The following is a 64,620-nucleotide window of genomic DNA, read 5'->3' as shown; positions in this document are numbered from 1 at the left end:
CTGGGCGCGTCCTGCGTGGAGCCAGGAGCGGCAGGGCAGGCTGGCGACAAAGGTTTTATCAGCCGCTGGTCTTGAACTGCCATGGGGCTGACGAGATGTTTCCCTGGGGCTGAGATACGGAAGCTCACCTTCTCACAGAGTCAGTCTGCAGGTCTGCGGGAGGAGGGCTCCCAACCGCCTCGGGGAGAGGTGCGGGAAGGGGTCCTTAGGCAGAGCTTTGGGGTGCGCTGGAGAGTGGGGTGTGGCACCCCGAGGAACGGGACGCTGGGCAGTTGGGAACTGGGCATCTCCAGGTGTCCCTAGCGGCAGTAACCTGTGGCATGTGATGTTTGTAGCTTGAGTCCTCCCTGGCCAGCGGGAGAGGGTGGCTGGCCTTGGTGAGACAGCAGTCCTTTCCCAGGGGAACCCAGGACACAGTGGCCTATTTCTGGGTGCAAGAGGACCATTTGCTGGGAAAAAGAGAGCCCGGGAAGCCCCTGCAGGTGGAAGGGAATTGCCCAGGCTTCTTCTGCTCTTGGGAGAAGAGAGAAGGGAAAATAAAATAACAATAATAAAAACCCTGTTCCAGTTCCTGAAGCTGTGGTTTTTATTTTTTTAAAAAATACGATTTTCCTGGTCTCCTTGGGGCCTTGATTTTGTTCCTTTACCTTATCTCACGCCTGCCTGGCTCCCCGCTTCTTTACCCCTCTGAGCCTCGAGGTGGGGCTATGGGGTGACTCAGGCTGGGCCTGGTGGGAGAGGAGGCACTCGGAAGCCCACGCACGGCCTGGCAGCACCAGGCGCAGCCTGGCACCTGGGGAAGGGAGTCCGGCACTCGCCTGCCGCACCCACCTGGGTGCCGGGGAGCCGGGAGGCCGCCAGGAACTGGGCCTAGTGAGAGCATCACATGCAAGGCAGGCTGGTGGGCGGGCAGAGCTCCTGATGTATAGGCTAAGTGCAGTCACCCCTCGGCTTAGCAAGCCCTGACTCAAAAGTGGGAGGGCTCGAACTCAGTGCAGGGGCCCCGGCTCAATCCCCAGTACCAGAGTCCCACAGGCTCCCCGCATGGAGCTCTGGCGGCTTGCCCTGGGTGGGTCTCAGGCTGAAGCCGGCTCTCTGCACACACGTGTCCTCTAGGCCCAGAGAATCTGCTCGGCTCCCCAGCTCCTGCAGCCACCTGCATGGAGGCTGTGATCACGGTGCGGTGCGCCCTTGCCTCTGCTCCCAGGGTCACACTTTCTGCCCCTAATCTTCCTCCCTCTCCCCTGGTGGTGCTCATGACTGTCTTGGGCTGGGCCTGGCCTTGGGCAGACAGAGACACTCAGGAGCCCGAGGGCAGCCACCAGATGCACAGGGTAGATGCTGTGATCTGCTTCTAGCCCGGCCTGACACTGTCCCAGCCCGTCCAAAGCCCTCAGCAGAGATAGGCGGTGAAGGTCGTTTGCTGTTACAGATGTGCTGTGCACACGGAAGGGGCAACGCGTGCGTGAAAGAACACGGAATGTTATTTTATTTATTTATTAGTTGAAAACATTTATTTTAACTTCTGTTGTCTTTAGCTTGAGGAGAGTAATTTTTGAAGTGTAGTTCTGGGTCAGGAGCATCAGTGTCCTCTGGGAACTTGACAGAAATCTATATCTTCAGGCTCAGTTCAGAAACACTTGATGAGGACACAGAACTTTAAAAAGTGTTCAGCAAGACAACAGGCTTTCTCCATCCCTGGGGTCCAGCCATGCCCCTAGGCCCCTCTGCCACCCCTTTCTCTTGTACCCTGCTGAAGACCCTTGTGCTTTTCACACCCACCTGAGTGTGTGGCCTTCTCTGGGGCATGTGCATGCGCACATTCGTGCACACACACACACATACACACACACACACACCACACACACACACACACACACACACGCACACACGCACAGTGGCTCTCTGGAGTCGAACCCATGACCTCATACTTGCCAGGCTGGCGCTTGTGCCACTGAGCTAAGGCCCCACTCACCTCACTTTCTCATGCAGTCCAGCATCTTTCCCATCAGAGCCCTATTCAGGGGACCCCCGCTTAGACAGCTGTGCCCTTGGGGCAGGTGGTCACACCAGGATGTCAGATGTTTCAGTCTCTCGCTATTCTAAACAGCACCCTGCATGCCTGTCCATGTGCACTGTGTCATTTTGCACACTTGTGAAGAAGCAACAGACAGTTACACACCCACGAGAGGACCTGGGGTGGCAGATGGATGGATACGGGGAATTAATGGTTATACAGTTGTGATTTCGCCACCAACAGCAATGTTCTCCTCACCCCCGACCAGTACTCAGTGTCCTCTCCCCTTGACCATCACAGCAGGGGATCTCACAGCTCCAGTTCTCTTCTCCAGGGGAAGTGGGATCCTTCACACTGCTGAGTGTGATTTGCAGCCAGATGTGAGGGAACACACCCAGAGTCCTAGCACTTAGGGAGGCTGAGGCAGAAGGGTTGAAGTCTGAGCCCAAATGGGGTAACCTAGTGACTTAGCAAAGTCCTGTCTCAAAATAGTTGAAAAATTGGGGCTGGGAATTTAGCTCAGCTGCACGAGCACCTGCCTGGCAGGCGAGAGGTCATGAGTTCGAGCTCTGGTACCAGAGAATAATGATAATAATAATAATAAAATAAACATGGGCCTGGGGAGGCCACTCGGTGTGACGGTCGTGGGCACTGGCTAATAAAAGGGGTTTGTAGGTCCTTTGCCAGGGCCTGTTTGCTCATCTCTGTGTCCCAGTGTTGGAGGGTTACTGGCATCATAGACAGCTGCAGGAAGTCTTCAGATTATCCTAGCCTGTGGGTTTCTTGAAATTTAATTTTTTGTGTTTTTGACACAGGGTCTCTCTATATTGTTCAGGCTGGCCTTGAGCTCACTGTGTAGCCCAGGCTGCTCTGAAACTCCCAATGATCCTCCTGCCTCAGGCTCCCGAGTGCTGGGATGACAGGTGTGTGCCCCTTTGCCCAGCTAAGGTCTTAGCCTTCGGCCCATCCGCAGTAAGAGTTGTGTTCACACACCTGTCATAAGAGGCTCCCATTTATCACTTCCTATCTTGAACTCTAGTTACTGGCTTCCCTGCCTTATCACCTGGTAACCATCCCTGACATTTCCAGGAACTTCCTTTCTCGTTATCAGATAGAAAGCCCATGATCTGATGGGGGTCATTGTGGTTGTACTTGCCAGTATGGGATCTCCCCACGTCTGTGTGTCTTTCTTGGGTGCGTGCCCCAGTCTCTCTCTTCAGGATGCTCCTGGGGGTAGAGATGCCTGGAGAGGAGGCTAGATTTTGCAATGGAGTTTCTCTGGAGAGAGAGAGCCCACAGGATTGCCGAGGAGGATTATGGTCGAAGCCTCAGGTCCCAAAGCTGGGGCTCCTCGGTGCCCTTGCAAGTGGAGCAGCTTTGTGCTTTCCCCAGGGACTTAAGAGGGTACAGTGCCATCGGAAGTTTGAGCAGCCTGCTGGCCTGAGAGCTGCAGCTGTTTGTCCCCAGCCCAGGGGCCTCAAACCTTCTGCCCATGTTGGTGAGATGCTGGCAGGATGTTCTGCTCACTTGCAGAAAGCAGGAGCTCTCAGATCTACATGATTCTTGGTGATCTGGTAGCTGGGCACGGCGAGCCTTTGACTGAAGCCAAGGTCGCCTGGGCAGAAACAACAACTCAGCCGGAGCCTTTCCCACACCTGCTGTGGGGTTTCAGCAGAGCTGTGCAGTGGACCACAGGGCTCAGTGGTTCTCAAGCCTTGGTGAGCCCTGGAGTCACTGGTAATAAACACACCGGCTCGGCCTCTACAGGAGTGGGACCCAGGAACTGGCTCTCCACCAAGCCCAGGGCTGGAAGGAGAACCTCAAGCTGAGTCTATTTATTTTATTTTTAAGAGAACAGGCTGCCCTGAAACAATGAGGCTGGCTGGGAGGTCAGCTCCGGCAGGCAGGGACAGGGTGGTGGCTGAGGACCTTTCTTTGTTCTTGGAGGGACAAAGCTAGGATTACAGCTGTGGCAGGGGAGGAACAAAGGAGCACTGGGACACCCCCATGGGTGACAATCCTTGCACTGCCAGCTTCAGGGCATGCTGCACCTGGCTGGCTGACTGACCTGGCTCTGTGCGTGTGTCACCTCCTGGCTCCACGTTCATGAGTCTCCGCAGGAAAAGAGCATTGGACCCTGTGGTGCAACATGCAAAGCTTTTGGCGTCAGCCTGGCTCTCAGCAGCTCTGCAGCCACCATCTCCTGCTTCTCCTTTGGCACCATGGTTCATTCTCCAGGAGCAGAACAGGACCTCCCCGGTTTAAATCCCAGCTCTGCCCCTTGCCACGCCTCCATTTCCGAGTCAGTCACGGGACAGTGACTCTCTCTGCAGCACGGGGATTGTGATGGTTTCATCAAGGTCTGTGCACCGGAGCCAGGGACAGTGGGTCTCCACATCTCGCCTGTGCTCACAGGGTCCTGTTCTGTTGGGGTTTCCGGCCCCCACCAGGGCCTCGGTCTTGCAGCACTGATGGGAACTCCCAGGGCTGCTGCTGGCCCCTCTTCAGCCTGTCCTGCTGCTCACCCCTGTGATGGGTGCCCTTCTGGGACTGTGGCTGGCCACCACTGTCGTTGGGAGCTGGAAGTGTTGGTCTCTTTTTCCCCAGGCAGCTGAGCAGGAAGCGTCGGGTCCCTGGCAGGCCGCCGTCCCTGATCTGTAAATGGGCAGAGTAGGGCAACAGTGCTGGGCTGAAGCCAAGGCTCGCTGTCTCTGCAGCGCTGGGCTCTTCCCTCCCCCAGGGACCCGAAAGACCTGCTTTGGGTGAAGGAGAGTGTGCACCAAGAGAGCAGGTGTGTGTGTCAGCATGTGAGTGTGAGTGTGAGCGTGGGGATTAGCAGCAGCTGGGTACAGCTGGACGCCTCTACGCCCCTCCTGCATTGGAAGCCTGGTCCCACACATGCAGCAGGGTCAGAGAAGACACTTCCAGTTTCTCCGAGGTCAGGACCGGATAAGAACAGAGGTGGACAGCTCCTCCCATGGACCCCAGCTCCTGAGCCCAGGGACAGAGCCCTGAGGCCTGCAGCCAGGACCCATCCTCAGCCTTCCGTGGGAGGGGCGAGGGTGGGGAGGTGGAGCTGGGATGAAGGGAGATGGGGATTCCCTCTGAGGCCTGGGCAGCAGCTCAGGTGACTTGGTGAGGACAGAGCCTAGTGAAGAGCTGAAGTGGGGGTTCTGAGCAAGCCTGGGTTCCCTCCATTTGTGTCTGGCATGCACGGGTCTTTCGGGTGGGGAGTGTTTTCTCTCATCACTGGTCTGAGAGCTCCTGGCCGCCAGGCTCCATCGTGGGTTTGGCCGTGAGCTGCTCCTTCCTCCCTTGCTTGCCAGCCAGGAATGCTCACCCTGCAGCCAGCCTCAGTAGGCCGGAGCCAGCAGCTTCTGGGGCCTGATGTTGTCTCCAGGGCTCTTAGCGACGTCCCTCCGGCCCACCCCCTCTAGACGGCTCCTCCAGGAACCAAGCCAGGCCGGCACAGCCTCCCCCAAGGCTGAGAACCCCCGGGAAGGGCTGAGTCAGGACTGGACACTCCGGGGCCCATCCCCGAGGCCACACAGATCGCAATGGCTCTGTGAAAAATGCAGAAAATGCTAGTCTTGGTCACAGTCACTTCCTGCTCCTCCACCATGGCCCCCTGCAGTGCCCCAGGGTAGAGCTGGTGGAAGAAGCCTTTTTCCTTTCCTTCCTGCAGGGCTCCGGGGCTGGCAGACCTGGAGCACCCACTCGGAGGGCAGGGTGGCACTTGTTCTGCCCAGATTCCTTCCAAGGCAGGCCCGGGGGATTGGGGAGGCCTGTCCTGGAGGTCCAGGGCTGGACCCTGGATTCCTCTGCTCCAAGTGCCTTTCTCTGGGGACTAAACCCAGCTCTTGGCTGGGCTGCAGAGCCCGTGTGCCTAGTCTTGGCCCCTGGATTCACCTCCTGTATCTCGCTCTGCTCAGCTCCCATGTGACTTCAAGATCTGCATCCCACAGGAGGCTCAGCTTCCTTCTCCAGGATTCTGCCCCCACTCCCATCCCAAGGCCCTGGACCTCTGTCCTGGGGCCACCTCCCCAGAGGTCCTCAATGAGCTCTAAGCCCCTTCCTGCCCTGCTCCCCACCCCTGGCTAGGCAGGAGGAGTGGAGGGTCCTGTCCCAGAAGGTGGACCGAAAGGTGTCTGCCACGCGCAAAGGCCCAGAACCTCTTGTCAAGGTCAGGCCGGGGTGGAGGGTGGCACTTGTCTCCAACTGAAAACACAACTTTCCCTTGGCAGAAAACCTGCTAAATCCTAAAGCAGGGCTTCTCCAATCCTTCTCTGTTCAGCAAGTAACCTTTCTGCAGGGCCCTGGGGCCCCACCAGCCTGCAGCGAGCTAGCGGGCCTTGGGGCAGCCCTGTAACCCTTGCCTGCCCCTTTCCTGGCTCTGCCCAGGAGGCTGGGCAGCGGCTGGGGGCAAGGCAGGGGTCCACATCTCCCTACTTCCCAGCGTAGAGGAAGGAGGGGAAGGTGAACTCCTCCCTGTGCCAGGAACCCTGGGCCTCCTCACATCCCAGGTCTTGTTCCTGACTATGGAAGGTGGTACCCAGGGGAAGCTGACACTGGACAGCTGCTGTCCCTGCAGCCTGCAGCGTTGGGCTCTTCCCTCCCCCATGGCGAGCTCTGGTTTCTGGTCAGGCTGGTTTTTCCTCCTCAGGACTTGCGGAGGCACTTGGGGTCATCCTGACTCAGCCATCTACCCTGCCTTCTCTCCTGGGCCTGAGTTTTGGGGAACTCCCCTGCCCTGATGAGGGGCTGCTGGCTGTGGGTCCCTGGGAGGCTGCTTTGAATGCAGCCTTCGTTGCTCATGGCTGCTGCTGGCCGGGCCGACCAGCTTTGTCCTTCCTGCCACAGTGAGCTGGGGCTTCCCAGTTTGGGATGTGTGGGGTCCCACAAGGAGGCTGGTGGGGCTGCAGGGTCTCGCTCCAAGTGACCCTCAGGGACTTGCCCGTGTTTCTGGCACACAGCTGTGCACTGTGCACGGTGTCTCTCTTGTTACCAAGCCGCCCACTGTTTCTTCAATCCTGTCCACCCCACCCCTCCAGCTGCTCCAGGACCCCACAAGGGTCCCCACCCTTGGCCAGGCCTGCTTCCCTTGTCCCATCACCCACTCCCTTCCCAAACCCCTGGGAAAGTCATGGTGGAGACGGCTCATCCTGGTCCTCAGCCTGGGTCCAGCTCTCTGTCCAGCCCAAGCCCATGCTGACCTCCTCCCTGGAGCCCCACTCCACTGACCCAAAGGCCCCCCAACCACTCCAGCTCTTCCTCCCTCTGGACCCTGTCCTCTGTGCCTCTCCCTGGCTGGCAGCTTCTGGCCTTTCAGGTCCTTGGGGGACAGCTGTCCACACCCTCTAGGCAGGAAGGGGCACACATGATTCCCAAATGCCACTGGCCCCTTAGTTCTGCGTGGTGGCCCACATGGTGGCTATCAGGAGCAGGGCCCTTAAAGATCACCCTCTTATTTCACTGTGTCCCCAGGGGTGTGGTCGCAGGTGCCCAGAGGGTGGCTGCTGGCTGCCGGCCCACACTGTAGACTGCCCAGCCGCAGCGCTAGCCCGGGGGTACAGTGGCACCTGCCAGTGTGGGAACTTCTGCAGGGCCAGCTGCAGATGTGCCCAGATCTCCTGATCTTGGGGAGCCAGAGTGGGAGCCCCCCCCCCAGATCAAAGTCGCGGGGGCTGAGGAGCCCCTGGTACCAGATGCTTCTAAAATTCCTCCATGGCCCCAGGGACCCAGGACTGGGGACAGAGGTCTCCCTGTTCTCCTCCCCTTCTCCTCCCATCCCCCAACTTCCTGTCTGCTTCCCAGGGCAAGACGTTGGGGGACAGAGCCCTGGATGTGGGTGGTAGGTATGGGAGGGGAGGCTGTTTCTGGTCTCCACGCGGACTTCAGCCAGTTCTGAATAAACGCTGACTGCTGACCTCACGGTGTTGCCTAAGGAACATTTACAACCAATTAACAGACAGTGCGGTAGAATTAAAACCCCAGGGATCCAATTTGGGTTTCCCCTGACCTCGCCCTGCACCAGAGATGGCCAGGTCTTCTAGGCCTCTGCCCCTGTCCTGTCACACAGAGAGAGGGCTTTCCTGTGGCTTCAAGGCCCGGCTCCTGACGCTCAGGGTTTTCTGGGCGGCAGCAGTTTGTTGACCTTCCCTGTTTGATTTCTGCCTCTGCTCCGCCCTCCTGTATCTGTCCTGCTGTTTATTCAGCCACCCGCCACCCCCACCAGTAGTGGTTTCTATCTTTTCTTTAGTGCAAACAGTGCTTCAAAGAGCACCCTCCCCCTCTTTATCTGGCACTGGGAATTGAACCCTGAGTTTGTGCAAAGAAGCTACATTCTCAGGCTTTTTTTTTCTTCAATTTTTATTTTGAGTCAGGGTCTTGCTAAGGCACTAAGTAGCCCAGGCTGGCCTGGAATGTGCAGTGATGATCTTCCTGCCTCAGCCTCCCAGAGTTTTGGGTTCACAAGTGGGCCATGGTGTGGGTCTCCCTGAACGGCTGCAGGGCCTCCCTGGGGTTCATGGGGAAAGGAGAGCTGTGCTCAATGTGAACGTTTGAAAATCGCCTGCCAAGTGGGCGGCTGCAACTCTCCCATCTGCCCAGCACATTTTGGGGTTTTGGGGGGTTCCTTACTGGCTGCTTTCCCCGTGTGTGTTGTAGTTAGACTTTGTTGGGACCTCGTGACTTTTGCTTCTCCCCTCAGGGCTGCTGACTTCCCAGTTTCTGAGCTGCTCTGGGGGTGCCCTGAGAATCTCCTCCTTTTTGTGGCCTCTCTGCCTTTCCCCCTTCCTGTGCCCCTAAACCCTAGGGCTCGCCTCCCCCCCCACCCCCGCTGGCTTCCTGTTTCTGAGACAAGCTGTAGGAGACAGTGACAGTGAATGTGTGGTCTTGTGTGTTGTTAAAGCCAGTCTGTGTCCCTTGTGCCCCGCAACCAGAACCCTGGCCACATGGCCCGCCTCGGGCACAGAAGAAGGGGCCGGTGCATGGTGTGGGACCCCAGACCTCAAGCTTGGGGGTCACCGGAGCGGTGCCTGTGAAGGGCAGGAGGTTCCCAGAGCCCTCCTCCTCCCTCTCTGCCCTCTGGCTCAGAATTCTGCTCTGCTGGGAACCTGAGACCTTTTCATGCTAGGCGAGCTCAGGGAGCAGGGACCAATGACTGGGGAGGGAGGTGCGTCACAGCAGGAAGGACAGCTCAAACCTTCCATGGCAGGTGGTGAGCTCTTGGGGTGGAGGAAGATCCTTTGGCCTCCGTCCCATTAGAACAGGGAAAGTGTCAGAGGTTGGGGTGGCAGTTATGGATTTATGACTGCTGTGTTCCAGGTCCACGACTTCCTGGTGGGACGCCAGCCACGCTGTGAATCTCTCCAGCTTCTTCAAAACCTTCTGAAACCTTTGGGTTTTCTTGACTGTCATTTAGGTCATTTAGAAATGCCTGACAGAAGTCACCGAAATAATGTGTACAGAACTGAGCGTAGTGGCCCACACAGCAGAGGTTGGCTGTGGTCATCTGCTGCCCCCTGCACCCCACTCTGTTCTACTCAGCGACCGGGGCTGCCCCCTACTTCTTTCTGCTGGTGTCTCCCACAGTCCTGTGTCCCCCAGGGTAAACTCCCTTCCCTGAAGCTCTCCCTCGGTCACCGTCCTCATCTGCTACATGCAAGAAGCTTCTGTGAACCGGAAGTGGTAGTGCACACTGGTCAGTCCAGCGCTCAGGAGGCTGAGGCAGGAGGATCGATGTAAATTCTGGGCCATCCTGGGCTGCACAGGGAGTGCAAGGCCAGCCTGAACTATGCAGCAGTACCTATCTTAACCCTCTCCCCGGGCTTCTATCTGTGTACTACAGCTGGGGAGCAGAAGGCACCGGGGACCTAGGAGCTAAACCCAGCGTGTCCCCAGCAAGTCCTTTTATCTCTCCAGCGTTTTCTGTAATTTGTGGGGTTTGAATAAATATTCCCAGCCTAAAGATCCCTTGGTCTGGTACACTGGGGAAAGCTGGTTGGACAGAGACGAACACGTACACTTGTAATGTTACACAAGACAGTGAGGTTGCTCCAGTGTCTGGTGCGGGCCAGGCTCAGCCATGGCCGCTAACTGGCACCATCCTGTCCCGGTGATCCTCCCAGTGCCGCTTGGAGCCTTGCCTTACCGTGGAGTCTGTGGGGCTCCTGGCACCAATGCCAGGAATGCTGGGAACGCTGGGAATGATGTTGGAGCCAGGCTGCTGCTCTCGAGATGGACACTGTGCAGAATCCAGGCTAACCCTTTCTGTGGCCACCTCGAAGCCCTCAGCCTGGCTACATGAAGAGCAGGCCTTTGGCAGGGGCTTCGCTGGTCCTGCTTCCCTGCAGCCAGATGCTCAGGCAACTGGGGCACACGGTGGGGGGTGGTCAGCAGCTGGAAGTCCAGGCTGCACTGCTGGGGCAGGGGTGGCTTTTTCTTGGAGTTCCTGGCAGCCCTGCCCACAGCCACAGTGCTCAGGGTGGTGGGTGAGGGCAGTGGAGCCTCCGGGCCTTGTGGGGCCCCAGCCTGCACCCAGGAACCTGCAGGACTGGGTCTTTTGGAAGGGATCCGGGGAGGAGGCATTTGGGGGCTGTGGATCCCCTGGGAGGGGAGCAGAGCTTTGGACACTCAGGGTTGCAGCCCAGGGTTGAGAGGCCGGAAGCGACAGTCTGGGAGCCCCAGCTTCGGGCCTGCAGCAGTCACGTCCACCTTGGAGCCCCCTTCCTCATGGATCCCCAAGGACTGGAACACAGTTCCCCTTGGGCCTTGCAGGGTTCTGAGGAAGCCTGGTTCACAGAGCTCCCTGGGGCCACTGCTGTATTGTTCTGGATTTGGGGAGCTCAGACCCGTTAATCTTTGGGGCAGGAGCAGTGGCCTTGTTCTTTGTTTCCGAAGACAAAGTCCCTCTGGAGTGTCCTGCTGGCCTGTAACACCGTGCTGACTGCACCTAGCAACTATCCGCCCCACCCCTGCTCCAGCCAGGCCCTCTGGGCAGATAAGGAGTGAGTCACCGGCCTCTGTGAGGCCGGCCGCACCCTGCTTTCCTGGCCCCCCTGCCCCCTCTGGGCGCCCCAGACCTACTTTCCCTCCTCCTGCAGCTGCTTTTCTGGTTTGAGTGACCTGAGGCTGGTCTTGCCCGGGTTCCTGGATAAGATGGTGGCTGGAGGGCAATTCTTTGGGGACTCAGTGTCACAAGACTGGGATTAAAAAGTTAGGGGACAAACACAGGAGATCCAGGTGACAATAAACCTACAGGACCTGTCCAGTCCTTCTTCCGAGGGGGGAAGCAGAGGCCAGGACAGGAGTGTCTGGCCCCTCACATCTCCCTGACACTGTCACAGGGCTTCTGTTCTGAGAAAGGGATAACATGAAGAGCAGGGACTTTGGGGACAGCCTGGGGCAGGGAGGTGATGGGGGCAGGACCCTGGCCTGCCTGGAAAGACATTTAGACTATGGAGAGGGACATGGGCTGGGGCTGAGTGCAGAGGGGGGAGGAAAGAAGGGGAGGGGAGGGGAGGGAGAGGGCCGAGGACCCCCACAGGCACCCGGGTTCTGCACTGTTCCTAACTCTTCTGGGGCCTCCCAGGGTGGCCAGCCTAGCCCACTTTTGCCTGGCTGGTGCTAAATGCCTCTGGGGCAAGCTACCTTCGGGAGGCGGGGCTCAGACTCCTTGGGGGGCCCCACAGATGCCCTAGGAATGCAGGCTTGCTGGGGGCCAGGTTAGGGGGCTCAGCTGCAGCCCGGGATTGAGCAGTGCCAGTCCAGCTGGCAGCACTCCCTGCAGCTGCTGCCAGGTGCAGTCACCCTGCGGCCCAGTGCGGCCAGGTGTGGTGGGGCAACTTTGTGTCTGAGGCCTGGAAGCTTGCGGTGCCTCCATCCGGAAAGGCCTTTGTCTGAGGGGACGGGGAAGGATGGAGTGCCGGGGTCCCCCACGGGGCGGGCTTTGGGGACTGTGGTTTCCGCCTGGTGAGGGAATCTGGCGTGGACTGGAGTGCAGGGGCTGATCCTGTCCCAAGAAAGAGGCGTGGGGGTCACAGGCGGGGACCTGGAGGTCATCTCGCAGGAGCTGTGATTCCCGGGGGTGTGGGATGGGTCGAGGACCAGGGAGTCCAGGGGCCGACGCCCAGCAGCTTCCAGGGGCGGGAAGAGGTGCGCGGCGGGGAGGGGCGCGCGGAGGTGACCAATGGGGCAGCGCCCAGGTTTGCACTGTGATCCCTCAGGCTCCCGCCGTCCACCCGACCCCACCCTTGGGGACAGTGGCATAAAAGGCGCCAGGTGAAGGCCTCGCCACTCCTGCTGCGCAGCTCTGGTCTCAATCTCTCGCTTGCGTCCTCCGCTCGCTGCTCGCCATGACTTCCTACAGCTACCGCCAGTCCTCGGTCTCTTCGTCCCTCGGGGGCCTGGGCGGCGGCTCCGGGCGCTACGGGGTCGCTTTGCGTGCGCCCAGCATCCACGGTGGCTCCGGGGGCCGCGGAGTGTCCATGTCCTCTGCGCGCTTTGTGTCCTCGAGCTCGGGGGGCTACGGGGGTGGCTTTGTGGGCGGGATGGCCGGGCCGGATGCGCTGCTGAGCGGCAATGAGAAGGTGACCATGCAGAACCTCAACGACCGCCTGGCGTCCTACCTGGACAAGGTGCGCGCGCTGGAGGCCGCCAATGGCGACCTGGAGGTGAAGATTCGGGACTGGTACCAGAAGCAAGGCCCCGGCCCGTCTCGTGACTACAGCCACTACTACCAGACCATCCAGGACCTGCGCGACAAGGTGGGTGGGTGGGGAAGCTGGGGGACGCGAGTGGAGGGGACAGGGGCAGGGAAGGGGGTCAAGGGACAGCGGCGTGGGACACATACTGGACTGCCCGGGGAGATGCCCAGGGCCTCAGCAAGGAGCAGGAGCTTGGCCCCGGGAGGACCGGTGCAGCCTGGGCCCTGGGACCCTGGCGTGGACGCCTGCATTCCTGCCTCAGGTCCGGTTCCCATTAAGCACAGGCTTTGGCCTTCTCTCAGCTTCTCCTGCCCCAGTCAGCCAGGCTGAAAGTAATTAACCTCAGCACTCTGGGAGACTGAGGCAGGAGGATGGTAGCAAGTGTCAGTTCTGCCTGGGGAATTTATGGAGGCTCTGTCTCAAAATAAAATAAAACGCCCTGGGCAGAATGGGATAGCCTGTGGAGGGGAAGAGAGGGACAGGGCGGAGGCCCCGCCTTGGCTGTGTAGACCTCTGCACTGGAGGTCCAGGGCCAGGGTCAGCCACACCCCTGGGGTCCTGGCCACAAACTCAGAGGGGCCCTTCTGCATGAAGAGAGGTCACAACCTCTACCCACACAGGAAGAGGGAGAGCTAGAGGTGTCAGGGGCCTCATAGTGAGCTGTGTGTGGTGGCACACACTTGGAATGCCAGCACTCAGGAGGCTGAGGCAGGAGGATCACCTCAAGTTCAAGGCCAGCCTGGACTGCATAGGGAGACTTGTTTCAGGAAACCAAACCAAGCCCAGCCACACACCCTAGCTAGGACAGTGCTCACCACAGGTTTTAAAATGGGGTCTGCGAGGAGAAGCCCACTACACGAGTGAGCGATGCAGGGGAGCTCAATCCCCACTACCCATGTCAGCGACGACAGCACTCAAATGAAAAGAAAATGCATTTTCTCAGGGACCCTGAACCTCTCGCTTTCCTCCCTCTCACTCGCACGGCCTATTCACTCACCTACAAGCATAGGCACAGAATTTTGTGACACCTTCTCCCCGCGGTGGGTGGACTCCCACCTCTGGTTTGTTTTTTATTTTTTGTCTTTTTGAGACAGAGTCTCGCTATGCAGCTCAGCCTGGCCTTGAGCTCACTGTAGCCCAGGCTGGTCTCTAATTTGCAAGGATTCTCTTGTCCCAGTCTCCCTTTGTGCGGGGGATTACAGGCCTGAGCCACCACACCTGGCTTCCTCTGGTTTTTATACTCCATCTGCCTCCCTGACTGCTCTGCAGGTTACCGGAGAGGCACAGCCCTATCTTCAGGGGTGAGCTGGGAGCTGTAACTGTCCCTGCAGGCCCAGTAGCCTTACAGGGGTGGACTTGGCAGACTCCCAGATCTGCACTCTGGGTGCCCACAGGCTGAACAGAGCCAGGTCCGAGGACCTGGCATAGAATGGGCTTCTTTTCCAGAAGGCAGAATGTGCTTGGAGAGAGGGGGTGCAGAATGAGGTGCCAGCCCTCCTCCTGGCCCCAAGTCTGGTGTGTAGACCCCTCTGGGCCATACAGAGTACCCGTGGGCACAGGACACAGATGTCTTCCCCAGGCCTCTCTGATGATCCCACCTGGCATTCTGCCCTGCTCCTGGGCATTAACTTCAGAGAGCAGGCCAGTGGGCATTGGCTGGGTGACTGGGCATTAGGGAGTGGGCACTCGGGGTGGGCAGTGCCAATATGGTGAGCGGTGCCAACCTCCTGCCTTCCTTCTGCTTCCAGATTCTTGGAGCCACCATCGAGAACTCCAAGATTGTCCTGCAGATCGATAATGCCCGTCTGGCTGCCGATGACTTCCGGACCAAGTGAGTGACCCCCCTCAGAGCTAGGCAGGCAGGCAGGCACAGAGGGGCAGTGGCAGTGCTGGCCTGACCGCCAGGGTTCCTCTGAAAGGTTTGAGACAGAGCAGGCCATGCGCCTGAGTGTGGAGGCGGACATCAACGGGCTGCGCAGGGTGCTGGACGAGCTGACCCTGGCCAGGACCGACCTGGAGATGCAGATCGAGGGCCTGAAGGAGGAGCTGGCCTACCTGAAGAAGAACCACGAGGAGGTAGGGGGTCTAGGCCTTCTGTCCACCCTCAGTGTGGCCGTGGGTAGGGCTCGTGCCTCTTAGGGTTCCAGCAGGGGACAGTGGGGACCCTGGCTATCTACTCCCCGATGCCAGTCCCTGGAAATCTACCCCTTTGACCTGGGGCTGTGGAAGGGGTGTCACCTGGCCCGGGCCCTGCAGACTCGGGCCCTGGCATGCCCATCTCTGCTGTGTCTTTCCAGGAAGTCAATGCTCTGCGGAGCCAGGTGGGTGGCCAGGTCAATGTGGAGGTGGATTCCGTCCCGGGCACCGACCTGGCCAAGATCCTGAGTGACATGAGGAGCCAGTACGAAGTCATGGCCGAGAAGAACAGGAAGGACGCGGAGGCCTGGTTCACCAGCCGGGTACGCAGGGCTAGCGGGTGCCCCGGGGGTTGGGGGCTGGGAGCAGGAGAGGGCTTGGCGCCCCACCCCAAAACCCCAGCTCTGCTCATCTTTGCGCCTCTCCTGCCTCAGTCTGAGGAGCTGACCCGGGAGGTTGCAGTTCACACGGAACAGCTGGAGGCAGGCAAGACCGAGGTGACCGACCTGCGACGCTCGATGCAGAGCCTGGAGATTGAGCTGCAGTCCCAGCTCAGCATGGTACGCAGCCCCCGCCCTGGGACACTGGCAGCTTGGGCAGCCAGCTGGTGGTCCTGCCCATTTGTGGGCATCCAGCTCTGCTGAGTCACGGTGCTATCCCCCTCCCCCTCTCTCGCTGCAGAAAGCCGCCCTGGAGGGCACCCTGGCGGAGACCGAGGCGCGGTTTGGGGCCCAGCTGGCGCAGATCCAGGCCCTCATCAGCAGCATTGAGGCACAGCTGAGCGATGTCCGTGCCGACACCGAGCGCCAGAACCTGGAGTACCAGCAGCTCATGGGCATCAAGTCTCGGCTGGAGCAGGAGATCGCCACCTACCGCAGCCTGCTTGAGGGCCAGGAAGCTCACTACAACAACCTGCCCGGCCCCAAGGTCCTTTGAGTGACCGGCGCCTGGCCTGGGCCTCCGTCCTCCTGCAGAATGTGGTCCTGGGCACCCAGAAGGGTGTGCCCTGAACCACACCCCGTCCCATCCCGCCCCTAATAAAACTCAATGGCCCAAGGAGGAAAGATTGGGTTTTTATTGCAGCCTGCGGAGAGGTGGGTCAGGACTTGGCCTGGAGGAGGTTTTATTTGCTTCAAATTCCACTCTGTGTCAAGAAAGGGAAGGTGGAACCTTTCTGCCCTTTGCCCTCCTTCCCTTAGCACCCCTGACAGTTCTTCTTGGCCCATGAGCCTTCCTTTATTTAATCCAGGAAGGAAGCACTGGTTGCACCCATTTTATAGCCAGGCAGACTGAGGATTAGGGAGGCAAAGTGGTTTGTGGTGTTTAACTGGTGCTATGCATGGCAGTGGGGGAGGTTTGAAATGGAGCCAGGTTCGGTTTTCTTCCGCTTGTACTTCTGCACGCATGAGTACGCGTGTGTGTGTGTGTGTGTGTGTGTGTGTGTGTGTGTGTGTGTGTGTGTTAAGTGGTGGTTGTAGGCCCTGTATTTTACATGTTAGGAATCAGGCTCAAAGAGATCAAGTAACTGTATGTCTAGGGCTGGGTAGGGATTCCTAAGTGCAGAAGCTGAGGCTCCGGATTCTCAGTCTGGGGTGCCGCCCCTTCCCGGGTGGCCCCCTGAAGTTTCCATCTATGTCCAGGATCCCCTGGGGTGGTGCCTGCTGGCGCACGTTACTCCACTTATCCAGTGGCACTGGGGTTTGGAGCCAGCATCGTGCTCCTGTGCTAACACCAAAGCCTCTGGAGCCCACCAGCCCTTACGTGGGCCCTGAGCCAGGAAAGGGGCTCCGCTGTGACCCCGGCCTCCCATGCACAACCCCTGCCCGGCCCAGCTTGTCCGGGCAGCCCTGTGCAGATGAAAGAATGAAGTCCCAGCTTCCTGGTAAGGTGGGGCCCTTGGGGTAATAGGAGGCCTGTAAGGCAGGGCAGCTCAGTAGGTGTGTGGGGTCCCTTCCCCCTGCTGAACTCCCTGTGACCTGGGGTGAGGGTGGGGCAGATACCTGCAGCCCCAGCACTGGGAGGCTGAGGCAGGAGGATGGCAAGTCAAACCCAGCCCGAAAAATTTAGGGAGACTATCTCCAAATAAAAAAAAGAGCCAGGAGGTAGGTAGGGCAAAGGCCCTGGGTTCAATCCTCAGCTCGACTAAAATGCATAAACCAAAGGGTTTCCCTGTGCCCTGCACCCCCACCTCATGCTGGCCTGCAGGGGGCGCCGTTTCCCCCATCGCCCTGTGGGTCCCAGTCAGGCAGTGCAGCCCTGTGGCCCAGGCCCAGCCCCCAAGGGTCCTGGTCCCTGCCTTGAAAGCCTCCCTTGTCACACAGTGAAACCCTCCCTCCACCCAGGGCCCCTGGAATGTGCCCGGGGCGGGGTCTGGGCCTGCACAGGTGGGGCAGTGTCTGGTTCCGGGAATGAAGCCTGGCTTTGTGCTCAGCCTGGGAGCTCTGTGGGCTCAGCCTGGGCCAGCAGGGAGCTGGCTGGGCAAGGAAGGGGTCTTTCCCTGGCCTGGTCATGTGGTTCTTCTGGCCCCTCAGGCATTTCCTGCCCGTCCTCCCTGTCTTCTCTGTTGCAGGGCCAGTGTTATTTCCATTTTGCTGCTTGATAAACTGTGGCTCTGGAGAGGGGGCATCACGCATAGCACACCTGGCTCATGGGAAAGGAGGGACCCAGTCCTCTGTCCCCAGCTCCTGGGGCTCATGGTGGTCCGGGGCTGGGGCCAGTGCGAAGGGTGGAGCCCAGCCAAGGCGTGGGCTTGGTGCCAGTGAGGGGCCCCAGCACTGCTGGCACTGCCCGGCCCAGAGCAGCCCCTGTCCGTGGCCAGGGCACAAAGGGGAAGCAGTAGGGTGTGGGGCCGGCAGACATAGCCCCCTACCGGGAGGGCCGAGTCTCCTGTGCTAATTGCCGGCCTTGGTGTCTGCGGAGGCTCCATGAGGCTGGCTGCTTGGGTTATTTTTCTTTCGGAGGAGAGACAGCGCCTCCCCATGAATGCCCCACTGTCTGGGCTCAGCACTTGCCTGCGGCAGCCGGGCAGCGACCCAGTCTCAGGGAATTTGGGGTCCGAGGAGGGGCCTTGTCTCCTGCAGCCTCCCTGGCTGCGCTGTCTTGTGTTAACAGCCTCTCCTCTGAGTCCTGATTTCATTCTTGGTGAGATGTGGGCAGGGGTCATTCTCTGCGTCATGCACGGTGAGGTCTGAGGAGAGGGGGATGGGAAGAGGAAGGAGTGGAAGGGAAAGAGGTCCGTGGAAGGAGTGGGTTGGCCGTGGGAGTGGGCGGCGGTGGCTGCAAAGATAAGAAATATAAAATATAAGTAACCTTTATTTCGGGAATGCTGGGAGAGACCCCCCCCCCCAGCCCCGGGGTGCAGCATCTCTCTCTGGAACACTCACTCTCTTCTTCTCTCGAACACGTGGAGTGAGGCCCATAAGTAGCCTCTGTCTGGGGTGGACCCCAAGGGGCATTAGGGATGCACAGGTATTTCATTGGCACACGTTTGGCGCCAGGGACAGGTTCTTAGGGATGGGGGTATAGGGTTACAGGTAAATCTATAGGGGCGGGGAGGCAGGAGCCCCCTAACTTGGCTGAGGCTTTTCCTGGTTAAAGTGTCCGGTCTGGGCCAGCAACTCTTTCACACGGAATTAGAGGGGACGGTGCTGTTGTGGGGTGAACTGCAATGGAAGCCAGCCGAGCCTGGTGGTGCACACCTGCCATCCCAGCACTTGGGAGGCTGAGGCAGGAGGGTCGCTAGGAGATTGAGGCCAGCATGGGCCAAAGTGAGTTCCAAACAAGAGCTTGTATACTGTCCCCAGGGATGGGCAGGGATGTGGCGCAGCCTAAGCTTGCAGAGCAGGGCAGGTTCTGATGTCCAAGCACACAGCCTCTCCCCGTGGGGTCCTGCGAGTCCCAGGTGCTGCCTACTGTCACCCCTCAGTCAAGGGGAGCCAGGAGGTGGCAGGGACAGCAGGGAGCTGTTTGGCCTCAATGAAGCAAGCGCAGACCGTGCCCCATCCCACAGAGAAGCACAGCAGGGCCAGCTGGGGACGCAAGGGTGGCACATAGCTGTCATCTCAGCACTCTGGAGGTTGAGGCAGGAGAATGGCAAGTTTGAGCCCAGCCTGGGTAGTCCAGTGACTTAGTGAGCTCCTACCTCAAAATGGAAAATGAAAAAGGGCTGAGTGTAGCTGAGTGTGCAGAGCCCGGGTTCCTTCCCCAGGCTTGTCACTGACACAGGCCTGGTCCAGGAACAGTCTCCATCTTCGGGACGTGACACCTCAACCTTGAGGTCCCTAGTGTTCTCCACCTGCCCCGGGTCCTCCCTTGGGAAGGAACACCCCCAGCCCCCGACTTATCTGCAGAGGGCTGCCCAGACGCGTCTGGGTGCAGGCAGAGGTTCAGGGACATGTGCAGTTGGCAGGTGGCTGCTCATCCATCAGCCCCCTGTCAGCCCGAGCCCCAAGGCACCTGCAAGCCAGCCAGGGCATGGGGCTGGGGCTGGGGCTCTGGAGAACAGGAGAGGGGAGGATGGGGCAGGAGAGGGCTTTGGTGGCAGCGAGGGAGCTGCCCAGTCCCATGGGTCACCACAGCTCTTCTTTGAGGGGGAGGTCTCAGAGCAGGGCCAGGGATGCCTAGGGCGGGCAGCTCCCCCCCCCCCCCCCCCCCCCGGCTCATGGGCAGGGGAACCAAGCGGGGCCTCCCTCTCCCTCCCCGATGTAACGGGCTGGGCCAACCGGAGGCTTGGGGACTGTGGTGTGGAGGACTCTTTCTCACGGGGTGGAGAGAGTGAGGAACCTGCGATCCAAGTGTTAAATTCATGGCCCCAGGCAAAGCACCATTACTTCTGAATCATTTCTTTTGTTGCCTTAAAAAAAAAAAAAAGAAAACCTGCAGGGAGCCACGCGGGAGATGTGCGGGCGGCTGTGCTGGGCAGGGCTGGCTCCTGTCCAGGGGAGGAGCCGCCCACAGCCCCTCTGAGGGGTACATAAGGAGCCCCAGGCTTGGGGCGCCAGACAGCTGCACCCCGGTTTCTCCCCAGCGTGCATCTCCTGTGTCTGTCTGTCTCTCTCTCCCACTGTACCTGCCGAGGACTGACACCCCGCGGCCTGGCCATGGCGACCACATTTCTGCAGACTTCTTCCTCAAGCTTTGGGGGCAGCTCTAGCCGAGGGGGCTCCCTCCGGGCCGGGGGAGGCAGCTTTGGTGGGGGGAGCCTATCTGGCGGAGGCGGAAGCCGCAGTGTCTCAGCTTCTGCTAGGTTCGTCTCCTCCTCGGGGTCGGGCGGAGGCTATGGGGGCGGCCTGAGCTACGGTTTCGGTGGCGGCTTCTGCGGAGGCTTTGGAGGCGGCTTGGGCGGGGGTTTTGGCGGTGGGGGCTTCGGTGATTTTGGCGGTGGTGATGGTGTTCTCCTCGCTGGCAATGAGAAGGTGACCATGCAGAACCTCAACGACCGCCTGGCCTCCTACCTGGACAAGGTGCGCGCTCTGGAGGAGGCCAACGCCGACCTGGAGGTGAAGATCCGGGACTGGTACCAGAAGCAGAGCCCCGTCAGCCCCGAGCGGGACTACAGCCGCTACTACAAGGAAATTGAGGAGCTCCGGGACAAGGTGAACCTCTTGTGTCAGGGTGCGGGTGCAGGGGGCTCCCAGGGCAGGGTGAGCGCTGACTGCTGACCGGGGACACCCTCCTGCCCAGGCAATGACCGCTGCCCTATGACCTCCACACACTTGGGGTGCACAGCTGTTCTGTGCAGCGGTGCTGGGAAGGGAGGGGACCTGGGGTCCTGGTGTGCTGCCAGGGCACAGGTGGGGACTCCAGAGCCCTCTGGCCGCCCTGCCCCTCCCCCACAGGAGGACAGGGCTTCCATGTGGCCTCCTGCTCCCTAAATGCCAGGACCCTGTGCCTCGCCCTTGAAGGATATCTTCCGTGTCCAAAACCCCTTCATGACTTAGGGGACCCCTGGGGACTAGGGACAGGCTCTGCCACCCTTGTCCTTCCTCACTTGAGCACCAGCTTGCTGAGGCTTGGTGGGGTGCCCAGAGTACCCCTGCCCAGCTCCCTACCCCAGCATGCGCCAGTCCCCCAGAGTCTCCTGTTCCTGCTGCCTCCCTGGTCTCCCACACCCTGGGGACAGAGAGGTGAGGGCACATAGAGGGTGGCCTAGGGCCAGGTCACATCCTGGGCACTGGAGGTGAGGCTGGGACCTCTCTAGGCTTCTGCCCGAGCTACTGTGAGGAGTAAAGGAGGCTGTGGGTCAGGGTTCCTGCCTTTGGCTCAGGGCTGGGGAGCCGCAGGGGCAGCATCCCCAGGTCACAGCTCTCTGCCTCCCGTAGATTCTGGCCAGCACCATCGACAACTCTCGGGTCATTCTGGAGATCGACAATGCCAGGCTGGCTGCCGATGACTTCAGGCTCAAGTAAGCTGCCTGGCGTGCCCTCCCTTTCTGGCATCGCCCCTTTCCTCAGCCTCCCCAGCCCTGTGCAGCGCCCAGAGCCCCTCCACCCGGCCCCTGCTGACCCTGGGCTCCTTCTTTCTTCCCAGGTACGAGCACGAGCTGGCCCTGCGCCAGACAGTGGAGGCGGACATCAACGGGCTGCGCAGGGTGCTGGATGAGCTGACCCTGTCCAAGACCGACCTGGAGATGCAGATCGAGAGCCTGCAGGAGGAGCTGGCCTACCTGAGGAAGAACCACGAGGAGGTGGGTCATGAGGGGCTGTGGGCAGAGGGGACAGACTGGACTCAGGCTGCTGCGGCACAGCTGGCCAAGCATGCAGAAGTGCTGCCCCTCTGGGCAAACTGGACACAGCTTAGCACTGGTGTGAGGTCAGGCCAGGTGTGACCTCTGTTTCCTGAGCTCCCAGTTGTGTCAGGTCCTCCCTCGGGGGGACCGAGAGCAGCAGAGAAATCTGCACACCTGAGGGACCTGGGTGACCACGAGGAGCAGGGGTCAGAGTGGGTATGGTGTGCTGAGGTCACACTTCCAGGGAGGGATGGAACCAAGACTGGTTCCTTTCCAACGGGTGTCTCTGCCCGCAGGAGATGAAGGAGTTCAACAGCCAGCTGGCCGGCCAGGTCAATGTGGAGATGGACGCGGCCCCGGGTGTGGACCTGACCCGCATGTTGGCCGAGATGAGGGAGCAGTATGAGGCCATTGCGGAGAAGAACCGCAGGGATGCCGAGGCCTGGTTCTTCAGCAAGGTGGGCCGCACCCCACCCTGTCAGGGGCCCCTTCAGGGGCTCTGGAGACATGGTCAGGATCATGCCACTCGTGTGTGCCCCGCAGACTGAGGAGCTGAACAAGGAGGTGGCCTCCAACACGGAGATGATCCAGACCGGCAAGACAGAGGTCACGGAGCTGAGGCGCACGCTGCAGGGGCTGGAGATCGAGCTGCAGTCGCAGCTGAGCATGGTACCCCACACCCCTTGCTGCCCTCCAGAACGCCAGGTGCCCTCTGTGTCTTCCCCTCTGGCCTCATGTGACTGTCTGCCACTCTGTCCCCACCAGAAAGCCGGCCTGGAGGGCACCTTGGCAGAGACTGAGTGCCGCTATGCCACGCAGCTGCAGCAGATCCAGGGGCTCATTGGGGGCGTGGAGGAGCAGCTGGCCCAGCTGCGCTGCGAGATGGAGCAGCAGAGCCAGGAGTACAACATGCTGCTGGACGTGAAGACGCGGCTGGAGCAGGAGATCGCCACCTACCGCAGCCTGTTGGAGGGCCAGGATGCCAAGTAGGCACGGGCGCTGCCTGGGGCCAGCTGACAGGGACTGGGCACAACCTTGGGCAGCAGTGTGGGGTGTGGAAGGCTGCAGTGTGGGGTTGGAAGTCCTCGGCCTCTGCACTGGGTCCAGCTGTGCTTTTTCACTGTGGGGCAGCGGGGGCGTGGTCTCCAGGATTTTAGAGCTCTGGTGAGGAGCTCTGACCAACACTCTGCCTGTGCTCCCCGAGGTCCTGTGGGCCATCAGGATGTCCCCATCCCTGGAGAGCTCAGTGAGGGCTGTGTTTGGTGGGGCGTGGGAGGGGTCCACAGCTCCCCTTAGGGAGATGGGTGCTCCCACCCTCTGCTTACATCTGCTCCCCTCTTTCAGGATGGCTAGCGTCGGCTCCCGGGAAGGTAGGAAACTCCCCTTTGCCTGTACAATTGGGGTGGGGAGTGGAGTTGTGGGGTGCAGGAGAATGGGAAAGAAGCCAGACATCCTGGGGGCTGGGGAGCCCCCTGCTGCGGTGCACTCTTCTCCAGGGCATCTCTGGGGGCTGCATTGCAGGGTGAGCAGGCTTTGTCCAGGGCTGGGCTCTGGCCCAGGCCCTACCCTCATGCCTGGGGGGTGAGACACCCCCAGTTGTGTTGCCCCAGGTGTCACCTAAAATCTGGGACCTGGGTCCACCTTGGGAAGCCCAAAGAACTGATGAGTAATTCTACACCCAGTCCCCCCTGTCCCAGGCTTGGAGGACACCGTCCTGTGGCCATTTTAGGCTGCTGTCCAGGTTCCTCAGAGCCCGGCCTGTGTCCTGACCACCATGGGACACTGGGGAGGGGGGCCCAGGCTCAGGGTGCATCTTCTTTCTATAGCCGTCTTGGGAGGTGGCAGCAGTGGTGGCGGCAGTTTCCGAATCAAAGTGGAGGAGTCAGTGGACGGCAAGGTGGTTTCCTCCCACAAGAGAGATGTCTGAGTGCCCACACTGGGGCCAGTCCCTGCTAGCCTGGTCCCCCAGGGCTGAGGGGCACTGGCCAGTCCCTGTCCTCAGAGAGTGCTCGGCCCATGCGGTGCCCACTCCCCTGGTTGATGGCTTTCTGTGTTCTTGCCCCCCACCCCCCGTGCTCCCCACCCCTTTTGGGGTACAGGAAGCAGCCATCCAAGGTCACGGCTCACACATTCCTCGCCTGCTCCCACAATAAAGTTTTGCTTCTATTTTCTTGAACGTCCCTTGGTCCTGTTGCAGTTTTCTTAGTGGGAGCACTGGGTCTCTACATGGGGAGTTCACTCTATGGGGTGGGGGTGCAGTGTCCTGGGCCCAGAGCAAACCCAGAGCTGTTCTTTTTTCTGACCCACCTAGTCGGGGAACCCATAGAGTGGGGCGGGAGCACCCAGCACACACGCCATGGGGCCCATGAGTAAGGAACTATGGCACAAGTCCATTTAGCACACCTGTTGCCGGCCAGGGTCAGGGGAGGACACTGGAGCTGGGGACATGGGGACTTGCCCACGGTGGGCTGCACTGGCCTCACAGAGCCTGGGACCCTGGCCATGCCCTCCAGGAGCCCTCTGGGACCTGCCTGCCTTCTGCTGTTGCCTGTGTGCTGCATGGATCCTCCCTTCCTGGCCTGGCCGGTGAAGCTGGGCGGGTCCCAGCTCTGCCCTCCCGCAGAGCTGGAAGCCAATACCTCCTCCCAAAGAGTACTTAATTACAGTACCCAGAGGGAAGACACCAACTCCAGGAAGCCCTCCTTGATTTTCCCAGCTCCTTATCCACTGCTCCTCCCACTGCTCCCGCCCCCAGTATCTCCCTAGTTGGAGCCCCCCTTCCTCTGGTCTGGGGCTGGTTTCTCTCAGCTCCAGGACTTGCAGCCTGGGCAGGAAGGGAGGAAGGGAGGAAGGTGGCAGCGTGACAGTCTGACCCGGGGCTCTGGGGTGACGGGAGGGAGAACTGGCTTGGGAGTGTGGCCAGGCCAGCCGGGGAACAGGTGGGGACCTCTGCCCTCCAGGAATCTGATGTTTCCAGTGAGGGTCTCTGTGGGTGTAGGGGGCAGCGCCCGTTCTTTATGGGGGTATTTGACAGAGCAGGTCTGGGGCACTCTGTTCTGGGGTGACACGGGCCTGGCCGAGGCACCCCATGGGCCTGGTCGAGGCACCCCGCAGGCATGGCGGTTCTTCTCCTGGAAGCCTGTGGCGTGAATGAGGCCACCAGTGTGAATTATAGGGTCAGAAACCAAGGGCTGGAGAGGTGGAGGTCACAGGCAGAAATGGGGTCCAGGTCCTGGACGGATCTGTCAGATCCAGAGCCTGGATTTCCCTTGCTGTCCTCAGGTGGCCGGAGCCACGAAATGTCTTCTCGCTGCCAGCCTTCCTCCTTCCTTCCCTCCTCCACGGTCTGTTCCTTCCTCCCTGCCCTGGGGGTGAAACCTGGGACCACACACACACAGAGACACACACAGAGATACACAGAGAGAGACACACACAGAGATACACAGAGAGAGACACACACAGTCATGCACAGACACACATAGACACACAGTCACACACAGATACAGAGACAGACAGACAGACACACAGACACAGAGACCCACAGACATACAGGGACACACAGGTGCCCAGCAGCGCAGCTCCCAGCTGCACCCCAGCCCCTGCGCCCCTCCTTTGGCCTTTGTCACCAGCAACACCTCCCTCTCGTCTGCTCTTCCTCCGGAGTAGGTTAAGCTCTCTCATCAGCTGCCGTGTCCCCCACGTCCTGCCCTGGGAGTGGCCCGGCTCTGCCCACGCCCTGGTGGCCTGCTGCCTGCCTGCTTCCAGCCCCTGGGCCTCTCCTGAGAGGGCTCAGGCCTGCACAGCTCCTTTCCTTCCCAAAAGTAGCATCTGCAGTGGGTACAGAGGCCACACCCGTGTGTGCTCTCTGGCCCGGACCCCGGGATGGGGTAGAAGGGGGGCTGCCTCTGTGCTCCCAGAGTGCCTGTGTCCACAGGGATCCCTGGACAGAGAGGTCGCCAGCCTGACCCTGGGGTGAGCCGCCCGCACAGGGGATGGCTTATGCTCTGTGAAGCCCTTAAATACTTCTGGGCAGAGCAGGCGAGGTCAGCCCCAGTCTTCAGCCAATCTGGGAAGCAAGCAGCTCCCGGACCCGCCCCCGCCTCCCCACAGCGAGAGGGCAGCTTTGCGACTGGAGATGAGATCCTGGACGTGCCCCCCTCCTAAGCTGGGCACAGGGCAGGCCTGCCACCATCTCCCCAAGGACCTTGGCCCTTCCCCGCCCCTCCCTGGGTCTCAGTTTTCCCCTCTGTAAACCAAAGAGTCTAGCTGCACAGGGAGGCTGTGGGGGGCTCTGTGAGATCCTCTGTGGCCTGTGTATCTCTGCTCCTGTGGGTGTGTTTCCACCACTCGGCCAGCCGGCAGCACAGGGAAGGTTAGCTCAGCCTGACAGTTTTTCTCCGGGGGGCTGGGGCACCCACTGGCTGTCCCTCCTGTTTGCCACTCCTGTCATCTGCCAGGGAGGCAGAGAACAACCATGGCAGTGTCAGTCAGCAAACAGCCAGTCTTCAGCAGGCCTGCGATGGTGCAGGAGAGCTGAGACAGGAATGCACCAGGCGTCGCCTGTTCGGTCACTGTGGGTGTCACATCGGCTGTGGAGACCAGAGACAGAAAAACACTGAGCCCCACGTCTTTACGGGCTGGGGAGGCAGAAGGGTTCTTGGACAGCGCTCCCAGCCTGCCAAGTGTCTTCCCCAGGGTAACAGGGAGGTAACCAGCCCCTGGGCGCTGTCCAAGCACAGGCAACGAGAAGCCTCAAGTACTAACTCATCAGTGCCTGCTCTCCAGCTGCAGCCAGGCCCAAAGGTTGCATAACCGAAGGTCACGGAGGAGTTTGGTAGAAGATGGGGATTGAAATTCAGGTTTGCCTCCTCTAAAGCCTGTGCTGATCTCTTTGGGTTTCAGGTGACGAAAAGGGATTTTGGAGTTGGGGCTGCGGACATGTAAGGACTCGAGGCTTTGGGCTGGTCCACGTGTCAGGCCAGCGGTGTCTCAGGGCAGGGGCTGCCTGCAAGGCCTGGTTGGCTGTCAGTGGGGGGCTGCTCCTGGGGAGACCCCTCCCCATTGTGCATCTGAAGTGGGGTGGGGTCAGCTATGCCAAGCTTGGGGCCCCTTGCTGTCCTGAGAGGAAGGGAGGGAAAAGCCTGGCCCTGCATGGACCCCAAAGTGGGAAAGATGCGGAGGGGACTGTTCCCAGGCTGACCGTGGCTCTGGGGTGCGTGCTGAGGGGTTCCTGGGGGGAAGCTGTTGCCAAGGCCCAGCCTGGGGACACACGGCATTCAGGCTGGTCCTGTGGGAAGCAGCACTGTCCATGGGCCAGGCTGGGTGCTGGGGGGACCTGAAAGAGGACATCTTTGCCTGGTGGGGGTGATAATGTCACTGCCTGGAAGTCACTTTACAAGAAGCAGTTAGGATGCAGGCCTGGAGCCAGAGGTTCCAATCCTGCCTTTGACACAGATGAGCTGGTAAGTGGGGACGTGTATTCCACCCCTCTGAGCCTCAGTTTCCTCGTCTGGTGAAAGGGTACAAAAACATCGCAGGACTGTTTGGAAATAAGTTCAGTGACCATCAGGGAGGGCTGTGCTTTCTCATCCCTCGGCACCTGTGAGAGGTGGTTCTGTGCCCCAACGACTGGGTCTTGGCCTCCATCCGTGGTTCTCCGACGTCTGTGGGGGTCCACAGATCGGCTCCACTCTGACCACAGGGGAGGACCCCTGGGTGCCCCAGGGCAGCTGCCAGGCCCCGGGCCAATTGCCGGCTGTGAGGCCCCAGCTGGCTGCAGAGCCTGTCCGACTGGGCCACCATCACTGGTCCCTGTGACGCCCTTCTTGGGTTCACTGGTCACACAGGGGCCTCCATGATGAGCCCAGTCTCTGGCCCCTCCCCATCCTGTAGAGTGGATGGGGTGGGGAGCTGGAAGTCGCCCTGTGACCAGGAGGGAGGCCCCACAGCCTCACCTCCTGAGAAACAGAGACACTACCTTGCTGTTGCCAGAAGGTTCCAAGGGGTTCGGAGCCCCCCTTGGAGCGAACGTGTCAACAGCAGGTGCCTCAGTGCCCCATGGCTCAGGACACTACTAGAGGTTGGGGGAGCCCTGAACTCAGGACAAAGACCCCAAAATAGATATTTTTTTTAAAAAAAAATCCATTTTATTTCGAAGAGAAAAAAATAAAACAAAATTTCAAAACACAACAACCAGGGAACAACAATGGTCCATACACAATGCATTGTCATCCCCAAATTGGTCACCAAGAGCACAGGTTCACTTGTGTTCAATTGTCTGAACAGGACCAGTGTGAATCTTTCTCCTCAGTGAACTCAGAGAAACCGGTAGTATAACTATGTGAACTATCCATACATATATATATTTTTTCTTTCAGCTTCTCACACTTAATGAGACAATACTATGTCTACACACGTGTGTCTGACTTATCTCACTAATGAGTACTGTCTCAAGTTGCATCCGTTTACCTATAAAAGTCTCCGGTTTATCCCTCTTTATGTTCCATCCATAAAAATACAGCTTTTTTATCCATGTCTCAGCCGATGGGCATTTAGGTTGTTCTGAGTCCTGGCTATTACAAACTGTGTTGCTGTAAGCATGGATGCACATACTTCACTGTGGTGTGATGTTTTTAGCTCTTCTGGGAAGACACCCAGCAGGGGAAGAGCTGGGTTGAATGGGACCTCCACTCCTAGCTTTGTGAGGACTCTCCACACTGATTCACAGTGGCTGCACCAGTCTGCTCTCCCACCGACAGTGGAGAAGGGGTCCTTTTCCCCCACAGCCCCTCCAGCATTTGTTACTGGTTGATTTCTTGATAGCAGCTGTTCTTTCTGGGGTGAGGTAGAATCTCAGTGTTGTTTTGATTTGCATTTCTTGAATGACCAGCTGTGTTGAACATTTTTTCACATATTTACTTGCTGTTCCTATTTCTTCATCTGAGAAGTGTGTGTTCATCTCAGATGCCCATTTGTGGGTTGGGCTTTTTAATCTGGGAGCACTGATGTTTTGAGTTCTTTATATGTTCTCAGTAGTAATCCTTTGTCTGAGGAACAGCTGGCAAACATTTTCTTTCACTCTGTTGGTGGGTTCTCCCGTGCAAAAGCTTTTCAGTAGGGTGAGATCCCAGCTGTTGATTCTCTGTGACAGTTCCCGTGCAATTGGGGTTTTGTTCATTAAGTCTTTGCTACCCAGAGGGAGCTGGAGCTCAGAGGCAGAGTTTTTTTGAGACTGAGTCTCACTGTGTAGATCACACTGGCCTGAAACTCATGGTCATTTTCCTGCCTCGGCCTCTTGCATTCTGGGATGACAGGCATGTGCCACTATGCCTGGCCCTTTTTAGAAAACCTTTTCCCTCCCGCTTCCCCCTTTCTCTGTCCCCACCCTGTTTCTCATTCCTGTCGCTGTCATCTCTCCTGGTCCTGCTGTGGCATGTAGGGTTTGTGTTAACAGGGGCCACTAGGCTCCTGCGCCCAGCACATCTTTATCCTGCGTATTCCCTTCCCGTCCTCCTCATCCCTCACCCTTAGTCCCTTGGTGCCCTTCCCTGTCACCAGAGAGCCATCCCTTTCCCCTTCTACCCACCCTTTCTTGTTCTCTCTGCACCTTGCCTCTCTCAAACGAGAGACACCAAACAGCTTGAGCTTCTGGTACATCTCACTGAATATTTTACTTGCTGGGTGCACCCATTTTCCTGTAAATGTCTCAAATGTGTCATTCTTTATAGCTGAGTAGTACTCCGTTTCACACAGATATCACATCTTGCTTTTCCAGTCATCTGCACACAGGCTGCTCCCGGAATCCAGCTATTGCACATTGTGCTGCTATAAACACTGGTGTTAGGGCTGGGGGTTTAGCTCAGCGGCATAAGCGCCTGCCTTGAAAGCAGGCAGTCATGAGTTCGATCCCCGGTACCGATAAAAAGACAAACAAACAAACAAACAAACACTGGCGTGTGAGTGTCACTGTGTTGTGATGACTTGAGCATTCTAGGGACATCATCTAGCAGAGGGTGGCAGGGACACATAGAATCTCTAATTTCAGTGCTTGGAGAAATTTGCATTTGCAGCGACAGAGCAGGAAGGGTCCTCACTCACACGGTCCCACCAGCGTCTGTCGTTGCTTGATTTCCTAGTGACTGCCACTCTTTCCAGAGCAAGGTGGAGTCTTAGTACTGCTTTAGCTTGCACTTCTCTGATGGCCAGAGCTGTGGAACATTTTTTTTTTGTATTTGTTAACCAATAATATTTCTTCCTCTGTGAAGAGTGTGTTCATTTCTCTTGCCCATCTCTTGACAGGGTCTTTCATGTTAGGTGGTTTAATTTTTTTTTTCTGTCTTTTTGAGACAGGGTGTCACTATGCAGTTCAGGCTGGCCTTGAGCTCACTTTGTAGCCCAGGCTGGTCTCTAACTTGTACCGATCTTCCTGCCTCAGCCTCCTGAGTGCTGGGATGCCAGGTGTGTGCCACCACGCCAGGCGAGGTGGTTTAATTTTTTTGTACATTTGTGCTGTCAGTCTTCAGGCTGAGGAGCGGCAGGCAGAATCTTCTCCCCGTCCTGTAGGCTGTTTCTGTGAGCTGCTGACAAACTCTGGCCGCACAGCTTTGCAGCCTGACGTTCCTCCACTGGTTGCTTCCTGCTGCCATTTCTTGAGTAACCGAAAAATCCCTATTCTGGCAGAAACACAGCTTTTCTCTCTTCCTGGGTAACCAGGGAGGGGTCTGAACTTGGTCTTGTTTTTTCCCAAAAAGCAAGGCAGGACACTTGAGACAGGCCAGTAGTGTGCCTGTTGTCCGAGGTGGTGTTTGGGGACGTGGTCCCCAGGATGGGTCTGTGCCCAGCTTCCTCCAGGTGGGTGACTGTGTCCCCCATGGTTTACTGAGGTGGAGCAGTTGTCTGGGTCGTGGCCTGGCTGTGTTTGTCCTGCCAGGCTCTGCAGGATCCACCACATTGTTCCTCAGGGGCAAAGGCGTTGGCCCTAACCTGCTGCTCAGCCCTGGAACGGAACGGAACGCGGGGTATTGTCACCGAAGGCCTAGCAGGTTCCATTAATCACCTTCTTGTCATGTTTGATCCCCAGAGCTGCTTTGGGCTGAATCACTCCTATTCCTAGGGTGGGAGGCTGGGCTGGGCCGGGGTCAGCCAAAGCCTGGCCTCTCTGCCGTGTCTGGGCACCACGCTCACCCTGGCTCTCTCCCCATGCTGGCACCCACCCACTGGGTGGACACAACCCACTTCCTCCCCCCAAGCACAAAGGGCTGCAAAGCCCTGACGCAGGGCTCTCCTGGCTTTGCTGACTTAGCAAAGGTTTGCAAGGCAGGCTGGTGTGGTGCCTCTCGCCTTGGCCCAGCATGGAGCCTTACAGACCCTGGTGGCTATCCTGGGCCTGAAGCTGTCTCCCAGGCAGCACCCACAGCAACTGGCCCTGGGGGGTATGGGGCTGAGAGCCCAGGTTTCGGTCCTCCTTGCCTGCCCCTGGAAATTTCTCTCCTATTCTTTCCTTTCAGCTGGTCTGGCCTCCTGGGGCAGGGTCACTCCACAGTGCCCAGTATAAACCCTGGGACAGGTCCTGGGCCACGTCTCCCTGCTAGTGGGATACTCACAAATGAAATCAGGGCCCAGGGGCCCTGCTCAGGCACCCCAAGCCTTTCCTTCCCTGTTACCATGTCTCTCCAGCAGGGAAGAGCATCATAGGATATTAAATCTGGTCCACATGGGGCCCAGGCTCCTCAAAAGTCACAGTACCACTGACTTCTGGCCTTGAAACCCCTTCCTGGTTATGGGCTTGCCCTGGACAAGGTCTCAGGCCTCTCCTCACCCAGAACATCCCCTATTGTGATGATGATACTATCTCTAGATATTGGTGAGTGTCCCCTGGCTGGGACGCTCTGAAGGGGTCCCCAAGAAGGGAAACCGAGAGGGCGCTCAGGCTGGAGGTGTGAGCTACGGGAACCGAGCAAAGGCGCTGTTCAGGAAGCTGGTGGGATGCAGGGTGCACATGCTGGACATTCATCGGGTCAGTGTACAGGGTACACTCATTTCACTGAATGAAAAATGTACCTAAGGGCTGGGGATACAGCTCAGCGGTCCAAGCACCTGCCTGGCAAGCACAAGGTCATGAGTTCAATCCCTGGTACCAAAAACAAAAACAAAAACAAGAAAGAAAATCATATGTAAAGCAAGCCTTGTATCAGAGGAACCAGACTGGGCGTTCAGTTCTGAACTTCCCTTAAGGTTATGGGGCAGCCGAGGTGAGAGACAGTGGTGAGAATCGTAGCCCAGGATCCAGGTCAGGGAGGCTCTGAGAGCGTGAGCAGGGGCATTTCCTCTTCCCGTGCCTCAGTTTCCCCAGCTGTTTCATGGTCCCCAAGGTCCCTGAAGGCTCCTGTCACTGTTATTTTTTTGATAATCTTGGGTCAGGTCTTTCCCAGCCTAACCATGTGCAAGGCAGTTGGTTCTATAGGATGGAGCCTCATCTTTTGAGCAGGGACATTCAGCCAGGACTTGGAGAGAAAGAAAGAAGGGCAGCTGGGGGCACGGGATCCTGCCAAACACAGGGTCACTTTGCAGCCACCTCTACCCCTAGGTGTTGCGCTCTGGCCTCATTCTTACCTGGGGTGCGGCTGATGCCTGCAGAAAGAGCTCCTTCCAGAGAGGTGAGAGCTCAGCTGTCGGGGGCAGACGCGGGCAGAGCGCTGCACCCTCTGAATCATCCCTTTTGTTAAGGATTAAAAACAATCCATCCCCAAAGACACAACCCACCCTGGAGATCAGAGGTCCCCGGGCTTGTGGGAAGCAGAGTGTACCTGGCACCAAGTCAGAGGTGGAGAGGGGTGGGGAGAAGTCCCACCCCAAGGAGGGCGCATAAAAGGCGTCCACTCCGGGGAAGAGCCATCGTCCTTGGCTCAGCCAAACCCAGCTCAGTGCTCTTCTGTGCCTGCTCTCCTGCTCTCTGTCTCGCTCCCAACATGAGCTGTCGCCTGCAGACCTCCTCTTCCAGCTATGGAGCGGGCTACGGGGGTGGCTCCTGCCAGCTCGGGGGTGGCCGCAGCTTCTCTACCTGCTCCACTCGGTTTGCCTCCGGAGGGTCAGCTGGAGGCTACGGGGCAGGCATGAGTTGTGGCTTTGGTGCAGGGGCTGGCAGCGGCTTCGGAGGAGGCTATGGCGGGGGTTTTGGCGGCAGCTTCGGCGGTGGCTTCGGTGATTTTGGTGGTGGTGATCGTGGCCTCCTGTCCGGCAATGAGAAGATCACCATGCAGAACCTCAACGACCGCCTGGCCTCCTACTTGGACAAGGTGCGCGCTCTGGAGGAGGCCAACGCCGACCTGGAGGTGAAGATCCGGGACTGGTACCAGAAGCAGAGCCCGGTCAGCCCTGAGCGGGACTACAGCCGCTACTACAAGGACATCGAGGAGCTGCGGGCCAAGGTGAGCACTTGCCCGGACTCGGAGAGGGAATCTCGGGGTAGCGCAGGGCCTCCGAGGTCAGACATGCAGGGGCTTCACAAGGGCCTCTGCTTCCAGAGTCGCTGCCTCAGGTCCTTTCTCAGACCTGACTCCCCAAAATTCGCTCTCTCCCGTTACTTCTTGCCTCAGCGAGTTTTATGGCTCCCAAGTAATGTGTGACTCCATCTCTATAATCCCAAGCTCTTTGGAAACACGGCTGTTTTGAAAACCATCACAGATGACTAAAATCAACGGGGAAGGGAAGGCATGTGCGTGCCTGGTTCTGGGGGTGACTGCTTATTTTGAAGGGAGCCAACGAAACTCTTGTTCCCCACTGATGGCGACCAAGCAGAGGAGGAATCAGACAGCGACTCAGGCAGGGCAGGGCCCGATGCCCGGGGCAAGATGGTCCCTCACCTGGGACAGCAGCTTATTGGAATAGAGGTCCCCTACCTAAGCCTCAGCCTCAGCGAGGTGGGGGAGCTTTCAGGGCTTCACTTGGTTTTCCCTACACGTGGCTGGGAGGTCAGCTCCAGAGAGATTACTGAAAAATCCTGTGACACCGAGTCCCTTCTGATAGTAAGGAGATAGCAGCCTGAGGAGGTGGCAGGCCTGAGGCTGCTGACACCCAGAGATGTGCTAGGTGCTGTGGCTCCCCTGGAAGGCACATGCGACCCCCCACCACCCTGAGCAGACAGGAAGTCTGAGGTGATAGGCCAGAGCGACCCCACCCTGCCTCTGCAGAAGAGGAACTGAACTGAGGATCAGGCAGGTGCCTGGTCCCTGCTCCAGGACAGTGGGGCTGAGTGGCCACAGCCCTGCCAGTGCTCTGCTCCCCAAATATGGGGATGCTCCAGGGACCCCCTTCTGCATTTTGCAGATCCTGGCAGCCACCACTGAGAACAACCAGGTCATCCTGGAGATCGACAACGCCAGGCTGGCTGCGGACGACTTCAGGCTCAAGTGAGCTCGCTCTGGGCGGAGTCCTTCTTCTAGAGCTGTGCTGTGGGACCTCGGGAGGGTGACGGCTTGTGGGGAGGCCTTGGAGAAGCCGCAGAGGCTGGCATGTGCATGCGGAGGTGTGGGTGGTGTCCGTTACACGTGTCTGGAATGTTTCAGGTACGAGAACGAGCTGGCCCTGCGCCAGGGTGTAGAGGCGGACATCAACGGGCTGCGCAGGGTGCTGGACGAGCTGACCCTGTCCAAGACCGACCTGGAGATGCAGATCGAGAGCCTGAATGAGGAGCTGGCCTACCTGAGGAAGAACCACGAGGAGGTGGGGGGCCAGCAATTGCATCTGGCGAGCAGGGATGGCCCAGCGCCGTGATGGGGACAGGCACTCCATGCGCCCTCTCTCCACTCCCGCAGGAGATGAAGGAGTTCAGCAAGCAGGTTGTGGGCCAGGTCAACGTGGAGATGGATGCCACCCCAGGCGTGGACCTGACCCGCGTGCTGGCCGAGATGAGGGAGCAGTACGAGGCCATGGCGGAGAAGAACCGCAGGGATGCCGAGGCCTGGTTCCAGAGCAAGGTACCAACCCCGTTTACCCTGCTGAGATGGCCAGGTGGCACCGGCTGACGCAGCTCCAGGGCTCCTCCATCACCTCCTCTCACTTGGTTTCCAGAGCGCGGAGCTGAACAAGGAGGTGGCCTCCAACACGGAGATGATTCAGACCAGCAAGACGGAGATCACGGAGCTGAGGCGCACGCTGCAGGGGCTGGAGATCGAGCTGCAGTCCCAGCTGAGCATGGTACCCCCACTGCCACCCCTGGCAGCTGCTGCCTCCAGGACTCCCCAGTGGGCTTCCAACGTGACCCCGTCCTTTTCTTCCCTGTAGAAAGCCGGCCTGGAGGGCACCTTGGCAGAGACCGAGTGCCGCTACGCCCTGCAGCTGCAGCAGATCCAGGGGCTCATCAGCGGCATCGAGGCTCAGCTGGCTGACCTGAGGGCAGAGACCGAGTGCCAGAACCAGGAGTACAAGATGCTGCTGGACATCAAGACACGCTTGGAGCAGGAGATTGCCACCTACCGCAGCCTGCTCGAGGGCCAGGACGCCAGGTTGGTCCCCGCAGGGGCCACAGACCATCTGCAGAGGCGGGGGACCCGAGGGTTAGGCGGGGTGGCGGGGTGTACTGAGGAACCCACGGGAAGGCAGAGCTTGTGAGATGCCCCGGACTGGGAGCCACTCAAGGGTTCTCCCGAGGGCTCTCACATGGACAGAGAGACAAGACAGACAGACAGGCAGGCAGGCAAGCAGGCCTTGTGTGAAGCAGGGCTCCCAGGGACAGTTCTGCCATTGATTCTCTGCTCACGGCTCTCTCTGCCCTTCCAGGTTGGCTGTGTCAGCCTCCTCTGCAGGTAGGAGCAGCTTCCGGGGAGGCCCTGGGCTCTTGGTGGGTGGGGCTGGGCTGGTAAAGGGGGAACTGGGGTAGGGGGCCCCAGGGTGGGCTCGCTCAGGTGTTCACCTAATTTCCTTTCACACTGGATGGCTCTGCCCTGAGAGCCAGCAGGTTGTCTCAGTAAGAAAGGGGTGCCATCCATGCACCTCTGACTACTCAGGAGCTCGAGGACCCCAGGACCCTGCCTGGCCTGGGGGGGGGGCGGTTCTCCAGCCTGAGCCGCTCTTGTCTCCTCTGTGTCCCAGGAAGTGGCAGTGCCACCTCTAACGTCTCCGGCTCTGGCTCTCCCCGACGCTCTGACATCCGCAGGTTTTAACCTGCTTCCTCTGCCCTGCAGGATAGAGGGCCACTGTGGAGGCCCAGGCTCTCCCTTGCCCCCTGCCCTGGCATCCCCTGAGGAGGGGCCCTTCCTTTCCTCATGATCCTCCCCCTCCCCACTCTCTGCTCCCCACCCCTTCCCCACCCCCGCACCCCGCACCCCACGCAATGAGCACTGCCTTGTCTCAGCTCCTCCGCTGAGAGCAGCGGCTGATCCAATAAAGCTTCCTGCCTTGCAAGTGTATTGCTGACTCTGGCTTGGTTTTTGATGGTGGCCCTATTTGGGGCTGGGGATGAGCCGGGGGGAGCTGGGCCAGACAGTCAGAGTGGGAACTGATGGGGACAGGGCTTCTCACTGGAGTGGGACACTGAAGGGGGAGGGCACAGTCTCTGCTAGGTGCAGGTCCCCAGTGAGTGAGGACCTGTGGCCGTTATCAGGGACCCCTGAGCTGTTGCCCCGGGACTGTGGGGAGCTCAGAGTCAGCAAAGGGGGTGGGGAAATGTGGGTACACTGCAGAGGGCACTGTGAGAGGTCTCTGAGGCGGGGACACCATGCCAGCTCCCATGTGCCTGCCTCCTGCCTCCTGTCACTGTGGTTGCTTCTGGGCTGTTGGTGTCCTGTGGCCCAGGGCTCTGTCCCTGTGTCCTCCAGCCCACCCCAGGCTCCCATCACTCCTGACTACTTGGGCCTCACTGAGGGGCCTCAGCCTGCCCCAACTCCAGTCTCCTCTCTGAGTCCCAGTCCCCGGCCGTGCCCACTCCTACACACCCATGGAGCCCCTGGAATCTTCCCTTCAGGGCTGATGTTCTCTCCTGATTCCCTCCTCACCCCTAGGCCATCCTGGATGGCCCCATGGGTGCGATGACCCCCAAGATGATGGGTCTCAAGCCTGGGGCACTGGGGAAGTCCTTCTTGGCTTCCCAACTGCATGCAGGACATCTCCTCCTGAACCCCAATCCCAGGGACCTTCCTGCCTCAACTTCTCGTTGCACAAGCTGTAGACCTAAGCCAGAGGCAGGTGGCCTCTCGGCCCCTTCTGCCCCTTGCTCTTTATGGTCCTTCTCATGGGTAGAGTCCCAGGAGCCACAGGGACCCTAAGTCTAACTCAGTGACCTGGGGCCATAACTTCCTCCTCTGGAGACCTTGTTGCCCTTGGTCCACACCACACTCCCTGGGGTCGATCAAAATGTCACCCCTCTGTCCTTGAAGTGCCCAATGACAGCTCCCACAGACCGCAGGAAAGCTCAGACCCCTCACTGGCGAGGATGGGGATCTGGGCCTTCTGCCTCCGACCTACCTCCCCAGTGCAGTCTGGCCTCCTGCGCCCCACTCTGCACAAGGACGCAGTCTCACCGCTCTGTTCCACGGATGACCTCGGTCTGGCTTGACTCTGCCTCTTTCTCTCTACATGCCCTCTTTGTTTACCAGGTTCTTTTTTCGGTCTTTGTGAGAAGGGTTTCTGCTATGCAGTTCAGGCTGGCCTTCGGCTCACAGGGATCCTCCTGCCTCAGCCTCTCAAACTCTGGGATTACAGGTGTGTGCTACCACATCTGGCTGTTCTCAAGATCTTACTGAAGGTTCAGACACAGGCAGGCAGCTCTCCTGCTGGTGGAGGGTACAGTAGGTGCTCACGTGCGTGTACCGTAACCCCAGCATGGGCAGCACACCCTAGGGGATGGGTATGAGACTCTCGCACCTGGGGCCAGGCACCTTGCTGGAGAAGGGGCCTAGGCAACATTCAGCAAAGGAAGAGAGGGACTGGGGTCCTGAGGACCTGCGGCTCAGGGGCCACCTGGGTTGTCACGGGGTTTTTGGCTTCAGGGGAGGTGATCTCTGGTCTCCCAGGAGCTTCTGTGAGAGTTCCTGGGAGCTCTGCCCCTCTCCCTTTGAGCACAAAGTAACTGCTCAGAAAATGGCACCTCTGCGCATGGCCCCTTGCTTCTCTGCCCTTGCCCTGTGGCCAGATGCAATAGGCACCTGACGGATGAACACTGAGGAGCGTGAGCTACAGGGAGGGAAAGCCCTAAGCTGCCCCATGCCCAGGGCACCAGAAAAGGAGCCCTGGCCCTAGGCAGTAGGGGGCAGGGCCCTGAAAGCCAGCTGCCCCTGGGTCCTGAGCGGGGGCCTTGGCCCCTCCCAGCCCGATGGTGTCCTGAGCTGGATCAGCTGTTCCTGGGTGAGAGCTGCTTGGGTGGACAGTGACACAGACCAGAACACTAACCAGACCTGAGGGAGGATGCTGAGAAATCCACGCCCATCCAAGGAATGCAGGGCTGTGAGAAGAGGCACCTGTCTCTGACCGGGGAGGTGCCTGGGACTCTATCTGTCCCCTTAGTCACCATGTGGGGTGGCCCTTGAGGAAGAGCAGAGCCATCACACCTGCTGGGCTGGCACTGCCCCTCCTGGGCTGTCCTCACACTAGGCCACCTTGTTTCGCGTGCTGCAGTGCTGAGCAGGCTGCATGCTGTCCTGTCCCACTGAGTCATCTTGGTGTGAGCCCCAGGGCAGAGGGGTGGGGACGCCATGCTCAATACCACTCTGCAAGTGCCTTCTGTGGCTCGGTCTCCTCATTACAAGCCAGCAGTGGCGCTGTGTGCCCACTTCACATCTGAAAGACTGAGGCTCAGTCAGCTAAGGGGCCCATGAGTGTGGGGGCTGGGAACCCTGCTTCCCAGGTGCTCCACCAGGAATCCAGGCTCAGTCCCATACCCTGGCACTTAAGGGGAAAAGGGATCAACTGGTGACATTCCTGTAGTGCAGGGGGCCCAGCTCTAGGCCAGGCTCCTCAGGGAGCGGACTATGGCAGGTGCTGTGCCTAGGAGGCTGAGGCCGGTGGGGCTACTGGCGCCTCCTCTCGGTGAGCAAAGGGCACCTCCCTGTCAGTCCCCAAGGCCCCGCCCTGGTTAAGGGGCTGGCGAGCCTCTGTGTCCACAGGGCTGCCTGTCTCCCCAAGCCCTGCAGGGGGCAGACTCACACCAGAGAGCGGGTCAGGGTCCCTAGACACCAGCATGGAGGGGTGGGACGCAGGGCGACAGGAGGCCCATCTGTCTCCAGCCTGAGGCCCCGCCGGGACAGGTGGTCAGTTTGTTATGTGTGGCAGCTTAGAGAATCTACAAAGACCCAGAGCACAAAGTGGGGGTGCCTGGGCCTTTGTGGACCTTGTGTTCTGCCCAGAGAAGCCCAGGTCACGGCAGGGCTGTGGGTAGAGCGTGAGGAGGTGCCGTTCCAGCACTGTGGAGCCTTTCTTCCTCCCTGCCTGGGACCCCTGTCATTTTGAGTGGTCCCTGGGGCTGCTGGTGGCTGGTGTGGTGCAGGGCAAATGGGATGGGCTCTTACCAGCAGCTCCTGGGGTCCTGGGAGAGCACCTTGCCCCATCCCTGGGAAGGGACAGGGGGGTGAGGCTCCTGTCAGGGTGGAGCCTGGGGGAGCTGGCCAGGGTCCGGCTGCCCTCTTCGGTCTGTTTTTATGAGCACACATAATAAAACCCAGTGGCGTCTTTCATCCAAGCACCCAGAGCCACTTGAAAGCAAACCCGTGGTGTGGCCCGGCCTCATGTGCTGCTGTGGGAGGGACGTCAGGCCCTCTGCACCCCGGGCCTTGCCAGCACAGACCACAGAATCCAAACAGACATTGGGGAGTTTGCTTTATAATTCACTTACGTGAATCAAGGGGACATGGGACACTGAGCACTAGTTCCCAGGGCCTGATCACACATCTCCAAGTCACAGGTTCTCCTAGTGCCCCTGGAGAGGAAGGATGTGCTGGGATACTCTGGCCCATCAAAGTGGGGCTGGGGAGCTGGGACTGGCCCCAAAGGAAGGCCCTGGGCTCTTGCAATGGAAACTGCTGGCCTCCACTGTGGCCGGGGAGTAGGAGCTGTCTGTGAGCGTGAGGGCAGCAAATGCTGGTCAAGGACAGTAGAGCACAGCCTCCAGAGGACTGCAGAGGTAAGACTTCCTGCTGGGACAGGGAGGCTTTCTGGGCACCCACTGTGACAATGGGCAATTGCCAAAGCCACCCCAAAGGGAAGAAAAGATGGTCTTGTCCTGCGCTGGGTTAAGTGTGTGTTTCGAGGTCTGTTCAGGGCAAGGCTGGGCCTGTGTTCAAGGTGCTGCGGAGGGGGGGGGGCATGGGGCTGCCAATCAGGGTCCTGGTGGTGCCTCATCAGCTGCTCTGGGACCCTGTGCAGGGGCTTCCTTGTTTCTTAGAGTGAGTTCAAGATTGTTCTGGGCCCAGGAAGCCTGGTGATGCTGAGGAGGGTGAGACAGAGGTTTGGCCTGCTGGAGAGACGGAAGTGTGCAGAGACTTGATGCATCCTGTCTGGAAGGTCTGAGTCACCTGCTGGAGGCAGCCAGAGCAGGGTGGGATGTCCTTGAAGTGACCAGGACCAGATCAAGGACAACCTAGCCACGAGTGCCACTCCCTAGGCTGGAAAAAGCAGACAAGGTAGCCTCTGAGACCAGGGTGCAAGGGGACCAAAAGGCACAATTTGTCAAGGGAAGCAGGATATATCTGTCCCCAGTGCAGCCAGCCACCGTGACAGTCCATAAATTGGCCATGATGCCTCCTCACTGAGGGCTGCCCAGTGAAAATGGGTTGCAGACAGACAACAACTAACATTTTAGTATAAATGTGTCCCAAACAATACATGCATTTTTATTTGCTGAATCTAGCAACTTTATTTTCACTGGGTTTGTGAATGGCCCTGAGCCTTCACCATCAGACTGGGAGCCCTTTGGAGCAGACACTCTGACAATACTAGATGGGCAGCCGGTGATGTCTTAACTGTGAGTCTCCTAGTTCTCATGGCTTCCTCCAGCTCTGGAACCTGTGGCTGCAGGTCCTGGAAGGAGCCTGACATGATGGATGTGGTTACTTGACATGGATACATTGTATCTGGCTCACACGGATATACTGTAACCAGAAAACATGAACACATTGTAATTGGGTGGAACAGATACATTGTAACCAAGCCAGGGCGGCAATTCCAGGTGCCCTGAAGCTTGAACAGGTTGTTACAGGGAAAAAATCACTCATGTGTGGGAAACCAGTATCAGTTGTGTGTGCCCCAGTGTCTTGGGTAGATTTGGGTGAAGTCAGGACATAGACCAGCATTTTTCAGGTGGGACCTTGTGGCAGAACTGTGTGTGGCCTTGTGAGAATCCAGAGGAAGCCTTAGCCAAAGTACATAGCTATTGGCCTTCTAGAATGACCAGTGGTCAGTTGTGCCCACCGGCAGATGCCCTGGCTGTCCATGGGCTGCTGTCTGGGCTGCTCCTTCTGCTGCCTTTGGGGTCCCATGGGGTTAGTGACTGGCACATTCTGATCAAGGCTCAGAGAGGTTGGAAAAAGGGAGCACTTGCTTGGGAACCCATTTTCCCCCACCACGCCCTATGCCTAGTTGGGCATTGAAGGGATAGCACAGAGTACAGAAGGAGATTCAGGCTTGGTTTTGGGCCTTTGTCCATACTGACCCCTGGCTTTCTGATGGAAGGGTACTGAGGCCCCAGGGCTTCTTTTGAACAAAGCAGCAATGAGACACAGTGGTTGGTCTTGAACTTGATGCTTGCAGGGTGAGCTTGGGCAAAGCCCAAGTCCTTCTGTCTGGACAGCAGCGTCACCTGTCCTCTCACAGTGGGCAGAAGTTGCCCTGTGAGCCCTGGGGCTGACTCCTGAGCCTAGAGATGGTTCTGGCCACAGAGACCAGCAGGCTCTGGGAAAGCCCTTGGCCCCCTCTGAGCAGACATTTTTCCTAGATGCTGCCCCCACACTGGGCAGACTGCTCATGCCCTAGACTCAGCCTGCTACCTGGGTGCTCAGAAGTTTTGATCCTCTGAGTCCCTGAAACGTACCGCAGTCTATCAAGCATCTTTCTGACTTGGTTGGCTTGATCCTGTGACCCCAGCGTGAGCCTACTCATACGAGGTTCGGAGGAACCCAGGCCCTTGCCCCTGCCATCCAGCCTGTGGCTACATTGTATCTGGCTCCTTGTCCTGCAGAGGGAAGTCTCCAGCTCAGGTGGCTGAAGATACCATTCAGCCTGCATGTCCTGGGAGCTCTACTCAGCGCCCACCATAGCCTGCATGGCCTTCTCGGGAGCAGCCCTGGGGGTCCCTGCAGTCCCTCTGCCCATGGAAGGCAGGGCTGGGGTTGGGGAGCCTGCATCTCTGGTCTCGCGCTGACCAGTGAAGAGACCAAGGAGGACCCTGAAGCCTTGAAAGCCGAGAAAGCTCAGTCATGTCATGTGCCACAAGGGCTGGGCGGTGGCAAGTAGGTCCCACCCAGGCAGCTGGGGACAGATCCTATCTCCTATCTGGGGTGGGTGGGGCCCCACCCAGCGCCTGAGCCTTCCAGGTCAGATGGGGGCTCCAGGACCAGAGATGGTGGGAATGGGGAGTTGGGGTCTGGAGCAGGGCCAGATTGGGCGAGGAGTCCAGGCCTCTGCACCCACAGGCTGGCACTTTTGACTGAGGGGAGAAAGTGGGGTCTCAGCAGCATCTCATTTTGAGTTTAAAAGCTGTAAATGGGCACCCTGGTTCCCTTAGCCCTGAGCACTGGGTTGCCAGGGTGGGGGTGGCCCCTTAGCACTTTCCCGGGGTTGCAGTGAGAGATCCTTGAGACTTTCTGTCTGTCTCTGTCTCCCTGTCTCTCTGTCTCTGTCTCTCTCTTGTGAAAATCAATGAAATTGAAAATCAATAGACAGCAGAGAAAAATCATAAAGCCAAAACTCTGGTTAACTGGAACAGTGAACAGAATTGTTAATTTCCTATATATATATGAGAGAGAGAGAGAGAGAGAGAGAGAGAGAGAGAGAGAGAGAGAGAGAGAGAGAGAAGTCAGAATAACATGCCAGGAAATCTGACAACTCTCATGAAATGGATTTTTAAAATTATTTAACTTAACAAAATGTGCATAAGAAGACAGGTGACTTCTGAATAGTTGTGCAGCAAACAAAACCCCCCTGGGAAGAGAAGCCCCGGCACAGAGGTCTGGGTCTGTCCGGTCCCGTGGCTCTGCCTCCTCCCTGGAGGTCCCAGCTGCTGGGCTGGGGCAGCAGAGGGACTGTGTGTCCCTCAAGTCCCTTCCACAGCTCCCTGAGGGCCCTGACCACACGGCCTTCCAGAGACGGGGCAGGAGTCCCAGGGAGCTGAGAGATGACTTTGACCAGTGACTCTTCTCTGGTGGCCTGGGACCCAGAGTGGGATGTGGAGGAATTCAGATCACCCCTGGTCTCTGGCTGAGCCTGGGCGGCCTCACTTGGGGGTGTTCTTTTCCTGGGGCTACCGGAAGTTCCTTTCTTTCTTCTTCCTGCCTCGGTATAACACAATTCTATTTAAAAAATTTTTATTTTTATGAGCATGTGTTTGCTGCACACAGTGCTTACGTTCACCATGAGGAGACAGCTGGCCTCGAGCTCACTTTGTAGCCCAGGCTGGTCTTGAACTCACAATGATCCTCCTGCCTCAGCCTCTTGAGTGCTCGGATGACAAGCATGCACTGCCATGCCCAGCTCACTCTTCAGGCTTTGGTTCCCTTCCCAATTGCAAAAGCTCTGTCTCCCCCTTTCCTCCTCCCTCTTGTATTTTCCTCTTTATTTATACTTTGCATTTCTCTTGAGAGAAACCACGTGATATTGAGGCTTGCGTGTCTGATTTTTTCCCCTCACCATGCACCAGGGCTCAAGGTGCATCCGTTTCCCTACAGGTGACTCAGATGTACCCATTGCACGTCACACGGTGGTCTCTAGACGGTTCTAGTTGTTGTAACAGAGGCCACACTGGCAGGAGGGTGAACTCGCTGTGGCCCCAGGCTGTTCCTGGCCCCAGGTTGGCTGTGGGGAGAAGCCAGGAAGGTGGGAGATGGGCAGCTGTGAGGAGGTGGGGTGCTGGGGGCTGGCAGCCTTGTCCTGCCCCAGGAAGGCAGCATGGCAGGGAAGCACCATGGGCTGCCCAAGTGCCCACCACACCCCGCCAGGTGTGGTCGCCAGAGCCAGTCCTCCCTGAGTGATCTGTGAGAGAAGCTTATAAAGTGTTTTAAGAGGCTGGCAAATTACAGCGTCAGAAGCGCATAAATGCTTCTGTAATGCCAGCCCAGCCGGGCCTGAGAGCAGAGAGGGAGCTGGTTCCCAGCCAGGGGGAGACCCAGCTCTGAGGCGGAAGGACCCGGTTTAGCTTGGGTCTTTCGAGCTCTTTCTCCCCGCCCTCTCTTGCACAACTCTCTGGCAGGACCTAGGTTTGTTCCTTTTCTTCCTTCTCTGTCCAGAGAGTCTTCGAGACCTGAGCAGGGCCGCGGTCAGGGGGTCAGACTGCAGAGGTCACGAGGCTGCCTGGAGCCTGGCCAGCGCCTGTGCAGCGCCCACTGGAACGCTGTTTTCTGTTCTTCCTCAGCTCCTGACTGACCTGCCTCGTGCTGGAGTGAAGTCGGTAGGGTGTGGCTCTCTGGTGTCCTCAAAAGGGGACATGGAAGAGCAGAGATACAGCCAGGGCACAGGATTGGAACCTCAGCTCCTGCTCCGGGCTCTGGGCGCTCAGACTTGACCGCGTGGTTGTGTCGGAAGTGGTGGAACATGGGACCCCGGTTTCAGCTGAAGCTCTGCCCCCCATTTCCGCCATCATGGGTGGGCCTCAGTTTCCCCCTTGTGAGGTTATCATCCCATTGCAGGGTGGCTGTGAAATGTAAATAAAAGAACGTGCCCAGGGTCAGTGTGCCACGGACTTCGGGTCCGTTTCTCAGTTCCTTGTCCACTGCCACAGTGGCCCAAGCCAAGAGGAGCAGGGTGGGGACACCAGGCACCTCAGGGGACAGCAGGCGGTGGGCAGGGACTGTGTCGTGAATGAGGCCACTCCCGGCTTTGGGATCTAGGGGAGAGTCTTTGAAGAGGCAATAAAATTCATCCCCGTGAGAAGACGACAGCAGAGTCCTGACTTAGCAAACCAAATTCAACACTTTTTCCCCTGCTTTTTACAAGGTCAGGAATTCTGGATGGGTGGCAGGAAAATCACAGTCTCATCAAATTAGCTTTCTAGACCAGCAGCTGGCTTACCCAAGAACAGCCGCCGCCCCGCGGAGGGTGGATATAAGCATCCTGAGAGGCCGAGGAAGGACACAGCCTTGGTGTCTCGCCCGGTGACACACGTCCTCTCTGATCCCATCATGGCCACTCAGATCTGCACCTCGACCTTCTCCTCTGGCTCCGTCAGGGGCCTCTGTGGCTCGGCCGGTGGCTTCTCCCGAATGTCCTCCTTCCGCTCCGGGGGCTCTTGCAGGGTCCCAAGGCTGGCTGGCACTGTGGGGTCCGGCTCCTCCTTCAGGCTGGGCCTCTCTGGGCCTGGGAGCTTTTTGCCTGGCTCCTGTCTCTCTACTGGGGGCCACCCCTCTGGCTTCCTTGGGAGCGGGGGCTGGTTCTGTGAGGGCTCCTTCAACGGCAGTGAGAAGGAGACCATGCAGTTCCTCAACGACCGCCTGGCCAGCTACCTGGAGAAGGTGCGGGAGCTGGAGCAGGAGAACGCAGGGCTGGAGGCCCGCATCCGGGAGTGGTATGAGTGCCAGGTCCCCTACATCTGCCCAGACTATCAGGGCTTCTTCAGGACCATGGAGGAGCTCCAGCAGAAGGTGCGTGCGTGGCTTCTGGACTCTCCTGGGGCTGCTGTGGCCAGCTGTGCCCTGTCCGGGCTGCAGGAGGGAAGGACGTGCACCAGCTGTGCTGGGCCCAGCACTGAGCCTGATCCTGTCCTGCCCTGCCAGCCCGGGGCAGCTGCGTGTCACTAGACACTCACTCAGCAGAAGACGCTGAGGCCTGAGAGCTGAGGTCTGGGAGATCTGCAAGGCACCCGAGGTTACATAGCCTGAGTGTCAGGTGCAGAAACTCACCCCTGGTCTGCCTTGTCCTGTTATGGGCCACCCTGGTAGCCTCAGCTGCCAGCACCGGTGACCTCTGGTGTCCTTGTGATGGCCCTCCCGGGGCCAGTGGCCTCTGCATCCTGGGGTGCAGTGTCAGGGCAGGCTTGGGGCTCAGGGCTGGGCCACCCCTCCCCTCTGCCCTTAGATGGCTGGGCCGTCGCAACCCGCTGATGCCTCCCATCCCCTAGATCCTGCTGACCAAGGCTGAGAATGCAAGGCTGATCCTGCAGATTGACAATGCCAAGCTGGCTGCGGATGACTTCCGGACCAAGTGAGTAGGGTCGGCTGAGCCCCTGTCTCACCTTTGTGCCCTTGGGAGCCAGGGGTGGTGGGGCAGTAGGGCCAGTCAGAGCCCAAGGAAGGGAAGGGTCCACCAAGCTCCTGACCCCCAGGCTGCCCTGCAGCCGGAAGTGGCTGCTCTGGGTGCAGACTGGCAGGGCTGTATGTGCACAGGTACGACAGCGAGCTGTCCCTGCGGCAGCTGGTGGAGTCGGACATCAACGGCCTGCGCCGCATCCTGGATGAGCTGACCCTGTGCAAGTCTGACCTGGAGGCGCAGGTGGAGTCGCTGAAGGAGGAGCTGCTGTGTCTCAAGAAGAACCACGAGGAGGTGAGGCTGGTGCCACCAGAGCTGGGCTCAGAGGTCAACTATCCTGGCTCAGGGCGCAGAGCATGGGAGGGAGACGGTTGGGACTCCAGCTGGCTGAGTCTTGCCTTGATTTTATCCCCACAGGAAGTCAACACTCTCCGTGGCCAGCTCGGGGACCGGCTGAACGTGGAGGTGGACGCTGCCCCGCCGGTGGATCTCAACAAGATCCTGGATGAGATGCGGTGCCAGTATGAGGCACTGGTGGAGAACAATCGCAGGGACGTGGAGATCTGGTTCAACACCCAGGTGGGGCTCCCGGCTTTTGGGGTGGGCTCACCTGGTGCAGGGATGGCGCTGGGTCTGACGGTGCCCTGCACCCTCCTGTGTCCTGCAGACCGAGGAGCTGAACCAGCAGGTGGTGTCAAGCTCCGAGCAGCTGCAGAGCTGCCAGGCGGAGATCATCGAGCTGAGACGCACGGTCAATGCCCTGGAGATTGAGCTGCAGGCGCAGCACAGCATGGTGGGTGCCAGGTCTCCTGGCGGCCTCGGTGACCGTGCAGTCCCAGGGTGTGGGCTGTCACAAGGCTGGACTGCAAGCCATATGTAGATTCTTGGGCTGGGGTTCCCTCCCCATCAGCTCCTTCTCTCTCTCTCTCTCTCTCTCTCTCTCTCTCTCTCTCTCTCTCTCTCTCTCGGCAGAGGAATTCCCTGGAGTCCACCCTGTCGGAGACCGAGGCCCGCTACGGATCACAGCTGGCCCAGATGCAAGGCTTGATCAGCAGCGTGGAGTCACAGCTGGCCGAGATTCGCTGTGACCTGGAGCGGCAGAACCAGGAGTACCGGATGCTGCTGGACACCAAGGCCCGGCTGGAGCAGGAGATCGCCACCTACCACCGCCTGCTGGACAGCGAGGACTGCAAGTGAGTGACCACGGGTGCTGGGGGGCCAGGGATGGCTGGACTCAGCCGTTTGGTGATGGGGCTGGTGCCAAAGCTGCTGGAGACCCCCCCCTTCCCCTGCTTCCCTGTCCTGGGCTTTCCTGATGCTCAGGTGAACAGGGCCGAGCAATCCAACACCCAGGGGTGCCCTTGAGCCTTGGTGTCAGTCGGGGGTTTTTAAGTCTCCCTTCTGGATCCTTGTCCTCCCTCCCGCGGGCCGAGACCCCCGGCTCTCAGTACCGCACCCACCCGCTCTTGTGATCCCTGAATTGACTACCCATGGATCTCTGCCCCAGGTCTTGATGCCCAGACAACCCTGTATGATTTCCTCTCTGCAGGCTTCCTGCCCACCCTTGCTCCACTGAGTACAAGCCTGCTGTGCAGAGTCCCTACATTGCCCCCTGCGCCCCGGCTGGGTCCTGCGTGGCAGCCCCGCAGGTCAGCACCCAGATCCGCACCATCACGGAGGAGATCAGAGACGGGAAGGTTGTCTCCTCCCGGGAGCACTTGGTGCCCCGCCTGCTGTGACCCTGCCCCCCCCCCAAGTCCCCCAAGGAGGACGCCCTGAGGCTCCTGGCTGCTAAGTGACCCCACCTTTTACCCGCTTAGCTGGGTTTTCAACCAAAATTCTTCTTGTGTTGTTTCTGGTCTTAACTGTGCCTTTTATGCCATGCAAAGCTGGGTTCTCCCGGACATGTGTGTCCCCAATAAAGTGCATGCTGTTGGCAAAGCAAACCCGACCCTGGCTGGTTCTCTCGTGGTAAATGCGTGGGGTGCTCTGGGGGTTGCGTGATGTTGTGGGGGTTGGGTTCAGAATGTCTTTCTGGCCCAGGTGCTCGGAAGAGGCCCGGTGACTCCGAATATTCAATAACGGGACTCCTGAGGCCAAGGCCTCTCTGCTTGGGCGCTGGCAACAGCCCCCAGCTCAGCACCCACCTTCGGGTGGCCCGAGAGGAAGTGGAGCCCTTCTGTGGCCGTGGTCACCTCTCTTTTCTTCCCATATCTCTGCTGCCTGACACAGGGACAGTTTGGAAGTGGAGGGACTGTTTCTAGAGCTGCTGCAGCAAGGAAGGGAGTGGATGTGGGGGGCGGAGGAAGGGCCAGGGGTTCTTGCAGTGTCTGTCATGTCCCGGGACTCCAGGTCTCAGCGGTTCCACCCATGACATGGGGGTGGCTCAGAGACTCTGGTGGGCTAGTGCTGCCTGGGGGAGGTGGCTGCTAGCGTTGGCCTTAAATGAAAAGTCCCTGCACTAGGGGTGGGGCACAAGGATCCCCCTGGGCAGTTGTGCTCTGCTCTGCAGGTGGCAGGATGCTGGGACCCTGTCCTTGAGGTACACCCTCCCCGCCATCCACCTGCGGCCTCAGGGTTGCAGCTCAGCAGTGGCCTTGGGCTTGGGAAGTGTGTGGACGACTGGGTGGGCTCTCCACCGTCCTCCCGGCTCCTCTCATGCACACAAGCAGCCCTGTCCGGATGGGTGCCTCCTCTGTGTCCCTTTGCCCTGGTGTGTTAGCACCCCTGCAGCCCTGGAAATCTTCTTGGGTCTTTGACTCTGTTCCCAGCATACTGGCAGAGGGATGGCGTGAAGCATCACATTTCACGAACTCCTCTGCGTGGCTGGGTGACTTGATTTTGGCAGCTGGTTGTTTGGATCCCTTTCAGATGGACGGGACATCTTACTCCTCCACGACTCTTAGGCATGAACGGGTAGATGTGTGCTCTGGGCTCCCCTCAGTGCAAACCCTGGGATGATGATGCCAGCTAGGTGCAGCTGGGCGGCAGAATCAGCTGCACCTGGGGTGACCGATGGGTCCAGTGGCCAAGAGCTCCATTCCAGGTGTGGTGATGCCTCCCACACTCCCAGGGTCCGCACCAGGCGTGGCAGGAGCTGGCATGGGCAGGACACCAATCTCTGCAGCGCGGGAGCGAGATTGAAGGCTTAGGGGGTTGGGACTGGGTGGAACCCATCAAGGAAGTGCAGAGGGGCTCAGGGCCTTAGGGCACGGCCAGATCACCTAGAAAATCTTAGCACCAAGTTTTAGCTGCACCACTGATCCTGGGGCAGCTGATGCTGTGCTGCCCCTGGACAGAGGCTTTCGTTCTGGCCACAGACTTGCTTATGGGGACAGGTGCTTCTTACGGCACAGAGGAAGGCTGGCTCCTCCTGGCTCCACCTCAGGCTCCTGCCTCTGAGAGCAGGAGGAGGAGGACCAGTTTTCCCTCCTTCCTCACTCAGTTTTTCCTTCCTTTCCTTTCTTCTCTCCCTTTCTAATCTCAAAACACCACTTTCTTTCTTTTTTTCTTTCCTTTTTCTTTTTGAGACAGTGTCTTACTATGTAGTTCAGGAAGCTTGAACTCACTTTGTAGCCCAGGCTGGTCTCCAGCTAGCAGTGATCCTCCTGCCTCAGCCTCTTCAGTGCTGGGATTATAGGAGTGTACCACCACGCTTGGCTCAAAGCTCTTTTGTTTCTGTGCCTAACACAATTTATTATGACCAAACTGTCTATGCCTCATTTGGAGTTGCCGAGGGCTCAGCCTTGTGCAGTGCACCATGGTTTCAAAGGCGCTTCAGGTCCATTTGTCCCCAGGGCCGTCCCCCCACCCCGGCATCCTGCAAAGATGGGCTGGAGGGCAGGACAGTCAGAGGATGGCGGCTAACAGGTGGGACAAAGACCCTCTAGTCACCAGTCACCACCATGGCACTCAGCATTGGAAGGGCACAGTGGGCTCCAGGGAAGAGCCTGGCTAGGACTAGGTCCTGAGGCTGGGAGGAGTGTTGGGTCCTCCTGAAGGAGTCTGCATCCTTCTGTCCATGTCTGGGATGCAGGATTTTAAGGACACAGCATGCCTGGCCAGCGGCTTATTCTGTTGACTTTACTATTCCCTGGCTCAGTTTACTCATCTGTGAATTGGGTCCATAGGGAATGTGAGCCTCAAAAAGTTGAATTTGAGGACTGAGGCATGGAGCTTTACCTGGGAACCCCCTTGTCTCCAGGGGTCACAGGGTGTGGGCCTTTTCAGGCTTTTCTGCTTCAGCCTCTCTGGATCTTAGGGCTCCAGGGTGGCCCATCAAGTGCTCAGGAGGCCCTGGCTTCTTAGGGCCAGGTGGACCCTGCACCCACAGGGTGGGAGACACAGACACTGTCTAGGGCTCAGCCAGGCCTTGGGCTTTGCTGTGTGCTTTGCACTGAGTCCTGGATCTCCAAGGAGGAGGCTGAGGCCACCGTGGGACCTCAGATTGCGCTGGGCCAGTGTTTGGTACACTAGGACCTGGCGTGGGAAGGGCAGGATGACTCATGAGAGCTGTGCCCGAAGTCCCCAACCCATCTGGCCTGGGGGATGATGGCTTGTGTGCCCAGAGCCCATTCACATGCCCTAGTGACTTTGGCTTGTGGTGACCAGAAGTCCCAGAAGCTGGCCTCGGGGACACTTAGAGGAGCAGGTGCTGCTTGAGATTCTCCAAACTCACTTCTGGTGGCAGCTTAGGGCACAGGGGCTGTTACTTTCCTCCCACTTTATAGAGGACGAGACAGACAGGGCCATGAGGTCCGTCAGTCTGGCAGGGCTGGGATTTGAACCCCTGAGTCCAGTGGTCACCATGCTGCACTGTCTTACTGACGCCAGTGGGTGTGACTCCCCCCGGTCACCCCCTTGCTGTTCTCTGTGGCCTCTGTGGAGTCCATGGGTAGGGAGGACCCTGGGCTGACTCCAGGACTCTAGGACTGACTCACCACCCCAGGATCTTGGTGCCTGCAGCTCGTGCAGAGAAGCCTGACTTCAGGGGAGCAGCGCTGCTTGCTCTGGGGACGAAGGGAGATGAGTGTGAGGGGGGTGCATAGTGCCCAGTTCATGGTCATCGTCCGCATGGGAAGATAATTGGTGTCACAGGGTCCCAAGCTACAGAACCAGCGTCTGTAGGGCTCCCCAGACATCCCCTGCAGGTCTCACTTGCCTGGAAGGTGGCCCTTGGCAGTGGCCTTGGGGAGCTGCCCAGGCACTGCTGGCCACTCCCTCCCCCAGTAGAGTTACAACCAGGAAGGGCAGGCTCTGGGCTGCACACCCAGGCATCCAGCCAGAAGTCTTCTCCACAGCCCACCCAGGGCCACCCAAGAGGTGGGGGTCTAGATGTCAGCATGGGGAGGTGCCCGGTGAACTGGCTCCCAGTCGTGGGCTCCTCCATCAGAACAGATTCCCCAGCCGGGACAGGACCTGTCCATCGAGGGCCCACATGTTGGGGTCGACCAGTTGTCTATTATGCCCCTACCTTCAAAACAGCACAGCGCTGGGGAACCTGGGAGAATGGGTCACCCTGGTCAGGGCTTCTGGGCCAGTGGGGTATTTTCTAGATCCCCTAAGCTCATTGTGGCTGAAAGTCCCCTACCCCCTGCTCTTCCCTCTGCCAGCCCATCAAAGTGGGTGAAGCTGGAGAGGATGGCTGGCGGCAGACTCCCACGCCAGGGGCCCGGGGAGCCCTGGCTGATGAGGGCCCCTTTGAAGAACTGAGACGGCCCTGCCTTCCCAGGTACAGGGCAGTGGGCGGGAGTCTCTCTGCAGCCGCCACCGTCCAGCAGCTCCAGGTTTATGAGGCCGGGAAATGTTGGGGAGCTAACAGGGTAATGAGGGGTTTCGGTAAAAAGTGGAATTAACTTTAACGAGGAGAGAACGCTTTGTAAGGCCTGGCCCACCCCACCGGGGCGGAGGTATAAATCCTCGGGGTGCTCCTGAGTCAGGGTGTCTGGGGTCAGATCTCCACCACTCACGTCCTCCAGCTGCGGCCATGGCTTCCAAGTGCCACAAGGCCAGCTTCTCCTCGGGGTCCCTCAAGAGCCCTGCAGGGGCGGCCTCGGGCTCTACCCGCGTGGCCACCATGTACTCCAGCAGCTCCTGCAAGCTGTCCCATGGGCCCCGCAGCTTCTCCGTGTGCCCGGCGGGGCTGGGCAGAAGCAGCTACGGGGCTGCCAGCTGCCTCCCTGGCCCCTACTTCCCCACCGGGAGCTTTGCTACCAGCTACAGCGTGGCCGGGGGCAGCTGGTTCGGGGAGGGTGAGCTCACGGGCAGTGAGAAGGAGACCATGCAGTTCCTGAACGAGCGCCTGGCCAGCTACCTGGAGAAGGTGCGGCAGCTGGAGCGGGAGAACGCGGAGTTGGAGGGCCGCATCCGGGACTGGTGCGAGCAGCAGGTGCCATACATGCGTCCTGACTATCAATCCTACTTCCAAGCCATCGAGGAGCTGCAGAAGAAGGTGAGGGGCGGGGGCGTGTGTGGGTACCCGGGAACCTGGTGTCATCAGAAGACACGTGAAGACAGCAGGGCTCTGGCTGGGCAACGGGCCCCAAGGACAGTTAGAATCAGAACCTTCACACACGCTCTCTGAAGTGGCCGCCAGTGTGACCTTTAGTACTGCTGAGAATTTTGAGTTTGATTTCTTAATTTTTTAAGGTTTAGGTTGCCCCTAAGTCAATCCCTAGGTTTCCTTCTTGTCCAGCACCCAGTGCTTGAAGGTCACAGCTAGGTGTGGAGAGGGACCATTTAGGACCAGAGGGTCCCTGCCTCGGGCCCCAGCAGGCCTGGAAGCAAGGCAGGAAGAAGCCGCGTTGTACCAGGGTGGACCATTTCTGCAGTGTGGCCACACCTTCTCTCCAGCCTGGGCCTCTCTGGGGTGGACCTTGGAGGTCCCACAGTCTGACCCTGCACTGCCCACGAGCCCTGCTGGAGGCCATGGCAGGCAAGCACCTTTCTCCAGGAGCAGCACCTGCCAACTCTGGGTGCTCCCAGAGCAGCAATGTCCTTTCGTGTGCTGAAGTCACTTCCTTCCGTCCCCAGATCCTGAGCAACAAGGCTGAGAATGCCCGGCTGGTGGTGCAGATCGACAATGCCAAGCTGGCTGCTGATGACTTCAGGACCAAGTGAGTGCCCTGTCCACCTTGGTTGGGGCTGGCGGATCTGTGCTGCTTGCACCAGTCCTGAGGCTCAAAGGAGGACTCATGCCAGGCTGCTCTGGAGTGGGAGCCGAGTGCCAAAGGAAAGGCAGTTTCAGGTGCTCTGCACTGCGCCCACAGGTACGAGACTGAGCTGTCCCTGCGGCAGCTGGTGGAGTCGGACATCAATGGCCTTCGACGCATCCTGGACGATCTGACCCTGTGCAAGTCCGACCTGGAGGCGCAGGTGGAGTCACTGAAGGAGGAGCTGCTGTGCCTCAAGAAGAACCACGAAGAGGTGGGTGTGGGGAGGAGCAGGAGGTGAGCCCAGGAAGCAGCCAACCATAAACTCGGTACTGACCTTGGTCCACACTGCAGGAGGTGAACTCCCTGCGCTGCCAGCTCGGTGACCGGCTCAACGTGGAGGTGGACGCAGCCCCGCCTGTGGACCTGAACCGCGTTCTGAATGAGATGCGGTGCCAGTATGAGACGCTAGTAGAGAACAACCGCCGGGAGGCTGAGGACTGGTTTGACACCCAGGTAGGAGCGGAGGTGTCGTCAGGGTACACGGAAGCAACCTAGCACCCAGTCAAGAAACCTAGCTGGGATTGGGTTCGCATGGCGTGGACCTCCTGGGGTCTCCTTGGGCTGAATGCTGTCCTCTGTGCAGCCCAGATGCCGGGATTGAATTGGGCTGGGGACACAGGGCCTTCCAGACTCCTGGTTCTACGTAGCTCTGGGGGCCTTAGAGACCGGGCCTCGAAGGCTCCTGACCAGGTTCTCTGTGTGTGTGTGTGCGTTGCAGACTGAGGAACTGAACAAGCAGGTGGTGTCAAGCTCAGAGCAGCTGCAGAGCTACCAGGCAGAGATCATCGAGCTGAGACGCACGGTCAACGCCCTGGAGATCGAGCTGCAGGCCCAGCACAGCACGGTGAGCCCTGCGGTGCATGGTGCCCAGCTCCAAGCTCTGCCTGTGGGCAGGTGACAGGAGCACAGTTCTTGAGCACCTGGGCTTCTCTGAGCCAGGCAGGGAGGAAGGCGAAGCCCAGTCACAGCTGCCCGGTGGGGGAAGACAAGACTCCCAGAGCAACTGACACATGCCACTTGTAGCTCCTCTTCTGGGGCAATTGTCAGCTACTCCGAGGTGCGTTAGATTGGGGTTCTCTCTGGGAGCAGCTGGCTACCCCAGCGGGTTTGCCAGGGAGACGCCTGGCTGTGGTTTGCCACCATTCAAAGTGATTCTCTGAGTTTCTGTACTTGACAGCCAGAGGGCTCCTCCTCGTTCCTTCTTGGTCTAACTTCTTTCTCCTCCTCAGAGAGATGCTCTGGAGTCCAGCCTGATGGAGACTGAGTCCCGCTACAGTGCCCAGCTGGCGCAGGTGCAGCACCTGATCATAAATGTGGAGTCGCAGCTGGCGGAGATCCGGGGTGACCTGGAGCGGCAGAACGAGGAGTACCAAGTGCTGCTGGACGTGCGGGCGAGGCTGGAGGGCGAGATCAACACGTACCGGGGACTGCTGGAGAGTGAGGACAGCAAGTGAGTTCACGCAGGGTCCCTGCAGCCTGGGAGGTACTGGGGAGATGACACAGGGTCCAGGAGGAGCTCTGACCCTGGGCAGTGTCCTCATGTGACTCCATCTGGCCCCTTCCCCTCTGGGTCTCTCTTTCTGCTCTTGATAAAACACAGGGGGCAGGACTAGGAGATCTTTGAGGTGCCCCCTCCCTGTGCGGTTTGCACATTCTGGGATCTGCTCGGAAATCGTGAGATCAGCAACGGGAAATCATAGGAACCCCCGGTTCCTTCTGTCTCCTAGGCTCCCCTGCAACCCATGTGCCGCTGACCTCTCACCCTCTAAGTCCTGCCTGCCCTGCCTGCCTGCGGCCTCTTGCAGCTCCGTCACTGCCCGCACCACCGGCAGCCCCCGCCCTGTCTACGTGCCCTGCTCTGGGGGCCGCTTCTGAAAGTGGCTGAGCTGCAAGGCCCAGGCCCCATTGGAGCTGGCTTCTACTCACCCCAACACACAGCTGACTCCCCGCTCTGTGCAGCTGCAGATCTGAGCTGGTGTTTCGGAGCCGGGCGCAAAGGCGGCTGCCCTGATGGCTCCATTCTGGAGCCTGGAGCCTGGTGATCAGTGGCGTGGGGTCTCTGGTGTCTGCCAGATTCTGGTCAATCTTGCTTCCTGCATGTTCCAGAAGACTCTCAGAGGCGGCACAGGGCTCCTGAGGGTGGGATAATAAAGTGCTTTTGTCCCATGGTTCCTGTGTTGGTTTGTGTCTCTGCTGGGCTTAGGTTGATGACCCTGGGGATGACAGGGTCACTGTGTCCCTGATCGGACTGGGCAGAGGTTGACAGTGAAACTTCTTGCTTGGGGTCCCTGAGGAAGACCTCTCTCCAAGTTCCTGGTGTGGTGACAGGTGTGGCCAGACCTTTCTCAGGATCTGTGCTGGTATGCACGGCGCCTGACAGCCCACTTGGTCTGAGCCCTGCCCTTTGGGGGTCTGACCAGCTCCCCGAGTTCACAGTGGACTCCTCCCAACCCGCTGCCAGCCCCAGCGCCCTGCAGTCTGCACCATTCCAGCTTCGGGCTCCTAGTAGGGGGTGGCACCCTCAGGGCCATTCTCCCCCACCTCTGGAGAACGCTGTCTGAGCCCTGGCAAGCATGGGTCGAGGGTAGGTGCCAGGGGCGGGGCTTGCCCATAAGGGAGGGGCAGGAAGGACTGGCCCTTGCTACTTTTTCCTGCCCTACCTTGGTGGAGCAAGGTCCCCCCCTCAGTGTAGGGAAGGTGCTGTCCTTCCTGTTGGCTTAGCAAAGCCATCTTCACCCTTGCCCCTTCCCTGCGGGGATGCACAGGGCTTGAATCTGCCTTGGGCATTTGCAAAGAATGTTCTGGACACAGGCAGACTCAGGGGAGGCTCTGGAAACCCCCATGTCCATCCACGTGTCACCCGTAAATCCAATGGATAACTCAGTGCATGCTGAGGGATCTCCCCACTGTGTTTGGGTGCTGAACTCGGAGTCAGACGGGGTTGAGTCCCAGCCGCAGTCCCTGGCGTGTTTAGCAGCCCCGGCAGGTCACGGTGGCTTTTTGCGTCTCAGCTTCCTCCGGAGAAAATTAGAGACTGTAGCACTTCTGGTCCTGTAATGTCCCTAATGCTTCACTGAGCGGACCATGGGCATCTGGACACTGGGCAGCGTCCACTCTCTTTCAGTCCAGTCTGGACTGCAGCCACATTTCCCATGGCTGGAATTTTGCTTCTGTGGTTTCCTGCTGGGCAGCGATGCCCAAGGTAAAGCAGGCTGGCTAGGGTGGCCAGGTAGTGGCCGACTTATCACCTAGTCCCAGGTCTGAGAGGTTGTGAGGGACGTCATGGCAGGACAGGATGTGCTCGTGACACACTGGTCCAGCAACATTTCATGCTCTTTACGGCTTTCCTATTGGCCCAAGCCCCTTTCGGGCCCATCTACACTTCCTTCCAGATAGAGATGAGCCAATCAGGGCTTTGCAGTTCTGACCTGGTTTCCAGTGCAGCAGGTGGTCTGGGCTTTGGCTATGCAACGGGATGGCCCAGAGAGCTTCAGAAATGACTTGTGCCTGTTCTGACCACCAGCTATGCCTTAGTGGGCCTGGGAGGTGACCCAGTACTGGGGTGTTTGAAGGCTCTCTAGGGGTACAGTCTTGTTCTTCAGGTGGAGGGCGCTTGGCCAACTGGGAGCAGGGGCTTCAGGGTGGCCCTGACTCTGCCCTTACACCAGCCTGTGTAGGGTGACACGTCCTCACCTCTACCTTTCCGATCCTTTTTTTTTGTGGTACCAGGGATCAAACTTACCACCTCGCACTTACCAGGCAGGCGCTTGAACCACTGAGCTAAATCCCCAGCCCTCATTCTGCTCCTTTAATGTCAAACATTTGTACCAAATTTTAAATTTCAGTTATGTTTTTATTTCCAAAAAAAGTTTTTGGTTCTCTATTTATTCCTCTACAGTTACGCCCATCCCCTTGTTATTTTGTGCACATGCGCCTGCGCACGCAGCAGTGCAGGCAGATGCACGCGATTCCGCCTGTATCGCTGCTCACTTACTTGCTTGGTTTTGTTTTGTCTAATAGCGGAAGTGGCTTTCAAATGTGCTGGGATTGCGATTGCGACAGAAAATCCAACAGGTTTGGTGCTGAAGTGCTTTCAAGGGCCGTGAGGCCTAGACAGGCGCAGTGACTTTCCCGATGTTGCGAGGTGACTTTCGCGGCTATGTCACTGCTTTGACTCTTCCGAAGCAGTGAGAGGGCTGTCGGGCATGGAAGGAAACACACTGTGTTTCCTTCCATGCCCGACAGCCCGGACTTTAAGCCAGAGGACACGTGAGGGTGCTCCCGAGAAGGCGATGCCTGACCCTGGCTTAGCTCGGCTGCGGCTGCAGAGCGTCCCCACTGGGGGTGCAGCTGATGTGCGCTGCTTCTGTGCTCTGCAGTCCCAAGTGAGCCACCTGTCCACCAGAGCAGAAAGTAAAAGCAGTCATTTCCGGGCTGCTCCCAGACCACAGGCTATATTGTCCTTGATAGCTCAGGACATCAGGTAGACACTTGTCCCCTGCAGATGTCCGTGACACTGACCTGCTTTCCCAGGGGAGTAGCCCAGCTCCCACACCCCACAGGTGGAGGGAGGGCTGCGGCAGGATGGGGGCCAAAGGGTGATGCGACCAGAGAGCATCCCTGGGTGGCAGAGGCACAGGTAGAAGCGTGGACAGGGTCCCAGTGAAGACAGTGGTGGTGGCCAGGAAGGGGAGGGCCTCCATGTGGGGGTGCAGAGCAGGGATGGGCCACAGCAGGGGAGGAGGAGAGAGACAGAACCACAGCTGGAAGCTCTCCCTCCCGCACAGCTCTTCCTTAATGAGCTGAGATGATATCTGTATTAAGTATCCGCCCTCTGGCCTTGCCAAGAAGTGATGAAAGGTGGCCGCCTGGGGCTCCCCAGACAGGATCCTGCAAGCGGGCCTGGCAGATGGGGCTGCTGGCCTGATGGCAGAGACACTGGTATTCTGCTGTGGCTCTGGAGGATGGGCAGGTGGTCTGTGCCCTGCAAAGCCCAGAGCGAGGGGCTCCCCGGGTTTCTTCCCAACTGTGCTGAGCAGTAACGCTTTCTGTGCAAAACTTCCCCACCACATTCTTTGCTGGATACACCCATCAGGCAGGGCAGACCAGATCCTTGGATCTAGAGCCCTGTTCTGTCCAATATGGTGGCCACAGCTACAGGTAGATAATTAATATTTAATTAACTTGTATGAGATAGAATGGGGAAAAATCAGTTTCTCAGTCTCACTGGCCCCATGGGGGTGATGGTGCCGGGGATAGGACAAGACCAGCGTCACAGAAGGGGACGCTAAAGAAGGTCCTACAGGACTAGACGGTGTTTTCTCGACCACCCTGCCCAGCCTCTCCTGTTTCACCAGTGAGGAGCCCAAGACCTTGAGGACAGGAAAGATGATCTCAGGGACACAAAGCCAGCAGGTGGGAGCTGAAGCCAGATGTGTGGATGCCCACCCCACAGGTCTCCAGACACTGGGGTTTTTGATGACTCCAGGCTCATATGCAATTTCCCCTTCTTTATTTCCCTCACAAGGGCGTCCTGTGAGGTTTTCCTGGGGACAGCACGTCCTTTAAAATGTAGTGTAGCTGGCCTCAGAATCTCCACACTGTAGGCTGCAGCCAGTGGCTGAGCAGAGACAACCACACAGGAGCTGCAGCCCGAAAGCCAGGCCCTGGGACCTTCCGAGGACTTCTGTGGGCTCCTTCCCCCAGTTCGTCCCCACTACGTCCACTCAGCCCTTGTTTGCAGACCTGTGAGTCCCTGAAACTTGCCAAGACCTGCCTGCCCACTCAATGGTTTGTGAAACTTTTTATATGAAACCACCCTTTGCAGCCCACGGTTCCTGCTGGACACAGATGACCACCGCCTTCCAGGTCTGGGTGGTGTGTCCAAGAGAGCCGGCAAAGCTGTCCATCCTCCCGTCCAGCCCATCTCTCTCAGAGATGGGTAAAGAAGCCAGGGTGTGGACTCTGGGAAACACATGGCCCTACCGGCTCCTGGGGTGTCCCCCATGTGGAGGGTCTCAGAGGAACTCTGCCCTCCTACGAAAATATTTGGGTTTGACTAACCTGGGTTTACAGGGAGATGTGGGCAGGGTCACCATAGGGCCACCATGAGGACTTTGGCAGCTCTGATGTTTGCAGGAAATCCCACAGGTAGGTGTTGGGGGTCCTCTTGGAGCAGGAAAGAAAGGATGGGCTTTTCAGAGATGTAACTTTCCCGGGGGTCACTAGATGACGTGGTGCTTTCTCTGGGGGAGGAAGTGGGTAGAGCTGCCTGGCCAGAGGGTGGCAGGCAGCTGGAAGAGCCAGGAGCAGGGTACAGAGGCTGGGAGATGGGTGGTTTACAGACCCTGAACTACATGGATCACAGTAGGCTCTTCTAGGCTATGGCTGGGGAAACCACTGATAATAAGAGATTCAGACACTCCTTTTGGCCATACAGGAAGTTCCTGAGCTCTTCTGTTGCCTGTCTTTCAGTGTGTTGATACATTGTGTCAACTGGAGAAGTTTAGAAATTTAAGTGACTCAGCAGGGGCCAGGAGCCTCACTTTGTAAGTCCTTATCCTGTGTAGGAGGAGGGCAGGGAGATGGTGTGGGTGCTGTATGTGCCCTGGGATGCGGTGGGGTTAGCTGCTTACAATATAAGGGAGGGAAAGAGGGTTGTTTTTTCCCCTTTTGCTCTTGCTGCTTTTGCTGTCTTCTGCCACCTTGAAATGTCACCCCTGTGCCACGGCAGACTGCTGTGAAGCCAGCGGATTACAGAGAGAAACCTCCACAGACCTTGAGCTAAACAAACCTTTCCTTCCTTAATTTTGGATGTTGGGTATTTTGTTTCAGCAATGAGAGAAAAGTAACCAAGACCCAGGTTCACTCTCTCTGTCAGTAGGAGTCTCCCTGAGCCATGGAAAGTAAACACCCACACAAATGGGCATGTCACGTAATGGAAAGACAGGCAGCTTTGGCTTCAGAAACCTGGGCTAGGATCCCAGCGCTGCTTCCAGGATCCACATGATCCTGGAAGATTTGGTGCCTGTGTGTCTCAGCCTCCCGCCTCCAGAAATAGGCAAACCTCACAGAGTTGTTGGGATACAACGTCTGTCACAGGGCCTGAATAGTTTAAGTCCTTCATTGATGAGAAGAAGAATTTCCCATCTCTGGTTTTGCCCCATGACGAATGGAGCTGAGTCACTTTCTGGGGCCTTCTGAAGGCCAAGTTCAGAAACAACAGAAGCAGGAGAAGCACAGGGCAGCACAGTGCTTTGTGATTCCAGCCTTGTCTAAGTGTCCTCATAGAGGAGGAACCAGTGGCTGAGAGCAGGTGCCACCTGCTGCTCCAGCCTTCTGGCTCCAGAGTGGACTGGATCCAAATTTTAGGCCTCATGCATTGAGCTGTGGAGTTTTATTGGAACACAGCCACACTGCTCTGTGAGTGTACTGTCCCCAAGGCAGAGCTGAGTAGCTACTTTGCACAGAGACTCGGTGGCTGGCAAAGGCTGGCATATTTACTGTTTACCACCAGGAAGCCAGCTGCACAGCTGGAAGAGTGCACCAGGTAGATGAACCAAACTCCATCTGTGCCTACAGCTGCTCCCCATTGCTTACTCTCCGCTTGAGCTCTGCCTCCTGCCAGATTGGCCTCACCTCCCTCACGTTTTCTGAGAGAGCTTCTCCTCTTCTGGTGCCCGGCTTGGTGGGGTTTCCAAAGACCACAGTGGTGTGGCAGGGCCCTCCTGGACCTCAGCCACCTAGCAGATGGATGCTCTGATCCTGGCATTGCCAAGAGAGAACCTGGGCAGTGGAACTACAGCTCCCCCCGTGGGTGTGGCTCCACACGAAGCACTGGTTTATCCTGAGTGCAATAAACTCTATGCAAAGACAAGTGAGAGGTTAGCAAACCTCGTTTTTAGAAGCCTGTACCACTTTATTAAAAGCAGTTTCGTTAGCAGCTGAAGATTGCACTTTCTGGGAAAAAGGTCTTATTGCTGGCAGAAAATACTCGACACCCAAAGTGAAGGAGGGAGAGGATTACTTAGCTCACTGTTTGTGGAGGTTCCAGTCCAAACTCAGCTGGCTCCGAGGCAGCCTGCTGTGGCACTCAGGCAATACTTCAAAGCAGCAGCCAGCAAAAGCAGCAGGAGAAAAAGGGGCAAGAGCGAACCTCTTCTCCTCCTTTACATTGTATGTAGGCCACCTGGAGAGATGGGTCTGGATTCGATTTTCTGCATCCAGTTTTTCCAGCAACATTTATCAAAGAAGCTGTCTTCCCTGGGTGTATGTTATTGGCTCCTTTGTCAAAGGTCAGACAGCTAAGGGTGCCAGTCACTGTCCCTGGGTCCTCAACTGTTACATCAACCTCGTGTCTGTTTTCGTGCTAGCACCGAGCTGCTTTTGTCACTGGAACTTTCATATATTTTCAAGTCAGGGATTATGATTCTTTCCCTTTTACTCATGTGGTTTCCTCCAGTACCGTAAGACTTTCAAGGTTGTTTTTGTAGTCTGTGATATAGGCTAGCACATGGTCTGTTTTGGAGAAAGTTCCATGGGTTATGGAGAAGACTGTGTTTTGTTCTTCTTGAACACTCTTTAGATGCCTATAAGATCCATTTATTTTAACTTTGAGATTTATTTCCATCTTTTTCTTGTCTAGTTGATCTGTCTATGCATGCTGGCAGTGCACTGAGTTCCCATACTATAATCATATTCATGTTTATGTGATCAGTCTTGTTTGTTTTATAAAGTGGTGTGTGCAGTGTGTTTGGTGCATATATGTTTATAATTGTTATCTCTTCCTGCTGAAATATTTCCTTGACCTTCTGTGTCACATGTGATCAGTCTTGGTGTGAAGTTCACTTTCTCTGTAAATGGAATAGCTTGTTCTGGGGTTCAAATTGCATGGAATACTGTTTTCCATCCTTTAAGCTTTGATCTACAAATACCTTTTAGGGTTGAGTGTATTTACTGACACATCACACTGGTGAGTTTTGTTCTTATCCATTTGGCCGATCTGTATTTTTCAGGTGTGGAACTGAGACCTCCACAGTGGGAGTTAGTCCCAAAAGGTGCTGAGTTCTTCCTGTTACAGTGTTAGTTTCCTTTCCCCCTTCTGGTTTTTCTTTTCCCCCGTCTGGTTAACTACTCACACTGCCTGGTGTACTTGTCCTATTAGACCTTCTGGCATTGTGAGCTTCCTAATCTCCTTGAAGGATGGCTTTTGGAATGCTGGTTTGGTGCCCTTTGTCATAAAACTACCCCACTTCACCATCAGTTTTGTAAGATGGTTTTGCAGGGTTGATCAGCATGAGTCGGACATTATTTTCTTTAGGGCTCAAAACCCTTTACGGCAAACTCTCCTGTGCATTATGGTTTCTGTTGAGGTACCTGCTGTGCTAACTTTTGGAATCAGAACTATGAATTCTCCACATTTCCTTTTTTCTTTTTTGACTTTGGTAGGGAGGGATCGTGCCCTAGAAACAGAGAGAGACATAGTTGTTCTTGGTTCTTTCTGAACTAGAACACGGACGGTGGAAAGTACCTTATTCCTCATGGTTGGGTCTTTCTTATGTCTTAGAGAGACTCCTTGAATAAACATGCTGGGTGACCGAGCCCTGCTTCAGCTCCCAGCTGTCCCAGATGAGGGGCATGATCACCAGCATGGAGGCAAGGTTGGCAGAGATCCGGGCTGATCTGCAGCATCAGAACCAGGAGGACCAGGTGCTGCGGGCCAGGTTTCAGGGTGAGATCAACAAGCACGAGGGCCTGCTGGAGAGTGAGGGCTGCAAACATGTATGCAGGCCACTCCTGGCCAAGCTGCACACCTGACCGTCAGGCGATTCCTCGGAGATAACTAGACACAGAGGAAGGGATGGGTCTTCCTGGGCATCCCTGTCTTGTGACTCACTTGCCAGCCTGTGTGGGCAGAGTGTTCCTTAAAGGACAGCTGGGCCTTGAGCCAGGACTCATGGATGCAGATAGTCACAGCTGACAGTAGAGGCAGAACTCTGGGTGAAGATTCCTGTGGTCTCTGTGTCCACTTCATGGCAGACCATCCTTTATGCTGTTGGTCTATCCTGTCCATCTCTTACCAGGACATCTTCAGATTTCCTCGTTCTGCTCTTCCTCTCCCTCTCTGCAGACTTAGGAGCCCAAGTGGAGATTCAGTGACCCCACCTCAGGGTGCAAATTGAGCACCGGATTTTCTTAAAGGGACCATTTGGTGACCTCTGTCACCTGGACAAACACTTCCAGGGGACTCTATTTTACCCCCTGCTGTATTTGTGGCTCTCTGGGTGAGTCCATGCTCCCTCCCGAGCAGGGCCTCAGGGTTTGTTTGCTGAGTGCATGGAACAAATGGCCCTGAGTGGCTGCCATCCAGCCTGGCTTGGTGTCCAGCTTTCTCTTTCCAGTCCCTTAAAGAACGCAGGGTTGACAGCCAGGCAGATTCGGGCCAATATTTCAGGCCTCGGGCTTTCTTTCCAGTGTTGTATGGTGATGTGTATGTACTTGGAGAATGCACGTGTGGGTGGGTGTCTGTGTGTGTGCGTGGAGAGAGAATGAGAGTGAATTAAATAAAATGCTCAGGTAACTTTGACCAAGACATGTGTGTCTACCAGTGCCCCGGGAATGTAATAATTACGCATTACAAACACGTACAGAAACCTCAATGAAACGCTGCGTGTTCAGTACCAAGCCTGACTCCCCAAACACAACAGATGGTGATGAATATGACTTTGGGTGACCTTGTTCTGTCCTGTGCAGGCCGCCGCACAGGCTTAGCAAATGGTGAGTGGGTGTCCTCTTTTGTCCCTCCCTTCTCCAGCCTTAGGGCTCTCACAGAACAAAGTTTGGTGATAAGGGTGAGGGAGGAAAACAAACAGGGCTTCTCATCCTGAAGACCACATATGGGGGCTGTTGTCAGATGCAGCCGTTCAGACTCTGCGGCCCTCAGCCTCATCAGGGGCCGCTTTGTTCTCACAGGTGACAGGTGTCAACCCGCCTGACTACTGCTGTGACTCAGGGTTCTGTCTTTTCCCTGTGGTCCCCAGTCCTGCAGCAGTCCCAGGGGCATGCAGGAGCTTGTTAAAAACCCTGGATTGGCAGTGTGTGTTTTGGCCTGGTGACTCTGGGGCAGGCGACAGCTTGAGAGCTACTGGGGGAAGCATTGAGGACGGCTGCTTCTCCAACACAGACAAGCTCACACTTCAGCTGTTTTGGGTTTAAAAATGTTTGTCTGTCTCCTCAGGCTTGTGTTCTTGTGTCATTCAAAGCTGTGTCTCTGGTCCAGAGTGTGGGGTGACCGCCTGAAGTTGCATCCGACTCTCCCCGAATCCATCCTGTGCATTTCTACTTCTGAGTGTTTACTTACACTCAGATCGTATTTGAGCAAACTCTTCTCCCTTTGCCCAAATCTTCCCCGCCTCTGCTGGTCCCAGATGGTCTCTGATGCCT

The 64,620-nt window shown here is 58.0% G+C and overlaps 5 protein-coding genes across 6 annotated transcripts; all 5 read left to right on the top strand.

Annotated features, from left to right (window-relative positions):
• The first annotated feature begins 12,310 nt into the window (after positions 1–12,310).
• On the top strand, positions 12,311–15,923 carry Krt19 (keratin 19). The gene is made up of 6 exons (XM_003467110.4): positions 12,311–12,783; positions 14,472–14,554; positions 14,643–14,799; positions 15,021–15,182; positions 15,294–15,419; positions 15,541–15,923. The coding sequence occupies exons 1-6, from the start codon at positions 12,373–12,375 to the stop codon at positions 15,793–15,795; spliced, it is 1,194 nt and encodes a 397-aa protein (XP_003467158.1). The 5' UTR covers positions 12,311–12,372; the 3' UTR covers positions 15,796–15,923.
• A 3,935-nt stretch (positions 15,924–19,858) lies between these two features.
• Positions 19,859–23,762, top strand: Krt15 (keratin 15). Its single transcript, XM_005002435.4, has 8 exons — positions 19,859–20,453; positions 21,180–21,262; positions 21,388–21,544; positions 21,883–22,044; positions 22,130–22,255; positions 22,352–22,572; positions 22,931–22,956; positions 23,413–23,762. The coding sequence occupies exons 1-8, from the start codon at positions 19,959–19,961 to the stop codon at positions 23,511–23,513; spliced, it is 1,371 nt and encodes a 456-aa protein (XP_005002492.2). The 5' UTR covers positions 19,859–19,958; the 3' UTR covers positions 23,514–23,762.
• An 8,560-nt stretch (positions 23,763–32,322) lies between these two features.
• On the top strand, positions 32,323–35,991 carry Krt13 (keratin 13). Its single transcript, XM_013149650.3, has 8 exons — positions 32,323–33,012; positions 33,911–33,993; positions 34,150–34,306; positions 34,399–34,560; positions 34,655–34,780; positions 34,868–35,088; positions 35,363–35,388; positions 35,675–35,991. Exons 1-8 carry the CDS (start codon positions 32,554–32,556, stop codon positions 35,743–35,745), a joined length of 1,305 nt encoding a protein of 434 aa, XP_013005104.1. The 5' UTR covers positions 32,323–32,553; the 3' UTR covers positions 35,746–35,991.
• Positions 35,992–39,339: 3,348 nt separating this feature from the next.
• On the top strand, positions 39,340–47,900 carry Krt36 (keratin 36). Of its 2 annotated transcripts, none has more exons than XM_023563925.2 (8): positions 39,340–39,695; positions 44,136–45,360; positions 45,837–45,919; positions 46,102–46,258; positions 46,382–46,543; positions 46,632–46,757; positions 46,937–47,157; positions 47,514–47,900. In XM_023563925.2, the coding sequence occupies exons 2-8, from the start codon at positions 44,902–44,904 to the stop codon at positions 47,701–47,703; spliced, it is 1,398 nt and encodes a 465-aa protein (XP_023419693.1). In that variant the 5' UTR covers positions 39,340–39,695; positions 44,136–44,901; the 3' UTR covers positions 47,704–47,900. The 2 variants fall into 2 exon arrangements, with proteins under 2 accessions (XP_023419693.1, XP_063107608.1); XM_063251538.1 differs by lacking the exon at positions 39,340–39,695 and adding an exon at positions 43,576–43,980.
• A 3,994-nt stretch (positions 47,901–51,894) lies between these two features.
• Positions 51,895–55,346, top strand: Krt35 (keratin 35). The gene is made up of 7 exons (XM_003466969.3): positions 51,895–52,415; positions 52,997–53,079; positions 53,233–53,389; positions 53,470–53,631; positions 53,897–54,022; positions 54,408–54,628; positions 54,906–55,346. The coding sequence occupies exons 1-7, from the start codon at positions 51,951–51,953 to the stop codon at positions 55,051–55,053; spliced, it is 1,362 nt and encodes a 453-aa protein (XP_003467017.1). The 5' UTR covers positions 51,895–51,950; the 3' UTR covers positions 55,054–55,346.
• Positions 55,347–64,620: the final 9,274 nt, after the last annotated feature.

This window comes from Cavia porcellus, unplaced genomic scaffold (genome assembly GCF_034190915.1).
Source record: "Cavia porcellus strain 051 isolate PalLab524CR breed Dunkin Hartley unplaced genomic scaffold, mCavPor4.1 scaffold_6, whole genome shotgun sequence".
NCBI lineage: Eukaryota > Metazoa > Chordata > Mammalia > Rodentia > Caviidae > Cavia > Cavia porcellus.
Note: the sequence above shows the minus strand (reverse complement) of the source record. Positions and strands in the feature narration are given on the sequence as shown.

Bases quoted from the DNA above. Each gene is read 5' to 3' on its own strand.
- Krt19 (XM_003467110.4), top strand. From the start codon at position 12,373: ATGACTTCCTACAGCTACCGCCAGTCCTCGGTCTCTTCGTCCCTCGGG. The intron at 14,555-14,642 runs GTGAGTGACCCC...TTCCTCTGAAAG, and splicing joins GCCGATGACTTCCGGACCAA to GTTTGAGACAGAGCAGGCCA. The intron at 14,800-15,020 runs GTAGGGGGTCTA...GTGTCTTTCCAG, and splicing joins TGAAGAAGAACCACGAGGAG to GAAGTCAATGCTCTGCGGAG.
- Krt15 (XM_005002435.4), top strand. From the start codon at position 19,959: ATGGCGACCACATTTCTGCAGACTTCTTCCTCAAGCTTTGGGGGCAGC. The intron at 20,454-21,179 runs GTGAACCTCTTG...TGCCTCCCGTAG, and splicing joins TTGAGGAGCTCCGGGACAAG to ATTCTGGCCAGCACCATCGA. The intron at 21,263-21,387 runs GTAAGCTGCCTG...CTTTCTTCCCAG, and splicing joins GCCGATGACTTCAGGCTCAA to GTACGAGCACGAGCTGGCCC.
- Krt13 (XM_013149650.3), top strand. From the start codon at position 32,554: ATGAGCTGTCGCCTGCAGACCTCCTCTTCCAGCTATGGAGCGGGCTAC. The intron at 35,089-35,362 runs GTTGGTCCCCGC...CTGCCCTTCCAG, and splicing joins CTCGAGGGCCAGGACGCCAG to GTTGGCTGTGTCAGCCTCCT. The intron at 35,389-35,674 runs GTAGGAGCAGCT...TCTGTGTCCCAG, and splicing joins TGTGTCAGCCTCCTCTGCAG to GAAGTGGCAGTGCCACCTCT.
- Krt36 (XM_023563925.2), top strand. From the start codon at position 44,902: ATGGCCACTCAGATCTGCACCTCGACCTTCTCCTCTGGCTCCGTCAGG. The intron at 46,259-46,381 runs GTGAGGCTGGTG...TTATCCCCACAG, and splicing joins TCAAGAAGAACCACGAGGAG to GAAGTCAACACTCTCCGTGG. The intron at 46,544-46,631 runs GTGGGGCTCCCG...TGTGTCCTGCAG, and splicing joins AGATCTGGTTCAACACCCAG to ACCGAGGAGCTGAACCAGCA.
- Krt35 (XM_003466969.3), top strand. From the start codon at position 51,951: ATGGCTTCCAAGTGCCACAAGGCCAGCTTCTCCTCGGGGTCCCTCAAG. The intron at 53,080-53,232 runs GTGAGTGCCCTG...CTGCGCCCACAG, and splicing joins GCTGATGACTTCAGGACCAA to GTACGAGACTGAGCTGTCCC. The intron at 54,023-54,407 runs GTGAGCCCTGCG...TCTCCTCCTCAG, and splicing joins TGCAGGCCCAGCACAGCACG to AGAGATGCTCTGGAGTCCAG.